Source organism: Pogona vitticeps, chromosome 2, assembly GCF_051106095.1.
Source record: "Pogona vitticeps strain Pit_001003342236 chromosome 2, PviZW2.1, whole genome shotgun sequence".
NCBI lineage: Eukaryota > Metazoa > Chordata > Lepidosauria > Squamata > Agamidae > Pogona > Pogona vitticeps.
In genome coordinates, this window is record NC_135784.1 from 162,260,019 (window position 1) to 162,314,898 (window position 54,880).

At 41.7% G+C, this 54,880-nt stretch overlaps 1 protein-coding gene across 12 annotated transcripts; it reads left to right on the top strand.

Moving 5' to 3' along the window:
- Window positions 1-21,358: 21,358 nt before the first annotated feature.
- TAC3 (tachykinin precursor 3) lies at window positions 21,359-48,161 on the top strand. 12 transcript variants are annotated; one of them, XM_078384595.1, is made up of 10 exons: window positions 21,360-21,880; window positions 22,196-22,280; window positions 26,610-26,678; window positions 29,865-29,922; window positions 31,427-31,591; window positions 38,693-38,804; window positions 40,038-40,067; window positions 42,164-42,217; window positions 43,868-43,942; window positions 47,753-48,161. In XM_078384595.1, exons 5-9 carry the CDS (start codon window positions 31,454-31,456, stop codon window positions 43,939-43,941), a joined length of 408 nt encoding a protein of 135 aa, XP_078240721.1. In that variant the 5' UTR covers window positions 21,360-21,880; window positions 22,196-22,280; window positions 26,610-26,678; window positions 29,865-29,922; window positions 31,427-31,453; the 3' UTR covers window position 43,942; window positions 47,753-48,161. The 12 variants fall into 12 exon arrangements, with proteins under 12 accessions (XP_078240725.1, XP_078240722.1, XP_078240723.1 ...); XM_078384599.1 differs by lacking the exon at window positions 26,610-26,678 and having other exon boundaries at window positions 21,359-21,880; window positions 38,696-38,804; XM_078384596.1 differs by lacking the exon at window positions 26,610-26,678 and having other exon boundaries at window positions 21,359-21,880; window positions 31,442-31,591.
- Window positions 48,162-54,880: the final 6,719 nt, after the last annotated feature.

A 54,880-nucleotide genomic window follows, 5' to 3' on the forward strand; every position in this document is an offset into this window, starting at 1 on the left:
CATGAACTTGTCTGCCCTGAACATGTGGAGCCACTCCTCCCCTGGCAGGAGGAAACAAGGGGAGCTCAGCACAGAATCAAAATGGCTACAGTGTGCAGTCAGGTATTTGTTTGTGTTTCTAGGTTCAGTTGTGCCAATCTGATAGTTATGGTTCTCTGGCAAGCCTTAGAGGGCTGCAATAAATGGGCAAAAATTTCTTTGGGCCAGTAACTTAACAATAGCATCAGTTAAATGATCCCTGTTTTCCCAAACTTATATTGCTGAAATAAAGGAAGACTGGGACAAAGAAAGACAATTTCACACAGATTTATAATCTAATAATAATCATAATAATCTTAGAACCACAGAGGTGAAAGGGACCCTATGGATCATCACATACAGCCCCTGTCAAGGAGACACAGAGAGCAACTGAACTCCCATCTCAACCACTGAGCTATCCAGCAGGCTTCGATAACACCACCTGCCTCATTCAGTGAATTTTGCAGGGTTTTTATGTGGAGTCATCCTCCACTAATAATCTTCCCTTGTTTTTCTACTGCTTTTTCCTTCTTCTTTGTTTCTTTCCTTAGCTCTGAAAAATCTGTGGAAGAAAAACCCCACAGAATAGCTGTAAGCAACTTCTAACTGCTGGTATGAGAAAAGCCTCATCTGAAAGAACCCCAGAAGTCAAATTTTGTGTGGAAAGAGTGCGATCTCAAACAGGCACTCCAAACCTGTAGTACTCCAGAGGGAATACATTGTACGGTAATGCAGAGAGTAAAAGATAAATGTTTATCTTTAATCACATGCTATACACCTGTGGAGAGTTTCCTGGACTTTGAGGTGGGGGGAAATTTGGGGCCAAATCCCCATCTACCCAATGTGATTCCCTGTGGAATTTCAGGTCACAAAATCTCTCTTTCAGTCTCTTCTCTTTCCTACAGACATCTCAATTTATACTTTAACACTGCATCATACTCAGAGGTTTTCTGTGTAATCTGTTCTAAGGTGGAAGGGATGTTCCACTAGGCAACCAGCACAGAAACGGCTCTTCTCCCTTTTAATAAAATAAGATAAAACGGCATCCTCTTTATTCCACCTGTCTTTGCTGATCTCTGAAGCATTTTTCTCAGTCAGAGCTGAAGTTCTCGTCTTCCTCACTCTCTATTACCACCAATCTCAATCCATTTTAAGCTTCTGCATTTACCACCTCATAGCGCAAAGCACTCCTCACTTCCCACGCATGCTGTCTCTTCCTCTCTATGACAAAAGAAAAAGACAATGGGAGGTCTTGTGATTCCAAAATTGTTGTCAAAGCTTGAGGGATTAGTAATCTACCTTCAGCAAAATTGGACGTCCAGGAAAGGAAGTGGCATCCTTAGATGCCTACTTGTGAATTGGATTGCCCTTATACTGTAGTTATACAGAGATACAAAATCAGAATTGTTTTGCAGCTTTCTACACAGTGCATGCTGGGTCCCCACAGCAGACACTGGATTTGATACAATTTGAAACATGATGATTCCAAGTCTTCCCTTATTTTTGTCTTCAGAATTTAAATGCTCTATCCGCTGGAGAGGAAGATTCCATCAACTGACGTAACTGTCACTTCTGTAAATAGCCGCCTCAAGTGTTTCGCAAACTGATGCCCTCTGGAAGTTTCCTACTATAATTACTCTGATTGTAGATCATGGAGAATACAAATTTGGGATTATGGAATTTGTAGCCTAGCATTTAGGATGGCACCAGATTAATCTACAGTTTTAATAACATCTCATTGTTCTGACTGATGTTTGGTAACCTGATGTGACAACCCTGTAAACTGGAGAGTGAGATGAAGAAATGCATAATAAGGAGTGGGGTGCCCAAGCTCTCCCACTGTCAGAAGTGGGAAGGGCAGTGCCACATCACATGGATACTACATATGAGCACATGTGAGGTAGTATGTCTCTGCCATTTGCCACCTGCCTTCTGTGGTGTTGCTCTCACTAAATATTGAAAGCACCTGAGTCTTCCTGCCTAGCCACAGAAGAAGGCTGTGGCACCGATAAAAATGAAGAGAAGCCTGCACCATCAGATAAAAGGGGGAGGAGAAGGAGAAGATGAAGCTAACAACAACAGTGGCAGCAACATGGTGGTGGCAGCACTTTCACGTATTGCCAGGAGAAGAGAAGAGAGGCTGCGTGGCCATCTGCCATCAGTCTCCTCTGGAGTCAGGCCCTACACAGAGCTCAATATTTCCTAATGGATTTTCTGGAGCCAGAGTTGATGGGCAATTCCCCTCAAAATCAACCTCCCGGTAGGCCTGGCACTCATGTTAAAGCCAACCCTCTGAATACATGTAGATATGAACAAAGTATAAGAGCAAGACAAGGAGAATAGCTTGAACATAATCTTCTCTTCCAAAACAAGGAGTATTTCTGGGGGAAGAAAACTTCCTAGAGTCCTACTAATCCAAGAAAATCATAATTTTCAGAAGAAATAAAATGACACAGGCTCCCAGTTGAATATGGGAAAACATTTTTTAAAAGCTTTATTTATTTTAATGACAAGCGGTGGTCCACAGGATAATTTATTTTATTAATTTATTGGACTCAGATTTCGTCATCTCTGCTCGTTGGCCACACTGGCTGGGGCTGGTGGCAGCCCACTAGCAGGGGTAGGCCCATGGGTTTCCCCAACCTGCTTTACATGACATACAGTTATATTCCAGGAAATACCACACTGGCAAAGGCATATTGTGCCTGCTCCCCCCCCCCGAGACAGGAGGGAATACATCTTTTGCATACATGTGATGGAGCAATGTGGAAATTATCCTCCCTTACTATTGCAGCCTATATATGGTGCAGAAAATGGCTGTGGGGGTGGGAGGGAGACTCTTTATTTCCCCAGAGCTAATGAGGCTTCTTCAGGGCTAGTGTTCATCTGTATGCCACCGAAAGCAGCAGCAGCAGTAAAGGGATGAGAACCATGTCACCATTAAATGTTTTCCACACTGCCACAGACTTAGCCTCATTGTGTAGCAGAGGGAGGGGGGAGATGGCAGGCAACACCAAAAAATGGCGGGGGATATTCAGAAACATTTCTGGAAAGCAGCCTCCTTTTCAAAAGGGAAGGGGAAAAGGGAGGATCACTATGAAATGTCCTCTCTAATGCACTGACCCTTACCCTCATGTGTACAGGGTGGGGTTGCACATGCTCCAGGAAGAGCACAAGAAGAAATTACAGACATTCTACAGTGTCTGTGCCTCATCTGGTTGCGGGGGTGGGTGGGTCGATGGTTATGTAAAGCTAGCAACATCACCCGTGCCCACTCCTCTTTGTCCAGCAACAAACCCTGCCCAGTGGATAGGGGCAGCCTAGGTAAGAAAGATCACTTCCCTCCTGGTCCTTATGTTTCAAAAAGATCTTGGTTGGCATAATCTGTACTGCATCCTGGGAGAAAGCCAGGTCATCAGCCTGGGTAGTGTTTGACTTAAACAGATTACTTAGGGTTGAGAGGGTGGTGTGGAAAAAAGAAGTAATGTAAGATTTCCAAATTAATGTCCTGGTCCTTTATAGTATCAAAAAGGGACACATATTCAATGGTGTAGTGGTAAATTGGGAAGTGCAGGTGCTCATTGCGATTGTCTCGGCAGCCAACCCATCCCCTAAGGAGAATCTAAACATGGAGACTCCTACTCTGTAAATGTAGTGGTTTCCAATCACCCACTCAAGACCAAACTGCCCTCAGATAATCTGCATTATGACAGGGATAGCTTGCAAAAAATATGTATTTCGTAGAAAAATCTGTTTGTTTCCCAGCTTCTGTGAGGATGGCAGCTGAATCCAGGGAAGCCGGACAGCTTCATAGTCCCTCCAACTCAGAACATTCCAAGGTTTCAACCCATGTTGGCCCTGGTTCCACTACACCACTGCATGCAGCCCTCCAGATATGGCTGGAGTACAATTCTCATTTTTGCTGGCTAAGCCTGACCCCTTAGGAGGCTTCTATAGTCTGCTCTCTTTAGAAGGTGGGAGGGTTAACCACACGGTGCGCCTAATATTTTAGGATGGGGTGATGACCATGACTTGGAAGGGCTTTTTACAACAGGTAAAAGTGTGGCCAGCAGGACAGGAAGAGGGTAATATAATGCCTGTCTTGCAGTCTGGAACAGAGCATGTTTCGTTCATCCACTTAAATAGGCAAGATATCACGTTAAAGTTGGCAAGCATTACTGTATAATAGCAACAACTGCACAGTGGCTGATGAGAAGGAAGCCACCGACCAGCTCCCGCTTGGGTTAAAGTCTGCACAGCTTGAGCACATTGCAGATGTCTGCTGTAGCCTTCAGAAAGCCATGGTCTGACTGTATTGTGCCTCTTTATTTGGAATGTGGGCATAATTAAAGGTGCATAGAAATTACTTAGAATGAAAGTAAAATTGGAGCAAGAATATGAAATGGCTGTACTAATGCAGAAGAAGCCATTTCCATAAGACAGACCCTTTCATGTAAATTATATCATTTAAGTTACTTTGCAATAGTTGTAAAGAAGGGAGGAAAAACACTCCAAGCAGTACTAAAAAGCATAATTTTACCACTTTCTGGAGGTATTTGAATTACTTGTCAACTTTACCCCTGCACCCTTAAATGGAAGTAAGCCCCCTGGCACTCAGATGGGCTCAAATCTGAATAGGTATGCACTGTATGACCCTGTTATGCATTCATAGTACATCTTTTTGAATCGGCTCCCTCCTGGAAAGGTGTGGCTAATGTCTGGTCACATAGTTTGCTGTGTGTGGCTTGCTTGACCTTTCTGATCCTTACTGCTTCAAGCAGCCTGAAGGACCTCCTGTGCTGCTACCTAGTCATTTTGTATAACCTCTTCCTTACCTCTGCATTTTTAATACATAAAACTCCCCAGAGATGTGTCCAATAAATCAAGACTATAAGATTAATACCTCTTTCTTTTAACTGTTGGATCAACAGTGACAGCACGATAACTGCTTTCTTTTTTTGCTTAGGGGCTGAGAAAAATAGAATTGCTTTCTCAGCCCACTTCCAAATGTGGGGTGGTTGGGCAGTGACTCTCTTGTGGATTCCGAGTTAGAGTCTAAGGATGAAAGTTACATTCTCAAGTCAAGAAGATGGCAGTGCTCAGGGGTCTTGCATGCACTGGAACTTCTTGAGGAGTGGAGCCATCCAGATGGATGGTGAGGGCGATTCCCTTCCCCTCTGTAATTTCTAGCTCAAAGATTCCCAACTCTTGCCCCCCCCCCATTTGCAATTGTACTATACATCCCAGAATGCCTGATCTTTCACCATGAGAGCTTCAGTGAGGCAACAACATTTGAGGGACCAAAGTTGGGAATCTCTATTCTAGAATAGTTACCCCTCCAATAATCCTCTGATATGGAGATGGCTGCTTTTAGGCATCAGAGGGTGAACAGAGAAATAAATCAGTGCTGTCCATTTCTACACACATACACACACACACACACACAGAGAGAGAGAGAGAGAGAGAGAGAGAGAGCTTTGTTGATAATAACAATATGCACAGAAGGTGGGGGGGAGAATTCAAGCACAGTATGTACAGTTACTTTTAATGAATCACAGTTACTATAAGCTGCCCTCCAAACTATTTAGTTACTGCTTATGTTTTAAATAATAATAGTTACTTTTTAAAACATAAGCAGTAACTAAATAGTTTGGAGGGCAGCTTATATTAACTGTGATTCATTAAAAGTAACTGTACATACTGTGCTTGAAGTAATGATTATAGTTACTCTTTAGGGATTTTTTTAAAACATCAGAATGTTTTAAGACGTTGGCCTGGGGGACAAACCACACTTAAATGGTAAAGTTACATCCCCCTATAAGGGTAAGAGTGTCTAAAAACCAATTACAGTAAACATGGTAAAAAAGGAGCAGCATTATTCCTCATTGAGTTATAATAACAATGTAACCTAGTTAAACGTTAATTGTTGTATTTTAAAAAGTATCATTCCAAGTAATTCATTATTTGGCCAGTGGCATAGTTTAGGAAAAGTAAATCCAAATTTTCACTCTTCCCCCCCTTTTAATTTTTTTTTAACCAAAGTAAAGAAAGCATGGGGATATCTGGATTTCCCTTTCAAATTTAGTTGCCCATTATAAAGAATGCTTCCAAGTATAAGCTTTTCTACACCAAAAGAAAAAATAGGAGGCTAAAGTAGTTAGAGTGGCCACTCCTGGCTTCTGACATGTTTAATGGGGTCTGTGAAGGATACAATGCAGGCCCAAGACATGTTGCTGCCTGAAGCAAAGGACAAGACCTTCCCATCATCTCTACTACTTCCATATACAGGAGCTGGGTGGGCTGGCATCTGAACTGTACTTTTTAACTCTGATGGCAAGACCATCCACTGTGAGGAGCCCCACGACAGCAAAACTTCGTTATCTAATATCTTGCTACCACTATGCATTCCAGTATCTGCCACCTGAGACAGCAGCCCCCCTCTGCCTAATGGCAGGGCCAGTCCTCCTTTGATACATGACCTTTCAAATTCTAGAACTTGAATAAGAACTACTGAATAGCTCAGTGGTTTAGGCATCTGGCTGCAGAGCCAGAGGCTGAAGGTTTAATTCCCCACTGTGTCTCCTTGACAGGAGATGGATTCAACGATTCACAGAGCCCCTTCCAGCTCTACAGTTCTAAGATTATTATAATATTCCCATTCATTGCATGCACAACTGCTTTTCTTACATTGGCAAGTGGGCTAGAGAACAGAGGCTGCCTCTGCTAAATCAGCAGAGTATTCTTTTCAGTTGAGCTCTGTGATGCAGTGGTTAAACTGCAGCACTGCAGTCAAACCTCTGCTCATGACCCGACTTCAGTCCCGATGGATTCAGACAGCAGGCTCAAGGTTGACTCTGCCTTCCATCCTTCTTAAGTTGGTAAAATGAGTACTGTATTCAGCTTGCTGGGCAGCAAAGTATTGTTTACATAACTGCGATGGATAATCAGGACAAAGTGTTTTGTAACCTGAGCAATGCTATAGAAGTAATTGATCATGATAATTACATTTGTAGTTTTTTTTAAAGGTTCCATAGATGTGTGTCTTTCTCCAATAGTCTGCAATCCTACATTGATTGACCAGGAAGTAAAACTCACTGAACACAGTAGCCAGAATTCTATTGCCTTCCACAGTTCTACAAGGAAAGGCGTCTCTCTCACAGCCCATCGGTTGTAAGCTTAATCTTCCTTGGATGGTGAGTGACCTCTTACATGACCAGTCTCACAAGCGGAAGCTGGAAGAACAAGGAAACTGCTTATGTGACTGTCTTATGTGCATGATTTTTCAGCAGTATAAAGAAAAAGCAAAGTGTGCTGCTTATATACTTCCCCCTAGTGCTTAAAGGTCTCTCTGGGCACTTTACAGTTAAATTATGCAGGCTACACATTGTACACACATCCCCAGCAAGCTGGGTCATCAATTTACCAACCGGGAAGAATGGAAGGCTGAGTCAACCTTAAGCTGGCTGTTTAAGCCGTGAATCGGACTCAGGTCATGAACAGAGTCTTCACTGCAGTACTGCAGTTTAACCACTGTGCCATGACCCTCATAGGAAACTGAAGTTGGAAGGGGCTTATAAGGCCATCAAGTCCAATCCCCTGCTCAATGCACGAATACAATGAAAGCATATCTCTCAGGTGATTATCTAAGTTTTTCTTGAATGCATCTAGTATTGGAGCACTCACCAACTCCCGAGGTAACTTGTTCCACTGTTGTACTGCTCTAACAGTTAGGAAGGTTTTCCTGACACTCAACCGAAATCTGGCTCATATAATATATGGTTAGTTATTTGTCATACTTGTATTTCATCCCTCTTAATAGACATAGAAGGCAATCAAACGAGGATATAACTCACTGTTTGGTTCACTTGTGGTGTGATTTGGTCCATCCTATTTTCCAGTGACCACATGTGTTTTAAGTGAGAGTGATCCATCCCACCTCTTAGGCAACCTTCCTGATTCTCTTCTGGCACAGTGCTAGGGCTGCCATTTCCTTGGTGTGATTGAGAGAACTATTGATCATCCTGTTCTGCAGTCTACGTGGGTTGGTTTATCAGCTCCCCAATTAGAACTGTGGGCAGTGTTTTCTGTGGCAGCAACTCTGCAATGTAAGCATGTGTGACATTAAAAGTGATGATGGAGAAATGCCTTCCTCTGTTTTTATCTTCTCTAACTTCTTTTAAAATGGATTTCCCTAACTGACACAGCGCAATTCTAATATATAGAAGGTTCACTTCAGTACTTGTATGGCATCTACTGCAGCACTGACAAGTGCGGGGTGGTGGTGGTTAAAAAAAAGACAGAGGGAGGGGGAAGTGGCCACAGCCTTCAAGCAGCAGGAGATGGGGAATAGGGCAAGGTAGGGGGCATCAGTAGTTGAACGGGGGAGAAATTGTAGTGCTCTAAAGTGCTGTTTGGACCCTTCTCACAGGAGAAGAATGGAAGGATCATTCAAGTGCGAGATAAAATAGCTAGCCCTGAAGATAAGAGCCTTTTAAGTGCAAACTGAATTGCTCCAACATTCCCCATCTACCTGTGCTCTTTACGTAATACACGTAGAGAGGGCTGTTATTTTTATTTTCACATCAACTACTTCTGTATGTTTGTTGCTTAACCTACAGGGAGCGACTTTCACAAACCCATCTGTTGAGCTTCATTCCTTTGTGGAGATTTGAATCCAGGTTTCTCCAAGTCCAAAGCCAATGCTTGAGGCCAGAGATGACCAACGCGCACTTGTCCACACACTGGATGTGAACCTGGAATCCTCCTTGTGCTTGTCCACTGCAACAAGCAGTGTCAGAAATTTCTGCGGGCACAGCTAGTGGAACCACTCAAAGCAGCCTTCTTCCCCCTTCTTCACAGAAATTCCAGAAATTCTGTCAGCTGACAGGACAGGAAATTAAACCAAGGCTGGAAAGGACTCCGGAGCAGAACTCATGTCATCCCTAATGAGGGGCAGTTTTGTTACTCTGCTCTGGATAATTATGCCTGCATAATTACATGTAATTTGAGATTGCCAGTGTTAAAAATGTTTTCCCATGTATATTGTAATTAACTCTTTAATTTTTTTTAAATGCAGAAATGGCTGAGAGAGTTATTTGAGTGGTGTACATTTGTCCTAAGGTCAACACAACATGGGCTCAGTTTGTATTCCAAATGTGGTAATAGCTGCCCTTTTCTTTTTTTTACCTCCTGTATAGTTTAAGCATTAATAAAGTTCCATCCTCTCTTGTTTTCTGCTGTTAGTCTCACCCATCATTCTCCTTCTCTTTTTCTTCTCTCTCTCTCTCTCTCTCTCTCTCTCTCTCTCTCTCTCTCTCTCTCTCTCTGTGTGTGTGTGTGTGTGTGTGTGTGTGTGTGTGTGTGTGAGAGAGAGAGAGAGAGAGAGAGAGAGAGAGAGAACACCCACAGACCTACTCCCTAGAAAGAGTGCTTGGATTATCTTTAGAACCAGAATGCCAGTCTATCTGCAGGAGAGCCCTTTCAACTCTGTTATAAGCAGCACATCAACGATTCCCACTGCAGTGGAATAAACAATTTCATCAAGGTCCATAATTCATAATTGTCTCATGCAGTGCAGTTTGCAGCTGGCTCCTCCTATTGGTACCAGTGAAGGGTATAATCTGCCAGCAAGTGGGAGCAATATTTTCCCAGTATCCTCATGAGGCAGATGGGACTGAAGATTTTGACTTCATTTTTACTAGGAATAATTACCACCTCCACATTTATTCTCTCAACACAATGTACAAAGAGTCCCATAGGGGTTACTTGCTTAATTCTGACAGGGCAATAATTATTCAAAAAAGCCTCCTCAGGTGTGTTTATACGCATACAGGTATTCCCAGTGGAATAATTATTATACCAACGTGGGAGAATCTATTGGTTTTCTTCAGTAGTGAAGAGGACTTAGGCCATTCGTCTGCCTTCCTTCAACAATCTAGAAAGACAGGCAGAAACATTCAAAACAGAACAGCAATCCTGCACTTTTCATGGCTTTGGGTATACAGGGGCACCGCTTGAACTACAACTCCCAGAATTCTTCATCCAGTACGGCCACCGTATATGTTCACAGTAACTTATTCCATGCAATGCAGCAAAGAATACATTGTATAAAACAGTTTTGTACGAAAATTAGTTATGTTATGAAACTACATAATTCAAGATGATGATAGACATTAGCATTATTTGTGATGATTTGGTATTACTCAAACTTGACATCATCTTATTGGAAAAAAGCAGCCATGACTTGGAATAACTCTTGATTAACTCTTGATTGATGGAAGAAGACAGTCCAAAACCAGGGCTACAGCTGAATATTCATACAGAAGACAAAAATCATAACTACAGAAGAACTACATCGCTGTAATGTGAACAATAAAGAAAATGTTAAAATATTATATACATCAATTAAAATATTTTAAAAAATGGAGACTGTAGTCAAGAAATCTGAAGAAGACTGAGATTTGGAGCAGCAATTATGAAGGAACAAGAGAAAATAGTCAGATGCAAAGATGTGTCACTAGAGACCAAGGCCAAGATCATCTGCACTACGATATTACCAGTTACTATGTGTGGATGTGAAAGCTGGACAGCAAAGAAAGCTAACAGAGAAAAAAATTAATTCAAAATATAATGCTGGGAAAGACCTGGGAAAGGAGGGAAGCAGCAGGAAAAGAGGAATACAAAATATGAAGTAGATTGAGTCACCCTCAAATTTGCAATAGCTGAGCAGGGCTGTATTTATTTATTTATTTATTTATTTATTTATTTATTTATTCATTCATTCATTCATTCATTCATTCATTCATTTATACCAGCCCATTAGTGTAGAGCACTATTCTGGGCAGTTTAACAGCAAACCAAAACATATATTTTATACACAAATCAACATTAAAAATTAAACAATAATAACATAAAACCAAATGGCAGCAGAAACTATTTCCCCACTAATAGCAGGACAGGAGGCAAACAGTTAAACAGGGTCAGTGTGAAAGCCCCCCCCCAAAAGCAGTGTTTTAAGTTGCCTCCTAAACATTAGCCATGTGTCACTCCTCTGGAAGCTGGTTCCATAAGGACTGTATTGGAAATCAGAATAAGACTAGGTGTCAGGATGTTGTTGTTGTTTAGTCGTTTAGTCATGTCTGACTCTTCGTGATCCCATGGACCAGAGCACGCCAGGCCCTCCTGTCTTCCACTGCCTCCCGGAGTTGTGTCAAATTCATGTTGGTTGCTTCGACAACACTGTCCAACCATCTCATCCTCTGTCGTCCCCTTCTCCTCTTGCCGTCACACTTTCCCAACATCAGGGTCTTTTCCAAGGAGTCCTCGCTTTTCATGAGATGGCCAAAGTATTGGAGCCTCAGCTTCAGGATCTGTCCTTCCAGTGAGCACTCAGGGTTGATTTCCTTTAGAAAAATATAAATAATCTTTATTCTTATTTGAAAATGTGCAATACCTTTTGGCAGACGGCCTTCTCCAGGAGCAAGGTTTTAGAACTGAAACTTCATTAGCTCATTTGGTCTGCACCAGCTCTGAATACTGCTAGGCCATTTATTTTAGATGCCACTGTGAGATGTTAAGTGATGGGATGTCTTTTTCTCTTCTGGTGCTCCTATGTTAAGTGGGTCTGAGTCATCCTGCCCAATTACCCTCATGAGATCAGGCTGTATCCAGCAGCAGTGGCAACAGTCAGCGCAGTACGGTCCTTGTGCCATGAACAATGAATGTCACATGTAGCCGCCATTGAACTGGCAAGAACAACACCCAAGACGGCTGTTTCCCTTGCAGGATGTTTTTCAGGGGAAGAGTCACTGCTGAGTTATTATGCCTTTGCAATTAGATGGGGGCAATGCTCTTATTAATTAGGCTTCCTCTTCCCAAGACTCGTTTAATTATCATCCCTGCCATCACAGATGCTCCCCTCTTCGGGCTCGGAGTGGGATTTGTTTGTGATTCACATTGTCCCCAGTTCTTGCGACATTGTGTTCAAGTGATCCTGTAGGCTGAAGTGCTTGTTGTAATAGAGACGATCACAGACTAATGAAGCAGGTGTGGAAAGACTGAAATGGTAAATGGAGGGAGAGACGGATGGATGCTAACATACCTGTCACATTTGACTACTTTAAATGCACAGCATCCAGCTGAGCTTCACTTTCTTTTTTTCCCCTTTTTTCTTTCTAGGTTATACAGGGCTTCAACAACTTGAATGCTGGGGTTATATTTTGAGATAATCCTTATTTGGGGCCAGGCTTCTTCTTGCAGGACTGTGAAAGGTACATAGGAATGTTTATACTCTTAAACCTCAGCACATTTCCTTCCTAAATTTATCCCCATGAGGCCTTTTAAAAAAACAGCCCAAAAGGAACAAAAGCCACTGGTGCAAACTGAATTTCCTTTTTTAGCTGCCCATTCCCTTGTATGTTTGCAAGGCAAACTTAAAGTGGAAATGGGCCAGGACACTGGGGGACGAAAGAAGCAGACCTCTATCCCCTGTGCACAGTGGTCCAGTCTCAACTCCCCCCCCCCAGTTACTAAGAAGTAAGAAAATAAAATGCTGTACACTAGAAACTACAGTACATTCAGTTATTATACCCTGATAAAGTAAAACCTGTGAATAACTGGGACCTTTAAAATCAACATTTGATTGATTTTAGTTAGACTAAGAATAGGATTTATCCCTGTTTATTTAATATAATAGGTAGTTTAACCACCACCCCCATCCCCTCTCTTTATGCCAGTTTTCCTGCATCTGTTCCATCACATTGTTCTCTATGGGAAGCAACTCAGACAGCTGGAGCTATTAACACAGTTATGGGAAATTTTAACATATTTAACCTAGTCCAGTCCAGTAGTTTAACCCAGAAGAAGTAGTAAACAGGAAGTTCAGATATGGTGGTGGCAGCAATGACTGTGGGATGAATCAACTGCTGGAAAGCTCAATGGTATAGGCATCTGGCCACAGAGCCAGAGGTTAGGAGTTCAATTCCCCACTTTGCCTCCTTGACAAGGGATGGAACTGCTGATCCATAGGGTACTTCTAGCTTTGCAGTTCTAAGATGAAGATGAAACCCCCCAATGCAACACAGCATCCTGTTGCTTGTGATTCATACACATGAAATAGGTACATTATATTGGGGAAACTGCAGTCTTCCATGCCTCAACACTGTGTATCAGTGGGAGCAGATATGAACTGTTGTTTTACTGTTTACTACTAATTTGAATGGAAAAGTTTTTCCTGGCTCTGTCAACGGGGCAGCCCCTTCTTCCTGTTTGTTATCAGGTTCCTTTGTAATTTGTCTCTTCTTCCACAACAATTGTTCAAGAAACAAGTATGGAGTTTCCATCCATGTTAGAAAGTCCATTTTGTCCCTCCCTCTCCCCCCCACTTGTACCTATAAATGATAACTATGAGTAAACTTTCATTCTCTTTTCCCAAGATATATCAAGACTGATAATTTTTTTTTTTACTAAAACTGGGCTAAATATTTCCCTTCTTTACCCTTCCTGACTTATGCTCTGCTAACAAAAGCATCTGTCCAGTCCTTCCTTTTAATTATATTACCAGAAAGACACCCTCTATGCAAGAGGCTCTTTCTTGGCTGGACACTGCCAAGGTACACATGTTCGTTATATCCTCTAAGTCTAAGGAGAATGCAACAAGATGTGATTCACATGAACATTCATCTACAGTGCCTTTTCTGTTAAGGCCAGCGCCGCTCACCCTCCCAACAGGCTACAGTCAAGGGAGATGAGGTGGGAAGAAGGGCCATTCTATTTTTAACTCTGTTTTCTGCTGTCAAGCTGAATCTGAATTACAACTACACTACTAGGGTTTTTAAGGTTTATGATAAATTTAAGGAATGGTTTTACCATCTGTCCTGGAAATTGCATGGTAAAGTAAGTGAGACTACGAGGGTTACATTGCTTTAAGCAAAACTAGTGAAAGATTCCTTCACAAGAAGAATCGTCTCAGGAAGGTTAATATCCCATGTGGAAATAAACAATAAGTCAATTTCCTGTTAAGATCGTAATGGCAATCTTGCAACTGGTGCGGCCCATTGTGTCAGTTGGCCACATAGTGCAACCAAACCCTGATTGTGTGCTTGATTGCAGAGCAAATGATGTGCCCAGTCGTACGATGGACAGACCACGAATAGTGAAAAAGGATTGTGTGGTTGCACTTATGCATGTGATAAAATCCACCAGAATCCTTGCCAGGATGTCTAGTTCAAGCAGAAATCTTTGCTCTATTCAGTTCTTGTGATTCAAAAACCCCAATGACTTTCAGTGCCTTGACCTTCCTTGCTAAAAAAGCAAGGAACTGGTTTTCAGTTCCTTGCTTTTTTAGTGTCTGCCTTTCAACCTGAATGTTCTTTTATTCACACCTTTAAGTGCTTCTGACACACAAGAGAGAGACAAGTGGTTCACTTTGTACCAGAATTAAGCCACCCCATTGCTGCGCTGTGGGCTAAACCACAGAAGCCTCTGTGCTGCAGGGTCAGAAGATCAGCAGTCGTAAGATCGAATCCACGCAACCGAGTGAGCTCCCATCGCTTTGTCCCAGCTCCTGCCAACCTAGCAGTTCAAAAGTATGTAAAAATGCAAGTAGATAAATAGGTACCATCTCGGTGGGAAGGTAAAATGGCACTCCCTCGTCACACTGGCCATGTTACAATGGAAACTATCTTCAGACAAGCGCTGGCTCTACGGTTTGAAAAACGGGATGAGCACTGCCCCCCAGAGTCGGACACGACTGGACTAAAAATGTCAAGGGGAACCTTTACCTTTTTATTGCTGATGAACAAGCAACAATCTTCCTAGGAAAATATGGCCATTCTGCATAACATTGCTGTTGCAGAATATTGTTCTCAATCTTTGACTGTCCCTATTAATGGTTTTATCAACTGGAGAGTTAAGGTAAGGATTTGAAAGGGGGAAATAGGAATCAATTGGCCCATACATTTTACAATTGTTTCTGTGAAATGGGAAAATTTTACAGCTAATTTCCTTCCTGTTGTTGTTGTTTAGTCGTTAAGTCATGTCTGACTCTTCGTGACCCCATGGACCAGAGCACGCCAGGCCCACCTGTCTTCCACTGCCTCCTGGAGCTGGGTCAGATTCATGTTGGTAGCTTCAATGACACTGTCCAACCATCTCATCCTCTGTCATCCCCTTCTCCTCTTTCCTTCACACTTTCCCAACATCAGGAGCTTTTCCAGGGAGTTTTCCCATGAGATGGCCAAAGTATTGGATCCTCAGCTTCAGGATCTGTCCTTCCAGTGAGCACTCAGGGTTGATTTCCTTCAGAAGGGATAGGTTTGTTCTCTTTGCAGTCCAGGGGACTCTCAAGAGTCTCCTCCAGCACCACAATTCAAAAGTATACATTCTTCGGCGGTCAGCCTTCTTTATGGTCCAGCTCTCACTTCCATATATCACTACTGGAAAAATCATAGCTTTGACTATGTGTACATTTGTCGGCAAGGTGATGTCTCTGCTTTTTAAGATGCTGTCTAGGTTTGTCATCGCTTTCCTCCCAAGAAGCAGGCGGCTTTTAATTTCGTGTCTGCTGTGATCATGGAGCCCACTATTGTGGGCAAGAATCCCGTAGAAGAAATGGAGTAGCCCTCATAGTCAACCAAAGAATGGTTGTACTGGGATACAATCTCAAAAATGATAGAATGATTTCAATATGAATCCAAGGCAGACCTTTCAACATCACAATAATCCAAGTTTATGCACCAACCACGGATGCTGAAGAGGCTGAAATTGAACAATTCTTTGAAGACGTACAACACCTTCTAGAACTGACACCAAAGAAAGATGTTCTTCTCATTATAGGGGACTGGAATGCTAAAGTAGGGAGTCAAGAGATAAAAGGAACAACAGGTAAGCTTGGCCTTGGAGTTCAAAACGAAGCAGGGCAACGGCTAATAGAGTTTTATGAAGAGAACAAGCTGGTCATCACACTCGTTTCCAACAACACGAGAGGCAACTCTACACATGGACGTCACCAGATGGGCAATACCGAAATCAGATTGATTATGTTCTCTGCAGCCAAAGATGGAGAAGCTCTACACAGTCAGCAAAAACAAGACCTGGAGCTGGTTGTGGCTCTGATCATCAGCTTCTTATAGCAAAATTCAAGCTTAAACTGAAGAAAGTAGGAAAAACCACTGGGCTAGTCAGGTATAATCTAAACCAAATCCCTTATGAATACAGAGTGGAAGTGAAGAACAGATTTAAGGAACTCGATTTGGTGGACAGAGTGCCTGAAGAACTATGGATGGAGACTCATAACTTTGTACAGGAGGCAGCAGCAAAAAACATCCCAAAGAAAAAGAAATGCAAGAAAACAAAGAAGAGAAGGGAAACAAAATGCAAGGGGGAGAGGGAAAGTTACAGAAAATTGAATGCAGACTTCCAAAGAATAGCAAGGAGAGAAAAGAGGGCCTTTTTAAATGAACTGTGCAAAGATATAGAGGAAAATAATAGAAAGGGAAAAATGAGAGATCTCTTCAACAAAATTGGAGATATTAAAGGAACATTTTGTGCAAAGATGGACATGGATTTCCTTCCTAGAGAACAGAAATTCTCTTTCCAAGGGAAGGAAGTTAGATGGCTAGATAGCTTGCTGAACTGGATATCTGGCTGCAGAGCCAAAGGTATTGAGCCATTGTGCATTGTAAAAGAAGATCTAGTCTCTGTAGTCTTGGCAAGTCAGAATTGACTTGATAGCACATTGTTAATCAATTAAAGAAGGAAATCACTACATTTCTTTCAAAGAGATTCTAGGGACTTCCAAAAGGGATCCTTCTTCATTATCTTAGTTGTATATGTTTCTTGCTCAAGATAAAATATATGACTTTTCCCTTCCTTCTCCCCATTTTATCCTAACAACAAGCCAGGTTGAGAATGACATGACCTTTCAGTTGCTTTGCCTGTAACTGCCTTGCCTTATTCACAATTTTACTGAGGGATGGCGGCGGTGCAGAAATTATGATTTTCAAATTGCACTACTCCCATGTTTTCCCACTGATTTCTTCTCTCTCTCTCTCTCTCTCTCTCCCCTCTCTTCCGCTCTCTTTTTTTAATCACAGAAAACTGTTAAGGAAGAAAAAGCCAGAATAGCCACATAATGTCGGTGATAATGCAAGGAGAAGTACTTCTGGAAGAAGCCTTGTACTATATTGTATCTTTATGAAGTCATGATTTTTTCCCCTAGTTTCTAAATGTATTCTTAAAGTACAGTAATTGATCACACTGTTGCTTCTGTGTTCCAGGAACTCCTCAATGAAATTGTCTGCCTGGATCCATTCCTTCTGAGATTCAGCACTCTCTGAGGACTGCTTAGTAACCTGCAAGGAATATAAGTTCAGGAAGCTGAAAATGAAATTATAGTCACTTTTCTAGACATCCTTACAGGTTTTGACATTATCAAATACCAAAGAGGCCGTGTCATCAGATATTGGCCGAGGATGGCACCCTTCCATTCTGATGGCTCCAGAGGGTAGTATTAGAAGCATCCCTTACCACTAGCTGCTTGGGAAAAGTCCTGTGGAAATCTATAGGGCCCCATCTTATCACATCTACATCTGTATAAGAGTGAATGAAGGGGGGGGGGAACCCTCTGACATTCCACAGAAGGAAACAGGTACTCATCACATATATGGAGCACTTCCGTTTTCACATTAGCACTCTGCTTCCCATTTACAGACTATAGCACCTCTTTGGCCATTTTATGTTTATTAACCTGTAAAACAGTCACATCTTACTTTGATATTTAAATGGAACTTTCTCCAGACTGCAGCTTGGATCATGAGTTTCTGGAACATGATGAGCTGGTTAACCTATAAACATTTTCTTCTTTCATTTTCAAATTATTTACTAACTTAGACTAGCCCCCCCCCCCGCCGTGTTTGGCTTGCTGCTGCAGGGGTAGGTTGGTTCACTCTTTTCCCCCCCAGTTATTACATACGTAACATAATTGCTGGAGCAAACTAAACCACCCCCAAAGTGGTCCTAACCACACCTTTCTAAGTCCCTGGCTGGTCTTTTTACTTTTTTCATGTTGGTAGGATAGTTCTGTTTTGGTCTGTTTCCAGCATGTGTTATCACTCAGAATAGACCAAAAGTGCGCCTTCTTCAGCTATCAAGTCTCCTTCTGATTGAAATTTCCGATATCCTGAAGTGGCTTAACAAGCAAGCCATTTCACGATATCAGCAAATAGAACATTTCTTCGGCTCCTCAGTGGAGGGATATGGGAAGTGAAATTTATTTTAAAACTCTGGTAGATTATTGCTGAGGTGCTGCATCAACCCCCCCCCCTTTTTTTAAAGAAAAATAATATTTTCTTTGATTTATCTGAAGGGCTGGTTTAGAAACTCCCCGCAGTCTAATCCGTGGAATTTCATTTGCCTTGCCCCTCTGCTGAGGAGCAGAGGAAGTGTTCACTTTGTTGCTATCCTGAAGTGGCTTGCTTATTAAGCCACTTCAGGAGATCACAAGGAGCTGGATTAATAGGGTTGTTGTACTCCAGTATGTAATTTGGCTGCAAGGAATGCACCAAATGGCATATTGCATCTCTGCCCAAACCCAAGCAACCCTACTTAGCCCATACCAGACCACTTCAAAAGAACCAGTATAGACTTTCTTACATATTTACATATTTTTTGCAGTACCACTCAGCAAAAGATTCTCTGAATGTTTCACAAACAAAAGTCACAGTTATGAAAGAAAAACAGAAAACATTTTAAATTTTTGAAAACCTCTTATGGATGTTTCATACAATATTTTATCTCAATGTGGAACTGTTGGCAGTTCTTATAGCTCAGACACATTCACCAGCATTACCAATGGTTGAACATTGGAATAAATCTCCTAACAGTGTAAGAGCAGTTGGAACCAATTTCCTAAAGCAGTGCTTTCCAGCCTTGGGACCCCAGATGTTTTGGGACTAAAACTCCAAGAAGCCACTAGCTGTGCTGGCCATGATTTCTGGGAATTGTAGTCCAAGAACATCTGGAGATCCAAGGTTGGGAACCACTGCCCTACATATGCACCTCTCTTTCTGTTTTGGCTCTATATTTCTTACACAGAGCACTTAGTTAAGTGGCCCACAAAATTCTTCAAACTCCATGCTCAGAGGAGGTCTATGATTAGAACTAAATAGGGGCAGTATTTTACCAGGAGCCACCCACCTCCCTGTAAAGGGCCTCTTCCAGGTAGATAGAAATAATTGTACTGTATGGGGTTGGTAAATGAAAGATTCATTAGAATGGATTTGACTGTTGATGGGCATGACAGACTTCTTTGTGTGTGAATGACATGTACATGACAGTAGAAATGTGAGTGGGTAGGTGTGAGAGATAAATTGGATGCATCTATGTTTATAACTGATACAGAGAGAAACGCTGATGGAAGAATATGCCTGGTGTGAGACTTATAAAATGTGGGTTCAGAGATCAACAGCGCACATGTCTGCCAAGGCCAAAATTACACATGCATTTTCAGACATCTAATTATCATTCAACCGTCTTCCTCTACATCTGCTTATGATATGTATTACCATCATTTAGAAGTTATGTTTTCCCATTTTTAAGAACTGTTTGAGACATTATGTATTCTGCCTTAAGGTTCAAGTTGTGGATTGATTTTGTAGGAAAAGTCTTCAACATCCAAATGATGTTCTCCTATACCTTATCTCATACTTTCCCCCAATTATGATTTTCCCCAAACCTTTTCATTTCAACAACCAGTTTTGTTGTTGTACTAAGAAGACTCCCTTAATTGTCCTGCCCAAAGGGTGGCCAATAGTGCATTCCTACTAGAATTGAACACAATCCCCTCACAATGTTGCAGATGACAATGTGACAGTTTGCTTCCTTAGTTTTTGTACTATCTCCCTGTAGCAGCAAAGTGGACTGGGAAATATGGTACAATGGACTGTAAATGTGGTGAAATGTAATGACATAACATTTTTGCAGAATAGGAGCATGGTGACTGTAATGACAAGTGAATTAGGTGATGAAGAGGCTTTCATGTTTTACTATTATTTGTCATCAGCACAGAAGATGGAGTTTAAAAAGCAGAGGCTAGTTACTTTTTTCTTTCTTTGAATTCACTCTGGCAGTTTAAATGGTAACACTTTTTTTTTTTTTGCAATGATGTTTACTTTTCTAACTAAAGGTATTATAGTAGTTGAGTTCCATCTGGCTAGAAATGGGAGGACTTTCCCAGTCCAAAATATGCAGCACTGAGTTGAATGGAATGTACCAGGTATCTGTACATAGGATTCGGCACTATACTATGCACTGCTTGTGTTCTTTGGTGTATAGCTGGGTGTACATATATCATGATTAACTGATACTATGTATGTGTAGTTGTAGAACGTATGTGTAAAACTGCACATGCTTCAAATGTAGATATTACTTTTGTTAGAGAATCAGTTATGGCCATAAAGAACTTTTTTCTTCTGAAGTGTGATGTGCATCTAGTGTACACATTGCACCACTACGCCCCCATCCTATCATTAGTGAAACGATTGTCCCAGGCAGCAGATGCTAAGGAGTGACATCCAGGTGCTTTAGAGAGAGCGCCGTGAGGCCTGCTCTGTGGTTCCCAACTTTAACTTCCCACCTTCCGATGAGGTGGAAGACATCCCATCATGTGTGTTGAAGAAAGACTCACCATGTGTGCTGAAGAAAGACTTCAGCCAGCTTTTGTACATGCAATGCGAGAGGGGAGTGTCTTTGTTTTTCACCCACGAGAAAATGGGCTTGGGCCACCTTTGGTATGATCATGGTGACAGTAAGTGTGTGAGGCGAAGGAGTAATTGTGCATGTATATTTCCCTTGTGTTGTGTTGGCTGGCTGTGGGGTTTGATTCCCACCTGGGACCAGGATTCTTATGAATAAAGCCAGACTGTGTGGCCTTGGGCAAGCTGCACAGTCCCACCCAGCCACCCCCCACGGTAAACCACTTCGGAGTACTCTCTACCTCAAAAACTCTGCAAAAGGTCCCTCTGAGTTGAAATGAACTTGACAGCACACCGTTATGATTTTTAGGATTTGCTGATACTGTATGATGGACCCCTAAAAAGGCAGGCAAGCGGCGTTGGAGGTCAAATCAAGTCTGAACTCCGGCTAGAAACGGAGTGACTAAACGAAGACTGCGCTCCTTTGGGCATAACACCAGCAGCCAAGACTCACTGGCAAAAGCAATAAACCTAGGAAAGGTGCAAGGCAGCAAGAAAAGAGGAAGACTTCGCGCCGAAAGAGCTTTTGCAAGCAGGATGGTAAATGACCGAGCCTTTTGGAGGGTCTTGATTCGCAACGTTGCCCTAACTCTGGAGGGCACTCGATAATGAGGGCTGGCATGTGCGTCTGTGTGCGTCCTTTAGGTGTGTGTTTGTGTGTGTATGTGTGGTTGCGTGTGGGGGGTGAACGTCCGTATGCGCGTCGAGGGCGAGAGGGAGAAAAGGGGGCGCCCTTCTAGTTCTCCTCCCCCCCCTCACCGCCTCCGTCGGCGCACTCCAATCCCCCGCAACCGGCGTCTTCTTAAACTGGCGGGAAGACGCAGCCAGGGACTCTTTCCTCTCACTTCGGGCGCGCTGGTTGCCCTTCAGGAGTTCGAGGTTGCCGCGCACCGAGGCTGGAGGAGGGAAAACGAGCGAGCCGGTCGTTCTGCCGGGACCCAGAAAGCGTCTCAGTCCGGGAGAGCGGGAGGGAGAGAGACTAGCCTCCGTCGGACATTGCCGCGCCCTTTCTCGGTCGAGGCAGCGCTTCCCGCCCGCGGGGGCGCCAGCCCGGGCTGTTGCGCCGGAGACCTAGCCCCGTCGGGCACCCAGCCCCGTGGACCCAGCCGCAGGTGGGTGATGCTTTCCGGGCCGCCGTTGCTTCCAGGATTCCCATTTGGGCTGGGGCAGGAAAGGGAGGTGTGGATAAGAGGGAAAAGGAGAAGAAATGGCCAGAGGAAAAAGTTCTGGAACTGGGCTGGAACTCTGAGAAAGGGGCAGTTTTGGAGGGGGGGGGGGAGAAAGGCTTCTAGCCTTCTCTCGCCTTCACTGTCGATGGTGGGGGTGATGCGTCGTCGTTATCACTATCCTCACCATAGCAGGACGACCCCTTTTCCTGAGTATAGTTGTCCCTTCTTCTCAGAAGGCTTTCTTTTTACACCTTACAGATAATAATAAAAAGTTCAACAGGCGAAGCTTGTCCATCACTGTTGTGAAGAAAGCGCTGGACTGAATTTCCACCTGCACTTGAAGGTGATGGGTCTGCCTTGGGAGAGAGAATGAGACAGGATGATTTTTAGGCGGTGGGGGTGGATAACAGTGTTTATGCAAAACTTTGGTCCTCCTGCCATGCCCCTTAATAAGCGTGTAATGTATTTGCATTTGTTTACTCCCTGTTCACTGCAAATGGTGTAGATTAGCTACTTCTCACAACTTTTTCATTGCCCTCATGGCTGGTGGTTAAAATCAGAAACAAATAATTAAAAATTGGGGGGCTGGGATGGAAGTGTGGATGCTACTGTGCATTAAGGACATAACCAGGATGTGTGGGGTGTGTGTGAGGGTAAATGCTAATTAGTTTTGGTAAGGGGCAGGTTGTGGCCTGGAGTTGAGGGTAGTGGCTCACTCCCAGATTTTGAGAGAAGTGCCCCCTCCAGTCAGCCAAGAGCCACCAGTGCCACAGAGTGACAATGTGTGGTGTGTATATTCTGAAGGGACTGAGACATGTGCAGTGTAGAGAGACACTTTTTGTACATTTGGGAAGTTGAAGGTCACAGTCTTCCAATATTCAAAGGGCTGTCAGTGCAGAGATTGAAACAGGCATGTTATTGTACATCTTCAGAGGGTAGAACTAGAACTAATATATAAAAAATGCAAGGAAATATAATTGCATTTAACTTCAGGAAAAAAAAACTTCTAAAGCGGTTGGTTACTTTTCCGTAGTAGAAGAGACTGCTTTCGGAGTTTTGTGGTTCTAAATTGCTGTAGGTGTTTAAGCAACCAGAGCAAGTATGGTGTGGATGGAGCGACAGACTGGAAGAACTGGGGAGCGTGTGTGTGTTCTGTGCTGTCAAGTCGGAAGCGACTTATAGTGAGACTCTTAATAGAGCTTTTAAGGCAAGTGAGATAGTTAAGCCATGGTTTTACTTGTTCCACTCCCCCAGTGAGTTTCCCTGGCTAAATGGGGAATCAAACCCTGTTCTCAACAGTCCTAGGCCGTCAGTCTAGCCATTACACCTCACTGGGAATGAAACTGGGGAAAACCTGACTTCAAATCCTTGTTCAGCCATGGAGACTCACAGGGGCAGTAGGGTAAGTGCCACTGGTAAAACCACTTCTTGAATATTTCATATACAGTACCTTGAAAACCCTATTTGGGCTGCTGTAAGTCAAAAGAGACTTGATGGCACAAAACGCACATTTCAGCAGTGGCTGAATGGTTATCTCTTAGGGATACTGTGGTTGTAAGATAGCTATAGTGAGCAGGATGCTGGAATAGAGGATCTCTAGGGTCCCTCCCAAGGACTCTTAAGATTGCTCCAAAACTAAATGTTTATGCTGTTGTTGTGGTCCAGCTTAAGCTTGGCTAGAAAGCTTCCTTCCTACTTTGTATAAGAGGGATATAGGATGCAATCAGGCAGGGAAATAACTTGCCTTTTGGACTGGAAATGGCGAGGTCTACTGTGACTGATTTCCCAACAATCACACCACATATTTAAATTATTTATATATCTCGCCTTTCTCCCCACAGGGGAGATTGCCAGCCAACTACACCATGCTCCAAGCCCAAGCTGTACCTTTTTGATTTAGCAGCAGAGTTACTCTTTTGAAGGTGTGTGTGGGGGGGGAGAGGTCAGGATGAAGTGATTCCTCCATGAACAGAAGGATCACTTTAAGGGAGATCACTCCCCGCAAAGCAACCCTTTTTGGTGCAACCAGACACAATCCTTTCTTATCATCTGGTCACACCCATAGTCAATCCGGACTGCAGGTCTGTGCTGAGTGCAGTTTTCTTTCTGGAGAAGTGACAAAAGTCATCTTGGAACAGAAAATAATGCTGAGCCTTTAAAGGAAAGAAACATAGGAATGTTAAAGGCATATAGTGACTTCATACACTAAGCAGGAGTGACTGCGTTGCTACTGAATATACACGCACACTTGACGTTTCAGGTGTGGATTTCAAACTGTGTGTGCTTAACTAAATATACTATAAGGTGGACACCAGAGATAAGTTAAAAACGAATAGCCCCTGTGCTAGAGCAAGTAGCTGGGTCAGGTGCTGAAGGCTCTGTCTGTTCCAGAGTTCACAGCTACAAATGGCACATTATAAAAGTTTTCATAGTAGCCCTAAGGTTTAGAATGAAAAGTAAAATTGGCCTGGTGTTCTTAGCAGTGGAACATCTGTTTTACAAACAAAAGTTTCCTGGTTCAGTCCCCAGTATCTCCACTTAAAGGCAAGAAAGAGTCTCTTGAAATGGTGGAAGGCCATTGCCAGTCTATACTGGGCTAGATGGACCAGTGATCTGATCCAGTGTAAATCCGTTGCTTCTATTCCTATGTATTTCATAGCTCTTTTGGCCTTGCTGACCTTAATTTTCTCATAAGCAGAAACCATTTTGTAGACAAAAGTGTTGATGTGTGTCCAGTACTATTCTGTATTTCTGTCATCATGTTCTGTGACAATGTAAATACAGTACTGTATTTAATCAATCTTGTTTGTTAAACGACTGGCTATATTTTAGATTACTAGTTCCTATTTTGGCAGAAAATACATACTGTACTGATTTGTTTGGCTGTTTTTGGTCAGTTTAGGACATTGAACTGGTAGTGGATCAAATGCCTTCTCCTGAACAGAGAAAAGCGTTGTCTGAAGTATCTTAATTAGTTATCTTTCTGCTGCTGAGTTTGAAACATGTCATCTGCTCTTTCAGGTAGAATGTCAGAGCAAATTCAAGTTTAAACCAGTGTTTGAATGACTCTGATCAGATCTGGGTAAATGTGAGAGTGGTGTGGATAAGTGTGTAGATGAGATCAGAAGTTATGAATTAGAAGAAACAACATATGGAAAGAAATGTGCTTATACAAAAAAAATATTATAGCAATGTATCTAATTGCTAAAACAAAACATAAATAGATACATTAAAAAGCAGCAGTGATATGTTTGTAGAAATCAGCATGTATTTTATTTATGTATTTATTTGTGGGAATGTGTTGATACCATGTACGGGTATGAACATGTATATTCAAATCCATGAGTTAAGACACATTATAAATGAACGTGCATGGGGCTTTTCTAGATTATATACAGTACAAGCACAAAAAGGCCATATAGGTATATCTGTGTTTATGTGGATGTGCATTTATACCCAGCATGGTAAGTGATGGATATGAACATTTCTCTGTGTAAATTTGAAATCATGTTGCTTTAATTGTGTCACGTAAGGCTGATGAAGTCATCAGCCACAGTGATCTTCCAGGATGTACAACCTCGCTTTGAAAGTCCAAGGATCTTGTGGGATTACTTTCACCATTGGGAAGCCATACAGGGCTGTGGGATAAGGAACGGAATATTGAATCCCCCCGCCAAAAAAATCCACCACATGTAGGACAGCAGCAATTTTCAGAAATTAAGGACTTTCCCCTGTGTAGTGACCTGCAGTGGCTTCTCTCCCAGACAAAAGAGATCGCACAGGAGCCTTGGGATATTCTGGTAGGCTGTGGAAGAGTTTGGAATTTTTTCTATTCCCCAAAAATTGCTGTGGCCGATGATATCATCAGCCTTAAGTGGTGTAAAATAAGGAAGTGCAATTTCAGCATTTATCTGTTGGGTCTATTGACTATTATGAGTTATATCAATCATGATTATCATTTATACATTGGGGTAACATGTAACTATGAAATATAGTTATCACTCCTTTAATATACTGTATATATTCTGGAGAATAAAAAATTAATGACAGGATTTTTCAACACATCATGCGTGTGGATATTTAAAAATGGGAAACACAGAAACATGACATCATAGTGACTGTCCTTTTTTATTTTGTTTCATGTCTATTACCTTTTATAAGGTAACACCAGAAAAGGGAAAGTTGTCAGGAAAGGTTAATAGTTTAGCTGACTATTAGTAAGCTCAAAAATCTAGTTTATTTAAGATTACATTGAAGAGAGTAAATTTTTAGGGTGATATTAAATTGCCATTTAAGTCTAAGTCAGAGTACTACAGCCTGAATAGAAAGAAGCAGAAAAATCCAAATGATCATAAAATCACAGAATAATAGAATTGGAAGGGGCCTCTAAGGCCATTAAGTCCAATTTATTTGATAAGATATGAAACAAAAAATTCACCTATGGCTTGAAGTCAGAATCTGACAAAAAAAAACCTGACAGGTGGATAGTAAAGGCTTCCTAATTCCTAAATGTCTGTCATTTCAGGAAGGCTAATAATAAAGCTGCTAATGAATACAAGTATACTGAATCAGTGAATTGTGGGCAATACAGTTGTTTCTTTTCATCAACAACTGTCAAAAATGTGAGTTCTTTATAGTAAGGTTTTCTTTTATTTCCTTTTTTTCCTGGAAGATATTTTGTGTGAAGCAACTGTAATCTGAAGGATATTCAGGCTGCAATCCTACAGCCACTTAACTAGGAGTAAGTTCCTTAAGATTTAATTATGAGTGAACATGTAAAGCATTTTGGAGAGCACTTATAGCAGAGCAAAAATTTTAAAAGCCTTCATTTCTACAACACTGAAAAAATGCAGTTTTGGGCTACAACAAGTACAGACTGTTCTGTCAGGATTCAGTCTGATTTGATATTTCTTGGATTGAAAAACATCTCTCTCTCTCTCCTATTCCCCCCCTTGTTCTGCTCTGCACAGATTCAGTAGCTGTTTCACACATTCCAGAACTGATTCATGGGACAGCATGATGAGTAGAATTCATCCTCAGAGCAGAAACTAATTTCGAGGGGAAAGTCTAAAGCAAATCTTTCTACCATAAAACTAGTGGTTTGGCACTTTAATGCTAATACTAAGTTCCAAAGTTTTATGACAAAAATGCAATGCAAGTCTAACGAGGATGTGACTGCACAGCAGGGAAAACCCGCTTTGATATAAAGTTTATCAAATCAGGTCCATGGTTAAAATCTCTGTAGCTTCTCCAGACAAAAACAAATAATTGTTGTGTTGCTTGAGTCAGCAGGAAACAAAAAAGATCAGTACATAACTGTGACAGTAGCAGCCATCAGATTAAATCTATATTTCCCTTGTGTTGTGTTGGCTTGCTGTGGAGTTTGATGAGAGTTTGATTCCCCACTGGGACAGGGATTCTTATGAATAAAGCCAGCTTTATTCTTATGAAGTTATTAATGCTTCAGTTAAAAATTGCAGCTTGCAGAGAAGTTTTCTTATCAGGCTGCAGTCTTGCTTGTTTCAGGAAGACATAGAAGGAATCTGTCAGACATCATAGGCAAGGTATGGTATGGATGCCACTGATCCTGGTCCTGTGACTTTCAGTCTCCTTTCCATAAAGGACAATGTCCAGATCAATGCTTTTATCAGTCATCCAGTGGGAATGGGAAGATGTGAGGAGATGGTGGATCTTTTTGTAAGGGACACATGTCTCAGACTTTAAACTTTAAAGCATGTTTGTGATTGGGTCCTTTTTCGGTGGGGGGCGGACCAAGGGATTCGGCGGGAATAATTGCAGGAGTCGATGTAACAGTCAAAAACGGGTTGGTTTTATTAGCTTTTTCGTCAAGTAACTCTGGACCAAACGGGTCCGGCAACTCTTCATTCGTCAACAAGTTATATTTCTTAGGTTTTACCCCAGGCATTACATCTTTGGTTCTCACTGTTTCTTCCCCCCAAAACGAGTGATTGCGTTCGGGCTCACGACCGACGCAGTCAGAACTGAGCAGGAAGTCCTGCAACAAGGATGGACCACTACAGATCCCTCCAGCCTGGGTAGGAAAGGGCTGGCTCCACCAAGGGTTTCTCTGTCCATCATTGGGCGAGAAGCCGAACCCACTCCCGACCTCCATCCCCTTGGGAACTCACAGGCTCCAGCTTTGCTTATCTCTTTCGGTAGAGGCAACAGGCCATCCTCCTTCATTAAATTCGGGAAATTCTTTACTAGTGTTGCAATTTTCTCCCTCTCTGCTCCTGTCTCTCTCGTTTGCGTACTCTTCTCTTCCTTTTCTCCTTCTGCCCCTCTCTCTCTCCTCTCCTCCTTTATAACCTCATCCCATCTCCAGTCTCCCGACTCCTCCCCCCAGTCTCTGGTCCTCTCCGCTAGGAACACCTCTATAGCTTTATTAGCGCCCCCTTCTTCATCGTCTAGTTTGATCAATTCGCCCACAGCGCATCCTTCACTTCCTTCTTCTTTAGATGTCTGTGAGGACGGCTCACTTTCCTTCCTTCGCTCACAATGTTTAACTAGTCCCAGATGTCCAGGGTGGTTGAATCAAAGTGAAGGCACGCCCCGTGAAGTGTCCCTTAAAAAACACACCAAAAACTGCATTTTTCACTAGTGGCTGCTTTTGTGCTGCATTCAGAGGCAGAGTGAATTGCAGAGCAGTTCCTGGCTGTGCCTTTAAAAGACACAGTGCTCTCTCTCTGTAGCTATTTCTTTTTTTGTATTTCTAAGACTTTAATTTGATGTACTAATTTCCCCCTTGCTGTGGTGAAGGACTTTTCTGATTGTCACCTGTCTAGGAAGACAATGAGCAAAGGGGAAAAAATATCAGCAGTGGATGCATGTGGGAGTCACACATTGCTCTCCTTGCTACAGTCCTGGTTGGTGTTGTTGCACATTGATCACCCATCAGAAGCATCTGCTCAACTAGGGATAGAGACATTCATTTCTCCAGCTAATGAGTCCCTAGTACCTACATTTGGGAGTTACTGCTGGTTTTGCAAGGCCCTTTATTTGAAGCGTTTAAAAAATGAATACAGGCAATTAAAAATTTCAGGAGAGAAAATCAGTTTCTACACCTGATGTTTCACATAAGGAACAGATAAACCTTCCAGTTGGTCTATTGAGAAATGCTCTGAATGACTTTGCCAGAAAACTCATCGTTCTTTTCCTGCCAGAGGCTGGATGTCATTATGGCTATGCCAACTCATAAGCCTGAGTAAGAGAACAACTTTAGCACTCCCTAAAATTTCCAAACCATCCAATAAAGGTTTTGTAAACTTTAGGCAGTGCTAAAGTTGTTCTCTTAATGAGGCATACGAGTTGGCATAGCCATAGTATATTTCTGCTGAAACAGTAGTGAAGGTTTCCAGGTACAGTATTTCCCTCCATTCAAAGTGGCAACATTGACCTGTAAACCCCCCAAACAGTCTGGGTCTTGAGTATCCTTGGGATCACTTCATCTCATTGCCTCCTCCATATGTCAACTGCTCTGTGGCTAGACAAGAGGAGGAAGAGATTCCCTTGCTCCAGTAATAGGAGTTCGTGGCATGCTAGCATGATGCTCGGGTATCACCAGGTATGCAGCATGGGAGGCAGCGATAGGAGCTTTTGAAAGATTGCCCCCTGGGCCTGGTGTTTCTGATTGGTGTATTACACAAAAGGGGCCTGAGTTATTTTTGCCTGCCCTATTCTGTTCCCCATGGAGCATGATGGGCAGATCAGGGGCAGTAACAAATTAAACCGGCCATTATTTGGAGGGCAGAGCAGGGAGAGGGGTGTCAGCGGTGATTCCCATATGACACTCTTGTGTGATTGGGCCCCTGGTTGGATACGTTAGTCATCAGATTCAGCGGCAGAGGCAGAGATGCCTTAAATCCTGGGACTTGTGCTCAAATGAATCTGAAATTTTTCTCCCCAGATTGGCCAGCTTGGGCAAGGTTGGTGACTTACAGCAGGACCCTTGGGTCACTGAACCAGTGAGTGTGAAATTTAAGATAAGAAAATTTTTACTATTCTTGTTCGTTTCCTGCCAGAGGCTGGATGCCATTATGCCATTCTGACCTTGGATGTGACAGCTCTAAGCAGAATGTGTAGCTTCCAGGTGCTATATCCAAAGTCGACATGGTTCCAGTCAGACAGTGAGGCTTCAGGTTTCTACATATGAGAAACAAGATAACTTTCCACAATCAGCAAGTTGGAGTGGAGGGAAATATTTGTAATGATGGCTTGGTTCACCTTCATTTATCTCCTTCTGTAATACCACCATGTTGAAAAAAAAGTAAAGACAATCTTATTTGCTTCCTCTTTGGAAATTTATATAGACATACTGTATCTGCAACTCCATGTCTTTTTTCTTTTTAAAAATCTCAATGTTCATACAAAACAACATTCTTTAAACCGCAAGATGTAGGAGCCAGCAGAGACTAATTGTTGTTTATTAGGAAGTCTGTGTGGATGCTGATGTTGGCATTGCCATCAAGGGTACAGCTGTCAGCATTTATTATTCAGTGCATAATCAGTGTCTAATTTACAGTATATCTTTCCAGAATTTCATACAGTGTTCTTTTGCCCTAAATTCTTCTGTAGATTCAGCTATAAAACAAACAATCAAACAAACAAAATGCCTGTCTTAGTTGCTCCATTTTGGACCTTAAAGGGTGTATGTTAACTCTTTCACCAATGCTATCTGCCATATTCTTTTGACCTAGTTTTCTACTGTCAGTCCCTCCAGTGTCCTCCATTGCCTAGTTATTTCTAAGCTTGTTGATGATGTTAATAAGATGATTCATTGTTTATGTAACAGTGTCCAGCCCGAGCATTGGTCCCACCTAAAGAAGACCTATGGAACCAATGGAACCTACGTAGGCATTGACATACCAAGTTCCAGTGATTTAAGGAATCTACTCTATTTAGACCTAACAACTTTATTTAGACCAAGCCATTGTTTCAGTAGCTTAACAAGCAGCGAGTCATAATGAAGGGAACCAGGAGTCTCACTGTGAGTGCCTGGTGCATATATGAAGACATGTACAACTGTATATATTGTTGTCCATGTTTGTTCCATAAGGGAGTTACAAGTGTTCCAGTGATGTACATGCAAGTAAACATGTTTGTCAAGTAAGCTATTGAGATGTTGTTTTTCTCAAGAGGACGCACTATCATCTTTGAAGTGCCAGCTCCTCCAGAAATTAATTGACCATTTTGTTAAGTTTTAGTTGTAGGAAAGCGCTGGGAGATGGACATTTGGTGTTCTCACAGATTACAAGTGTGAAAAAAGCAGTGTGCTAATTAAGGTTTCCAAATAAAGTGATTGCTATCCTAGTGCGTTAATTTTTCCAATGTGAGGGATATGTTGGTTCATCTGTGCTCCCTCTACACATACGTAGTAGTTTTCCTTTTCCAAACTGATTTTATTTTCCTCCCAATTTTTCTTTCTGAACCTTCCACCCTCCCATCGTTGAATTGCACCCACTTCTCAAGCCGTCCCTCCCTCAGGAAAAAAAGAAAATGAAGAGCCCTCTTGTGCTGATGGTGGTGCTGTCCTTACTCGTGGCCGAGCTGTGCCATGGCTACTGCGTTGCATCTCAGGAGCAACAGATGCCTAGCGGAATCCAAACAAAGGTGAGGACAAACCATGTTGGAGAGGTAGGTCTGAAGACTCCTGGGAACTCTTGAGATGTTGTACTCCGTAGGATTGTTATGGAGTAGTCCTGTGTGCCCTGGGGGGGGTGCTTTGTATTGCCTTCGTGATTGGCTAGAGCGAGGGAGAGCTTCATGTTGCAGCAGTGGACAGTTCCACCACCATTAGTCGTTCATGGTCAAGATGGTGAAGTAGATATCTTTTCCAGCCAACCCCTCCCATTCTGTCATTTCTTCCTTTGCACAAATTTTTATTTATCCTCTCTGCACACCAGATCTGTATCTTTTCCTTCTTTCTAGACACTCAGAGCAGGGTACTTAAGTAATGTATCAGAGGTACCTGAGGATGGAATTTTATAAACTCATTTTGAGGGGTTCATACATTTAAAACGGAAGTCCACAATACAACTTCAAAAACAGAACAATACAGATATTGCAATATAAAGCAACAGCCCACTTTTATTCCTAAAGCTATGTAATGGTAATGATGAGGAAATATCTTAATTTATCTTTTAAATGTAAAGAGGAGAGGTGGGTTTTCTAGGGGAGAAAAAAAACCAGAGAAAGAAAATGGCATCGTGTGGGTTCTGCAGCAGAAAACCTGAGCTGAATGAATCATCCATAATAAGCATAAGTGAAGGAGACATTCCTACATTGATTTTAAAAGACATGAAACTAAAAAGTGCATTTCCTCCATTATTCCTTGGTGCAAGGGGCATATCTCTTGGGCTTGCTGTGAGTGCTCCAAAGCATTTTGCTTAGTTAGATTTGCATATCAAACACCAAATTACTGGAAGATTTGGTTTGATGCAGCAGGAACTTTCTTCTAGCACGGTAAGAACTTCACAGTGTCTTCCTTGCCCATTTTCCTGTGAGCTACTGACTAATGAATAACAACAGAGTTGAAAAGAAGCTAGGGATGTGGCTATGTTCCCTGTTAAAAAGGTCAGCTTCAAAGACAGTGACTTTCTACAGGGCTATCCCTTCTATGTAGGAAAATATCATCATTTTGTTTATATTCCATCTGCAGAACTGAGAGTGGTTCGCAGCATGACTTAGAACAGGTGTATGTTAAAAGGCTGAAAGTATTTTTCCATGTATAAGATGACCCGATATATGAGACGACCCCCACTTTTCCAACCCCAAATAAGAAAATTGCTGCTTTCCCCCTCCACTTCCTAAGCCCCGTGAAAGCAGGATAAAAAGGCTGCGGAAGTGGAGAAGTAAAGCAGCGATGAAAGAGCTGCAGGATTGCAGCCCTATGATCCTGCAACCCTTTCATGGCTGCTTTCCCTGCCACTTCTTAAGCCCCAAGGGGGTTAGGAAGTGGCAGGGAAAGCAGCTATCAAAGGGCTGCAGGATCAAATGGCTGCGATCCTGCAGCACTTTGATCCCTTTCCCCCCTTCATTCGTTCGTTTAGTCGTGTCCGACTCTTTGTGACCCCATGGACCAGAGCATGCCAGGCCCTCCTATCTTCCACTGCCTCCTGGAGTTGTGTCAAATTCATGTTGGTTGCTTCGCAGACACTGTCCAGCCATCTCATCCTCGGTCGTCTCCTTCTCCTCTTGCCGTCGCACTTTCCTAACATCAAGGTTTCTTCCAAGGAGTCTTCTCTTCTCATGAGGTGGCCAAAGTACTGGAGCCTCAGTTTCAGGATCTGTCCTTCCAGTGAGCACTCAGGGTTGATTTCCTTTAGAATTGATAGGTTTCTTCTCCTTGCAGTCCAGGGGATTCTCAAGAGCCTCCTCCAGCACCACAATTCAAAGGCATCAATTCTTCGGCGGTCAGCTTTCTTTATGGTCCAGCTCTCACTTCCATACATCACAACAGGAAAAACCATAGCTTTGACTATTCGGACTTTCGTTGGCAAGGTGATGTCTTTGCTTTTTAAGACGCTGTCAAGATTTGTCATTGCTTTCCTCCCAAGAAGCAGGCGTCTTTTAATTTCGTGGCTGCTGTCTCCATCTGCAGTGATCATGGAGCCCAGGAAGATAAAATCTGACACTGCCTCCATATCTTCCCCTTCTGTTTCCCAGGAGGTGATGGGACCAGTGGCCATGATCTTAGTTTTTTTGATGTTGAGTTTCAGACCGTTTTTTGCACTCTCCTCTTTCACCCTCATTACAAGGTTCTTTAATTCCTCCTCACTTTCTGCCATCAGATTGGTATCATCTGCATATCGGAGGTTGTTGATATTTCTTCCGGCAATCTTAATTCCGGCTTGGGATTCCTCCAGTCCAGCCTTCCGCATGATGTATTCTGCATATAAGTTAAATAAGCAGGGAGACAATATATTTCCCCCCTTACATCCATGTATATTGGGACGTGGTGGCACTGTGGGCTAAACCACAGAAGCCTGTGCTGCAGGGTCAGAAGACCAAGCAGTTGTAAGATCGAATCCACGTGACGGAGTGAGCTCCTGTCGCTTGTCCCAGCTCCTGCCAACCTAGCGGTTCGAAAGCATGCAAATGCGAGTAGATTAATAGGGACCACCTCGGTGGGAAGGTAACGGCGTTCCGTGTCTAAGTCGCACTGGCCATGTGACCACGGAAGATTGTCTTCGGACAAAACGCTGGCTCTATGGCTTGGAAACGGGGATGAGCGCCGCCCCCTAGAGTCGAACACAACTGGACAAAAATTGTCAAGGGGAACCTTTACCTTACCTTACTTCCATGTGTAAGATGACCCTCAATTTTTAGTCTGAAGATTTTAGATAATAGTATTGTCTTATACACGGAAAATACGGTATTTACTTAAACTTGTTTTTTTTAAGGCAATAGATCAAAATTAAATGAGTTGCAATTAAAAAGAAATAGTGAATTAAAACAATTTAAGCACTGTATAAATTCACAAAGCAAGAAAAAGAAAACACACAACACCCGCTGTTAGAAAAACTCATCTTCAGTGGAGCAGGAACTGACACACACTCTACTCCCAAAGACCAGGTGCATAGTATCAAATTATTTTGGCAGCTGAGGAAAAAATTCTCACAATTGCCTTTTCTTCTTCATGGCATTGAGAATGCGATCATAAAAAAAAACAAGTGACTATTTGCTGTGCCAATTAGCTTCCCCAGTATGCCTCATGGCAAGGCTGGATGTCTACAATCTAGCTCTACCTACATAGCAGAATAAGATGGCTCTTGAGGTAATATAGTGACCTGTTTTACTTTATTGTGTAGAATGGGAGATAACCAGTTCCCAAATGCTCCCAGTGTAAGAACTTCTCAGCAGTGAATATAAATATAGCATGGAAACAAATGGACAGGGGTTAAATTCTAATCACTGGATCACCTCTTCGTCATGTCGTACTTTGTTTGGTTATATATATATCTAGTAGCAAAATTTTTATATGAGGAATGTTAAAACAGCACCTCTTCGTCGTTGTACTATTTATCTCTGCCACAACTGCTTTTGACTACCTTACTCCGCCACATGAACAGACTTGGCCATGAAGGGTTTATGGGATGCAGTGCTCATAACAGCATTGTAATGGTTTCTTGCCGGCTCAAAATTAACCAACGTTTCTGTTCTCCAAGCTTATGGAAGATGCTGTCCCTGTGCAGGTGGGTCTCTAATCTGATGTAAAAGGGACATCCTTTCATGGGTATGAAAAGGAAGTCCAAGAGAGATGAGCTAGCTTCCTCGCCCCCACCACCCCAATTTCTGTTGAAAAGAGCTTTAGTATGCGGTGCAAATTGCTTTTGTGGACAGGACTCAGCTGGAGCCTTAAGTGACTGATTTTGTCAAATCCCTTCTGAATTAGATGCTTTAAGGATGAAAAGCTCTTAAGAAATCCAATTCTACTCTATCTCAGTTATAGTAGGGAAGTAACAGTTTCTTCCTGTTACTTCCCTACAGTCCCACCCCTGTAAATCTTAAAATTACAGCAGTGTGAAGGCACTTACAAAGCAATTCCCCATCTTTCTTTCTTTCTTTCTTTCTTTCTTTCTTTCTTTCTTTCTTTCTTTCTTTCTTTCTTTCTTTCTTTCTTTCTTTCTTTCTTTCTTTCTTTCCTCTGCTGTGTACTTACCGACAGACATTCCTCACAAAAGAGGTGCAAAAGGGATAGATGAAAAATCAGAAGAGTGTTTTGTCCAGGGATGTCGGTGTAGTATGATGGTTTACTTAATTTGTTCCCAGAATTTGCTTCTCAAATAATTCAGATTTCCCCCCCTGTAATTTTAAGGAATAAGTCATAGTATGGCAGATGAGCAAATCAGATTTTGCAGGGAGATCAATGCAAAGTGTTACAGTTCTGCCTTGGGAACGCAGGTACCCTGATTAGTCCTACTCTAGTTTCAGAATCTGTATCTAACCAAGGTGGATTAAAATGAATTAGTTTTAAATAATAAAGAAATGGACTTTAAAATTTAAATTGAATTTTTTAAAATGTAAATCAAATTTATTTTAATGAAATGCTTTTGGAGGAAACACCTATCTAAAGATAGTTTTCTATTTCAGATACATCATAGTTTAAAGCTTATTCAGCATGTAATAGAACTTATTTATGTAGTTTACAAAAAATGTAAATATTGCATGAATACACAGCTGTGTATGCACTATTTACATTTTTGGTAAACGAATTCAATTAATTCAAATTATCCGAGCTGAGGTAGCATGCACTTTTTCACAGTAAAAACGGTATAAAATGAACAAAGTTAAGGAAAGGGGCTTAATCCCATTGTTGTTCTATGTACAAACAACTAACAATTTATTTATTTATTTATTTATTTATTTATTTATTTATTTATTTATTTATTTATTTATTTATTTATATCCCGCCTATCTGGTCTTACAACCACTCTACGGGGGTAGATGTTTAAGCAAATAGAAGAATATGTATGCTATATAATGTTATTCTTTAAGTTAAATAAAACAATTTCATTCTCCAAATATGAGTGATCAGCTTATTAAACTAAAATCTGTTCTGATATAGCTGTTTTACTAATCTGATCATTATTCTAAATATGAAATCTTCATCTGGTTGCAAATATTAAATATTATGACTACCAGCAAGAATAAGTCTTGACATTTAAGTCTTACTTTGATTTAAATAATGATTTAAATCTATTTGATTTAAATCAAATCCACTTTGTATCTAACCCTTCCTAAATGTTGCCAAGACTATAGGAGCTATAATGAGTTTGTTGCTGAAATTCTTAGTACACTAAGTGTTGTGTTCAGACACTCCATATTGTATACATGTTTTAAATATATACAATGATCACAGCTTTTAAAATAGAATTTAAAACTATATTAAAAGTAATTAAACATTTGTCAATATTAAAACCAAAATTAAAAACAATTTTAAAAACATATTCTAGATGTTTTGAAATGTCTAGAAATCTCTATATTTAATAAAAACAGCATTCCCGAGACAGCCACTTACTTTTACTGCTTAAAACTGAGTCTGAAAAGGAAAAGAAAAAGTTTCAATGATTTGGGGGAAAAGATTTGTATCTAAACATATACAGTGGTGCCTCGCTTAATGAGCGCCCCGTTTAACGACAAATCGGGATAGCGATTAGGTTTTTGCGATCGCAAAAGCGATCACATAACGATGTTTTGAATGGTAAAACATTGCTTTGTGATGATCGGTAAGCTGTTTCGCTTACCGATTTTCGCATAGCGATTTTTTCCCAACAGCTGATTGGCGGTTCCAAAATGGCCACCGGGGAAAAAATGGCCACCCACTCTTTTTTTGGGACGGATTCCTCGCTTACCGGACAGCGAAAATGGCTGCCATATGGAGGATTTTCGCTTAAAGGTAAGTTTCCCCCCATTGGAACGCATTGAAGGGGTTTAAATGCGTTTCAATGGGGTTTTTAAAATCGCATAGTGATGTTTTCAGTTAGCGGCGATTTTTGCCGCACCGATTAACATCGCTATGCGAGGCACCACTGTATATGTGACAACACTGAACACAAATGATGCATAAAAATAAAAGTAATGTAATAATAACAAAATAAGAAAACAAACATCGTAAGTATAAACTAATCTCCCATAGCAAAGCTCCCACAGGTGGTGATACTGAAATTTCCATGAAATTAGTCAAGGCATCTCTCATGTGGGGATGTGACAAATTAAAAGTGTGATAAATTGTATTGTATTTTGTATCTATATGATGCTAACATTTTAATGTTAACTGAGAGTTAACTGTTAACTGAGAGGCTCCACAGTAAGCAGTGCCCATTACATTCTGTGGGGTAAAAGTCATTATGCGTACTTTGGGTTAAAAGCCGTTATGTGAGGTATCAAGCTAGTCTTATACACCTAATACGGTATTTTTGACAGACTCTCAGATTTTTTTCACCTCCCCATATCTCACAGGAGGAGAACGTTCAGAGTAAATAGAGTGGCAGATGCAGAGGCATCCTCTGTGCTCTTGGTCTTTATCCTACCTCCCAGATCCAAGAGAGGCTTCAAAACAATGTCCATTGTTGTCCCTTTTTTGGGGGGGGGGGTGTAAACAGTGGAGTGGTGTTCTTGCTGTGCAAGGGTGAGGAGCCATTGTCCTTTCAGGACTTCTGGGGTTCAGCATTTCCAGGTAACCCCATCCAATATGGTCGATAGCAAGAAATTATGGAAAGATTATTCCAAACCATTGGGCGGTACCAACATTCATCATCCTGCATTCACTGTTTTCCCTGCTCATATTAGCATAAATGATATGGAATGAGAAAAATATAATATCCTACTGTATTTAGAGATGTTTAGCAGGGGTACTGTTCCCTCAAATGCCTTCAACTACATTTATATTCTTACAGAAATAATTTTCATTTTTGTGATAGGTGGGCAGTCTGGAGTTTAGCTTGATTGTGTTGGAAAACTATGTTCTGAATTGTGTTGGAAAGCTATATTCTAGCATTGGCACCTTCAACCAATCCGCCAGAATAACTCTGAAGGCTGTTATATGTACTGTAACTGCATTCAAAGGAAATATTTTAAAAAATATTTCCCTATTAGAACCGGACCTGCCTTTGTAAAAGCTTATGTAGATAGAAATGAGAATTCTTTCTTTGGGGAAGATTTAGCTGTTTTGCTTGCATTGTGCCGCAGTAGCTTTGGCTCTTTCGGATGCCAGATTGCCTCTTCTCTTTCCAGCAGAAGAGCTCAGATCTTTATAAACTGCCTCCATCATTGCTCCGCCGATTGTATGATGGCCAAGGAATTTCCTATGAGGCATTGCTCAGACTGTCGGGCAAAGAAGAAATTGGTATGTTTCCCCCCCACTGCAGCCCTAACCCTATAGCACTTTCACCATAGACAGAAAACTAAAATTGCCATACAAATAATTCAAGATATGTTTATTATGTGAATGTTTGTAATGGGATATTTTCTTGTGCCCCCTTCAAACACATGTCTTGACATTAATGGTTATAGTAGCAGTCAGCATTCTTGGAGAGGATGAGCTGAAGGCATATGGTAGAGTGGAAGAGGCTAAGGATTTCCTCTTCCTATATGGGTGAGCGGGCAATGTGCTATAGCACCAAAAACATTAGCTGAAAAATGCTGGACAAGCTACACATAATTGACATAAACCCAAGAGTTTAGGAAAGAAACACAGAAATCCTAAAATATTTATAACTATAGCAATAACATATGAGTAATCCCAAGTAGAAATAATAAACAATGTATGGGTGAACTTTGGATAAAATAACACTATCACACTGTTTCTTATTTCTGTGTGATTACTCATATGTCAATGGTGTATTTATTAAAATTTTAGGAATTATATACTTCTTTCTCTGGCTCTTGGGTTTATGTCTGCTGCGTTTTGGAGTCAGGAGTATTTCCTTATTTCTTTTGAAGCTACACATAGAATAGAAAGGAGGGGAATGGAATGAGTTTACTTTTTTATACATTTTGACATGGGAGAACTTCCAGAATGAGTTTAGAATGTGACTGCAGATGCATCTCCTGTTTTTTGGTGGTATGATAAACTCTCAAAGTGGGTAAGATTTGAATAAAGACCCATACAAGATAGAGGAGCAAATAATACAGGATGAAGATTGGAGGCGGATGGAACATGGAATTGGGGAGCATTCTTGAGAGAGGCTGTGGAAGAGAGAGAATGAGCTAATAGGGAAATGGCTCAGAAAACGAGGTCAACTGAGCCAGTGGGCCAGGAAGAAAAAAAAATGTGTACATGATGTCAGTGATTCTGTTCCTATTAAATATGGTGAGGAAAAACCTTAAGGGAGAGTACTTGGGGTGAAAAAACAAGTTTTGTCCATGCCTACCAGTGACATGTGATCTCTCCCAAAGGTGTTCATGGAAACATTGCAGCCCTTCAGCAAAACCCAAACCAAAGCCCATTGCACATCCCCAGAAAATCATCCTGATCAGTACTCCATGCTGTAGCCCCCCTGCTAAGTAACCGTGACTTTGACCTGGGTGTGATGATGGGTTTCTGCCATGTGTTTTAATGGCCTTCTTTCTTTTTCAGATCCCCAGGCCCTTGCCCCTTCCCAGAAACGTAAGTCAACTTATTATTTCTCTCTTTGAAATGTCTCTCTGTCGTGCACTTTGCTCCTGCTGCAAAGATTGCTCCCAAAGATGGCTAAAAGCAGCCTTGCCGTTAGAAGAAGGAATGAAGTGAAAAGGTGGGGGCTTGTTTAAAATGGATTAGTAAGTTTCTAGGGGGAGCGGTGTCTGAACTGGAAAGAGTTACACTTTTAAATTATGCTTTTTAAACTTGCTTTTTCTTTTCTTTTTTTTTTAAGCTAAAGTTTTATTCTATGCCTTAATCTCCAGCCACCTATGTCTTTCCCTCTTGAGGTTCTTTGTTCCATCTTTTCTCCCTGTTGTTGTTGTTTAGCTGTTTAGTCCTGCCTGACTCTTCGTGACCCCATGGACCAGAGCATGCCAGGCCCTCCTGTCTTCCACTTGTCCCTATAGCATTGGTTATTTGCACATTTGACTGGTGCAGGCCAGTACTTTCAGTGAAGCTCGGATTCCCAGAGGTGCTGTGGGAAAGAGTGATGGAAGCAGCTGTTAAAATGACAGGGACAAGAAGAGGAGATGTGTGGCAGGTGAAGCTGAGGACAGCATGCAAGGGATGGCCTCGTGGAGAAAGAAGAAAGAGCAGTTTCCTACTCTTTATATAAAAGTACTCTCTGAGTAGGGCAGGGGTTGGAACACTTTGGTCATAAGTCCAAATGGTCTGGAGGGCTTCCGTATTCCCTACCCCTGCCTTATCCTGACAGTACCTTATGTCAAGAGTAGAAAACTCACAGAAGCCTCGGAAAAAAATCTCCTCATGGTAAAGGATTATGTGAGTCAAAGTCCAGAACATCAGGAGAGTCAACAATTACGCACACCAGGCAGAAAAGGAACAATTCAGATGATTTAGATTACAGTTTTATGCACTTACTGTCCCCAATTAAATGGTTTTGATTGCATCTCCATACAAGCTCTACTCAAGTTGTAGCATATCCACTTAACCTAATAGGTATGCTTCAAATGTCCCAAAGTACAGTGGCCCTCTGGATTTTTTCCCCCAATTGCAGACTCCTGCCATCTTGTGACCACTGGCCATCATGAGACAGTTCGATGGAATCTGAGACTCCGAGGATATTGGGAGGGTCATAGGTTCCTCACCACTGCCCCAAGAGTTATAAAATGTGATGCTATTTCATTATGAAGCTTAAAACTTCTTTCGTTTTCTTACTTTATTAATATCAAAAGCCTGCCAAAGTTGTTGTAGGTAAATGCTTTGCCACCTGTCGTATAAATATTAGGCAGCCCTACATACGGCATTTTCTTAAATGCTCATATAGATCCAGTTTGGGGTTAGGCCCGTTCAAGTCCTGCACAGTCTGCTCATAGAGAGAGGTACCCCCCTGGAAAAGGGTAAGAGGTTATGTATTACCGTAATTTAGTTAAAAATAGGTTTGGAGTTCCCAACAGCATTCACATATTATACATTCAGCTTGATATTTGTGGTAGACTTCCCCACTACCCATGCTTTAAACTACGAGTTGGCAATATGAAGCCTGCAGGCCACATGTGCCCCCATTGGCCCAGATGCAGCTCTCTAGTTGCCCCACCCCGAAAAGAACAGATTGGGTTGAAGAACAGATTGTTGCACCCCCAGGTAATATAAAAGCAATTTTGTCTCTACATACTTCCAATTAAAAAAAATGTAAAAAATATTTTTGCCACTTAAGGGTCCCAGAGGACTTTTGCAGGGAAGAAACCCCATTTTAAAAAAATCAGGATGGGATGCGGATTGAGGGAGCACATGCAGGCATCCAGGGATGGGTATATGTGGCCCCCAGACGTCTGAAGATGGTCTACCCCTCTCTTAAGATGTTTCAGAAATGTGTGTAACTGCTACATCACCGGTTCTCCATCTTTATTCCTTCAGTTGTTTTAGACTTCAGCTCCCAGAATCCCTGACCATTAACCATTTTGGCTGAGGACTTCGTGCAGATGAAGTTAAAAACATGGGGGGGGGGCAAAGTTGGAAATCCACTTTACTACATAGATTTAGGAGCCATTCTTTAAAATGCAGTTGTTGTTTCTTTTTTCACATTTTCATCCGGAGATTCTCCCTTTGTGCCTTTGTAGGAGACATGCATGACTTCTTTGTTGGACTCATGGGGAAAAGAACCACAGAGTCTGGTAAGTAGGCAGGTGAGGTGTTGGGTTTGTGTAAGACAAGAGAGACTTTCTTACCTGCCTCTCTTATCTTTTGAGAGAGTTGTAAGAATTAATCTAACTCAGATATCCCACTCTAGGTAGGGTTTTCTGTATATTAAAATTATGTATAGGCACTGAATGGTGCAAAACACAACTTGAAGAGCTTCCTGAGAATCTTGACTATCATTCAAAAATAAAACAAAACATGTTTCTGGTCCTTATGGTTGTCAAGGTCTATGTGATTGGGCAGTTCAGAACACGGGAGAGAGGGGATGTGGCTGAGCAGTTTTCATTGTCAATTATATGGACTTCCATAGGGGCAGAATAGAGTATGCCCCAGAACAAAACAGACCTCTGCAAAGAAAGAAAAATGCATAATTTGCATAATTTATGAAGGCTGTAGCAGCCAGCTTTTTTATAACATCTGGATCTTGTGGTGCAGATTTTGTTTTTTCATATATTTTTTTAAAAAAGGAAGAGCCTGTACAATCCTGTTCTTCTATGTGAGACCCCGAGAAGTGACTAAGCAATTTACTGGTAGGCAAGGTGGTTGAAGGCCATTATTCAAGGCATAAAACTGGTACTGAGCTCTGAAAATATAACGGCATGAACTTAATCTGATAAACTCTCAAATGTTGGTGTATCATAATACAATCACAGTCAAATACCACCCGTAACTGATTAATCTGTCTTATAAATATTGTTTCAAAGGTGTCTAAGGTACTGACTTAAAGGTACCTATTACGTCTCTTGCCCTAATTTTAGCTGTTTTTATTGGTTTTTTTATGTCAGCCTGACTATTTTATCTTGCCATGATCTTTGATTGGTGCAATAAACATTATACTTATACTCAAGGCATAATTTTTGCTGACTTGATTGCCAGGATGCATGAAAGTCACAGGAGCACAGCCAGAGAAATATAGCACTCAAGAACACCTGGGCCAAGGGTTAGAGAGCAGGTCGGAGAAGCACTCAGGGGTTGAACATCACTATGTTTCCTGTACTCTCAAGACTGGAGTTGTCATTATTACCACATGGAAGCAATTGCCAATCTTTGTTCCATCCCCATGACAAATGAAAAGGCAGCAAAAGAGTCTGCCATAAGTACTTCTTCCCTCACCAGCTTTCATATTTGCTTTTCTCTGGGCTGAAAATACTCATTCCTTCAGTTTTCCTCACAGGGCTCTTCACCTCATCACTCAGTGGGCAATCACAGAGCTGATGGCCCTCAAATAGTGTCTTTGGAATCTCTGGTTTCCTTCCTACAAGGAAAATCCATGAAGCCTATACTTGAGAGGTGGGCAGAGGTCACGCATGTTAGAGCTCATTGGTTGGGAATTTACTTAGCAGCAGGGAGCCTCTGAGTAACTGCTGCTGGGTTAACAGTCACAGAACAGGGCTATTGTCTTTAAGCCCCAGAAGCATCTGACCAGCCACTGAGGTAATTAGGACAGTGGACATGAGAGGCCTGTGGCCTGATGATCCACTGTGGCTCTTCTAAGTGCAGTGGTCTGAGAGGAATTGTAACATGACCTTTTAAAATGGAGATGTTCTTGATGTATATTATAATGTTGTTAGGAGAAGAACTAATGTCTATGCTAGATGCCAACTGTCTCTGTATTCTCATTTTAGAGAATCCCATAGAAGACAACAAGGGAACACTCACTGCGTTTGGCGACCTAAAGTTCCCACCAAATGCAGAATAAGGTAAGCAAGGCAGGATCAAAATATCACCAATGTAAAGGTTCCATAAACAGAGGTATATGCAGATGTTCATGCTTTTTTTCCCCTTGGTGATTACGCTGAGAGAGGCAGATTTGCACCTTAGTCATAGGAGCACAGCGTCCTGTTTGAGAAGAAAATGGCCACACTGATCCACATGTTTTTTCTCAGGAAGCCCTGCTTCCCAGGGAACAGCAACAGAGATCCCAAATGAGCAGTCATAAGCAGGCAGACCCTGATCTATTTGCCTGCTTTTAGCCAACGTTAGGCAGGAATTCTCCAGTTATTTTGAAATGGGAAATTCTGTTTGTCTCTTCCTTAGCTGATGTGCGTCTCATGTCCTCGAAGCTTTAATGGGTATCCATTGAAGTACACCAAAACACAGTTTCTCCATGTCCCCAGCATTCAGGAAATGATCTTTTTAAGCTCTTGAAGGAAACATCGGTTGGTTGTCATTCTGTCTATTAGTGATGTTGAGGGGTGAGTGACAATCCTTAAGTCATAACATCATCAACGTGGAGAGGGGGGATTTGCTGCTTGGGTAACAGCCTATCCTCCATACTACTTTACCCAGGCTTCATGCTCTGGAGAGGACACTTCTTGATACAGAGCATGTTACCATAGTCTCTCGAGACTGAAGGATGCCTATGATTATGAACATCATCCACACAAAAGAGAAGTGCATTCGTTGATCAGGAGTAATCCTGAGATCTGTAGAAACACATACACAGTTTTTCAACAAAGGAAAAAAGAGGCTAGCAACTCTCTGAATACCAAAAATAGGGCAAAACAGATGGTGCCGGCATCCAGAACAAGGGAAGAAGAGAGGGACCAAAGACCAGGAAGGGCCTTTCCTGAGCACCCAGGATTCCCCTGCAACATTGTTCCAGGACCTACTCATTCTGAGCTATTAACCAGCAATCTGTCTAGCAAAGAAACCACACAGCTGTGGCTAGCAGTCCGAATGCACCTTTTCCATGGAGCAGGGATGGGCAGATGCAAACCTTATTTTTTTAAAAAGATGTTTCATGTTGCTAGTGAGAAGCATTTTAAAGCACAAGGCAAAAAAGTACATAATAGGGCCAAAAGCCATGTTATTTCATGCACAAGGTGGAATTGACCAAGGAGGGCACTAGAAGGGCTTTTACATCTTGCTAACTTGGTTAACAAAAGTGGAGGCAAAGGAAGAGAAGAGAAAATCGCGTATTGCCAAGTGGTTTAAAACTACCGATCTACACCCATTAGGCCTGAGCACTGAACATCAAGCAACTTTCCCTACTCTCTGAAAAAGTAGTGATTAGCTAGATAGTACTAATTAGCTAGATAAAAGCTGAAAGTACACTGTCCACTATTCAAACTGAATCGAATCCACAGCAGCTCCTGTCAGCCCACGGCAAGCCAGACAGCCATTCAAAAGGGCATCCAATCCAGTCCCTTTCCACTCCGGAATATTTAGTTTGACACTGCTGTTTGGGCAGTATAGGTCTGCCCCTTTGTTTCCCACCAGTTCTCTGTCCTCCCCTTCCCCACGCACCCCATTTGATGCCACCACCTTGCTCCTCCGTTGACTACTGTCACATCTTTGATTCCTTCCCCCCCCCCCTTTGTGCCTCCTTTTGCACATGTGGGTGTGTAGTTGTTTTTTTTAAATCTGTATTTAAAATTGCTTATCTGACAATGTGTGGCCACAGAAGACAGTGGTTGTCTCGTCCAGGAGTTGTGGCATGCTGTGGCCTCCTGAAGGTTTGGTGGATCTCCTGGAGATGACAGAGGCATGGGAAGAGGGAGAGATAATAATGAAGTGGAATCAATAACTTTCCTAAGCAATCCATCCTTTGTGCAATGTGTCTCTTGTGTGTAACTGCATGGGTTTCTGCTGGGGTTGCAAAGGGGAGGCTGCCCCTCATCCTAAAAGCATTAATTTATTTTAATGTACACAGGCAGGTAGACAAGCTTGGGGGCAAAGGGAAGCAACTGAACATCTGCAAAGGGCATAAACACCTTTATAATTTGAATTCATTAATTAAAAAAAGAACTACATTAAGTGGAAGACGATATTTCAAAGCTAAAAAAAATTAAAAGGAGGAAAGGGAAGGGCACTATGTTCCTCTCAAGTGACATTGTGCCCCTGACACGCCCACAGCAACAGTGTGCACATCCACCCACAGTGTGGCATCTCCCACTATGTGTATCAATATTCCAGATTAAAGCAAAGAAAAAACATACTGCCATTTGAGAGGTGTATTACTCGTGGGGTCAGGGGCTGTTTGCAGCTAACCTGCAGCAACTACACTTTCCCTACTGTACTGCAGTAGTGTAGCTTCAGCCTGGGTGATACAGAGTGTGCTGTAGTGGATAGAGTGATGGACTAGGAATCGGGAGAACAGGATTCAAATCCTCACGGCTACAGAAGCTCACTATTTATATGTCATTGCAGTTGCTGTTCACTCAAAAACATTGGACTAGCTCAGCGATTTTTTGTGTTTTTAAACTCTGCTTGCAGAACTCAAGAGCTGGTCCCTATCCCAGCCTATATTACAAACTGCTTTTAAAATGCTGTCCAGTTTCAAAAATAGTTGCCATAGTGGGTAGGGAAGGCAGCTGTTAAAGCATAAACATGTAGAGCTCTCTTGATCTCATGGCTTCCTGTAGCTTGAGCCCATTATTACATGTCCTGTGCTCTGGGCTGACCGAGAACAGATTCTGCCCTTCTTCTGTATGACTACCCTTTAAATATTTGAAAACTATCACATATCCCCTCAGTTTTCTGAATATCAGGAAAAACTTCGTAACTATTAGAGCAGTATGACAATGGAACCAATTACTTTGGGAGGTGGTGAGTGGTCCAACACTGGAGGCATTCAAGAGAAAATTGGAAAACCATTTGTCAGATCTGCTTTGATTTGGATTTTTGCACTAAGCGGTGTTCAACTCAATCGCCTTATAGTCCCCTTTCAAGTCAATTATTCTGTGACTATAATGTGAGAAGTGCTGTGGGATTGGGACTGTCTGATCTGTATTATTTTCTACTGACAATCAATTCAAGTCAGTGCGAATAAGCCCAGAGTTGTCTCCGCCATCTATATTTTCACCCTCTGCCACTGGGGCTGCTATGTTATTTAAAATCAAATACATTTGCATCAGTTCAGATGGCGTGATCATTTGAGCCAATGCAGTGGGCAACCAGCAGCTGGCTCTCCCAGCTTCCTAGCTTAAGGTGGGGAGAGAGGAAACAAAGAAGGTGTCAATGGGGTGTCAGTTCCCCTCAACTTGTGGAGGTGTTAGTTCGCCTCAACTGAGCACTCCTTTGTCTCTAAATGATTTTTTTAAAGGAATGGTGACAGTCCTGGTTCGTTAGGACAGCTAGAAAACAAAGAGGAGGAAAGCAAGTGATGAGGAGATTGGCAGAGGGGAGGAAACTGGCAGCCAGCACTTGTTTGCAGCTTGTTCAGTTAGCTCTGCAATAGCTGTGCCGTCTGCTAATATGAATGGCTGAAGTAGAACCACCTTAACAAGGTGCTAAAAGATGCAGGTTGGAAATTTGCTCTGCTCTTTCTGCTGACTCCTGCATGATTCACAAATGCGAATTCACTCAGGAAACCCAGCTTCCCAGGTGCAAATTCATAGTGGATCACTTTGCATTTCTCTTCTTGTGTCATCTCATCCTAAGAAGATGCTTGGATTCCAGCCTATGTCACCTTTCTTCCCAATGGCACTGGATTTCAGGACGGATGTCTTATTCCAAATAGCAGCCTTGATTTAACTGCATTTTTCATTTCTTCTTCTTTTGCAAAGGTATCATGCAAGAGTGAGGATGAGTACCATTTCTGCAGGACCTCAAGAAACTGACACAAAGCTGATTCCATCCACCAAAGCCCAGCGCACTTGTCAACAAGACCCTTTCGCAGTACCATGGAAACCTCGTCTTGTCCTTTTCCTCCTGGTGCCGTCCTCTTTTCTTTGATTCTTTCCTATATCCCAGACTGTTCCACACTGTAACTCTCTAGTGGTCACTGTTTGTAAATCTTGAGAAGTATCCCTCTCCCATCATCATGCTTTGACCTTCTGTATACATTTTAACAGATTTTGAAAATATCTTTACCATGCTGCCAGTAAAATCATCCTTGCTGCCCAGCCTTTTGTGACACAGATTAAGAACACCTCAAAATCTTCTATAATAACAGGGTTTTTACTTATGACCTGCCACTGTGCGTCTCTTGTTCTTTCTTTGTTATTTCATGCCATTCTGGAGGGGATTCTGTTTTAACAAGCTGAAGAAACCAACACATGTTAAAAGCAGAATAACCTATGCTGGCACACAATACAATTGCCAAATCTCCCCAAATCTATGCAAAGCTAGGTATTGATCACTAGTGAGACATATGACATTCTGGTGTAAAGGTCCCAAGTATCCAGTTTTAAAGGATTTCAGACATAAAGGCTAAGGAAAACCTTTTCCTTACGAATAGGAAGGCTGCTCCATTCACAGAAGACAAGGGATGAAATCCTGTTACTTAGCACAGTAAATCATTCTAGAGTAGGCCCATTGAATCAAAGGGGATTTATTGCATCAACTCCTCTGTACTATTGATTCAAATCGGCCTACTGTAATTGCAACTTGGATTTTGATCAAATAAGGAAATAGATCACAATCTGGACCACTTCTGGAATGGTCTGGTGTGACCTATTACCTGGCAGTCATGTGGCAAACACCATACAGGGAAATATGCTCCAGTTCTTTTTGGTCCAGGTGTAAGACTTCTACAGTTGGCTTCTGTGAAAGTTACAAGCTCTGCTACTTGCAGATGCCTGGTTCTAAGATAGTTACACCCTCTCTTCTTCCTCCAAACCTATTCCACTGGCCCTTGTGTTACTGTCAAGTGTGGCTCTAGGGTGCCTTCCTAGCTTTCTGGACCAGAAAACCCATAAGTTGTAGTCAGTAAAGCCAAACTGATAGGGAACTACAAAGCCAGAACAATTACGTATCTAAATGTGGATACTAGCAGCGAAGACTTCCTGATACAAAAGTATTACCGGAAAGAAAAGACACCTCTTTCAGTTTCTCAGATTCTTGAACTTCCATCACTTTCTACCCCTCTAGTTAAATATACAAGAATAGCATTAGCTGCATTTCTGATTGCATGAATGCTGGAAATACTAGCACCGTACCTAGTGCAAGAGACAGGGTGCACCCATTTTTTGAGTTGACCTAGTGAGTTCACAAAATTTATTCAGACTTTTCTGAAAGAGGGATTGTGTCACCTTGTGCTTTTCCTCCCAACCAGGAAGAAATTACAGTCCTCAGCACAAGTTAGCAGAGAGCGTACCAGGTGAATGGGGAAAGACAATTGGTTTTGTGTTGCCTGAGGTGAAACGTGGTACTTCAGGCTGATACAACATTTTGCAGCCTCCATCTTGAACTAACAGTTTAACCTGGGTCCTGACACAGCAACCTCTGGTTAGGATGGTTTCCCACCTTTTCTGTTTCTTCTCCTGCCACCCCAGGGTTGGCAATGCACAGCCTGAAGAAAGATCCAGTTGGAGTTGAAAGCTTGCCTGATTTTAATATTTCAGTGCTTAACAAAAGTACATCAGTCCTTGATTGTAGTCTTTGTACAGTTGTGGGTTTTAGTTGTGAATGTAGCATAAAAGATATTTAGCTCTGTGTATGGGCACAGTACGCTTATTGTGCAGACAGCTTGTGACTGCTGGTGTACTGATTCGTCAATAGCTAGAGAAATATTGTACTATTGTGCTCAAGTGCAATTTTTCTTAATTCTATTCCAAAGCTGTACATTAGCATTTTATACTGCTTCTAGGGTGAAATCCTATTGCAGCCCAATCCAAATTAAGACTTGCTATGTTTTTAGATCTCTTGTGAGATCTTTAGTTTTTAGACCAAGCCGTGGAAGCTGCTCCTTCCAGATGTCGCTAAACTAGTATCATCCTTTACTTTGGCCATTCTGGTTGCAGCTGATGGGAGCTGGGGGCCAATGTCTTTATAAATCTGCCAATGCTTCTGACAGCTAGAAGTTCAGAACACAAATGCTTTGATATATAAAACTAAGCATCTACAGTATATGGTCTAGCTTGTTTCCATTACTGTCCAGAGAAATGTCTGTCATAGGAACAGCGTGCTACTGACCAGTGTTAGGCAGCCACATGGAGTCAATTCTCAACCACCCTAGCTATACAGTTTCCTTTTTTCATAGTTCATATAGCAAATGGCCCTGGCTGTTGAGCCATTGCATAGAAGGGCCCATAACAAGTCACAGAGCTTCTTGTACTTTTCATTGATAAGGCAGGAAGCTCAGGATAGGATCTCACATGGTGGGTAATGAGGAGCTCTGTCTGCCCAAAACTATAAAGAGATACTCCCATTCAAAGTTGGAACATATGGACTCTTCCCAACATATTGGACTCTTCCCAACTCCTGTCGACCATGGTGATGGGACAGTGTTTGGGAGTTCTAGTGCAAAAGATAGCTTTTCTGAGTGCTGTACTGAGTAGGTATTACAGTGGGGTCTTGACTTGAGAACTTAATCCGTATTGGAAGGCGGTTCTCAAGTCAAAAAGTTCTCAGGTCAAATCTGCATTTCCCATAGGAATGCATTGAAAACCATTTGCTCCGTATCTGCTCTTTTCCGTCCATAGAAACTAATTGGAAGCTGCTATTCTGCCTTCGACCACTAGAGGGGGATATCTTATTTCTTTTTTTCTTAGGTCAAGAAAGGTTCAGGGAAGGCAGGGAAAATACAGTCCAGGCAGTACAGTACCAGGCAGTCTGAAGACTGTCTCCCAATCCACTCTCTAAACGCTGGGAGGAGTGAGGAAGCAGACAGGCACCCTTTTCACTGGCCAACAGTTAACTGAAAGTTCACATTTTGCACTTTCCCTGCCTCTCACGTGGGTTTTTTTCAGTTCTTAACTCAAATCTAAGTATGTAAGTCAAGTCAATATTTTCCTATGAGAGTGGTTCTTAAGTCAAAATGTTCTTAACTCAAGCCGTTCTTAAGTCAAGACCCCACTGTAGTCTGATTTCATATGGGAACTTCCTGTGTTTGTATGATAACACATAAGACTGAAAATGACCTATGTTGACTATGATGTGCAAAACAGATCCATTTCTGCCTCCAGTCCCTAGCTCTGTAACATCTATGCACTTATCCATGTGTTAACACAATTAGCAAAGTCTGCACATGCTTAATAGTTCATTTATTATTTTGCTGTGTTTACTGTGATTAATTCTGCCTTCATTCACTATTTTATTTTGCTTGCATTTATTTTATGTCAGGTAATCCAATCAAGTATAATTTGACGCATAAGTATTTAATTACTGCTCTCTCTTTAATGCCCCTCAATATATCTCAGTAATCAGCTGTTTCTTATTTCATTTGTTTCAGCTGTAGAAAAACATTAGGTTTCTGAATGAATCTTCGGCTTCATTATTTCTATGTTAATAATCTCAGAACTGCAGACAAGTATCCATGTTAGTCTTTTGGAACCAAAGAATCTTGCAGCACTTTCTAAACATTGATAAATTCATTATGGGCTCAGATTTTATGCAGGTACCTTTGTGAGCCCTTTGGGTATCACAAGGCTCTGACTTAATTATGTAGATCATAGCCCCTTGTTTGTTCGTCAGCATGAAATGCATATAAGAGAAGAAAAACAAAAACATCCTCATGGAGAAGGATGTAAAACTCATTTGAACACTGAGGTAAACTTGTCTTAAATACTAAGTTCCAGTTTGGGAACTGATACTGTAAAATTCTTCCCTAATCATAATTTCCTTTGCAATTAAACATTTTTTTAAAAAATCCCTCCCAAAACACACACATAGGTATTAAGCCATCTTTGAAAGGGGCAACTTCCCAGTGATCCACTATCTATATAGCTTTATCCAACACTGAGTTCCTTTTCAAATAAAAAGGAGGGAGAAGAAAAAGTGAATCAACGTGCAAATTGTGGTTACCTCCAAGAAGGCTGTTCTTAGCATCCGTGGCTCTTTCCAATAGTCTGATGCCTTTGGCCTCCTCCTCTCTTTTTAATTTCCCAGTTACTGATGTACTCATATCCATGTACGAGATAGAAAGTAAATCACGCAGAATGAAACAAACAAAAAAGGACCCAGGAGGATATAATTGATCAGTTACCCACACTCGTATACAATCTATAGCGCCTAAAGGACTTAATAGAAAGCCAAGTGGTTTCTTGGAAGGTGGATATAGCACTGGAACCTAAGTGGGACTCCCTGGACAGTACATTCCAAAATTTTGGCAGGATTACTGAAACGGCCATGCTAGATGGGGAGAGTCATTATCCTGATTTCATGTAATGGAGCCACATGGGCCAGAACCTCACCTGTTGAATGGAAGAGATGAGCGCTATGTACAACTGGATGTAGTTCTTGAGGAAACCTAAACCCAAGCTCTTGAGAACATTAAAGGCTGGATCTGGCTCTCTGGATTAAGCTGGATACGAACAGGGAACCAGGGTGCATATCACATAATTTCTAGACTGTTCCAGGCTGTAATCTGGAAATAGCATTTTACATTAGGTGAAATATCAAAATGAACACTTCACAGAGCAGTTCCACATAGAGCTCTTTACAGTACTCCAAGTCCAATTTCCTTTGCATTAAACATTTTTAAACAATCCCTATATATTTAAGGCACAACCCTTTTTAAGTGTTCTGAGGACACACACTTACTGTGTGTCTTGGAAAGAGGTCCCCTCCCCCCGGCTAGAATCCTGTTCATTCGATCAGCACATGCACCAGTCCATTGTGCAACTGAATCAATATTTTCTCAACTTGCACAAGATATCCAGTACTTCCTTGCACCATTTGTTAACTCCAATCTTTCTATTAGAATGATCTCTCCTCACACAAGCAAGCTGAAGATGTTGTGGAATGGTGTGAGGGGAACATCACATTCTGCCCACAGAGCAACAGGATTTGGGCTTAGACCATAACTTAGACCACAACAGGTTAAGTGTCCTGCCACATAGCATGCTCAGCTCCCTAGAAGATGCTGTCTGGAGGAGGCAATGACAAAAAAAGTAACTGTCCTATTGTGCCTTCAAGGAGTTGTTGTAATCCAAGACAACATGGATGAAAATGTGCCCCCCCCCGCCTTTCTCTAAAGTTTCCATTCACGTGAAACTGATCAGCTTTTATACTGGACCTGAAATGAAACTGGCAACAAAAGCAACACCAGATGGTGGCTTTGATATAATCACAAGAACAAATGATAAAGTAACTATAAGCTTCACAGAAAAGCCTGCATATTTACTGGATCAAATTTTTCTTGTCTTTTGTCCCTATGAAACTTTATTCCTCATGGAAATTTCAGTATTGTTTATAGATACAAAAGCTGTTTTGAAAAAATAAATCTAGTGTAGCTTAGCAGCACGGGCAATTTAACATTTGAAATTGCCATCTGAGGTCTCTATTCGAAAAGGTACATTACATTTTTAAATCCAAGAGACCCTTAGGAGTGAAAAAATTCTATGTGGAATTTATTCAAAACTTTGCAAGAGAAAGAACCTTGACAAGCTCCCGCATTCCTGTCAAAATAGGAAGATGAGAGGTTGGCAGAATGAAGTGGGACAGCCATCTTGCGAATATTGTATGATGCAGCCGGTTGACAACCAGGACAGAATTAAGTAGTAGGTGATGTCTGTTACAAAATAAGGACCAGCCAAGCAGAGAGCCCTTCTGCACTATAATTATACAAATTCATTTGGATAGGTAGTACTTAATCATGCCATCTCAAAGATTTGTCACTGGGATTGCGGAGAGCTTTATATAATTATTGGGAACAAGCACTTTTATCATGCTCTCTAAAGTGAGGATTTTTAGTATTCTTCACTGTCCATATTTTGGGCACTGGGCTTATCCTACAAGTGGAGGCACCGGTCATCATACGACATAATTATTATGCTTTCTGAATATGAGTAATGGGAAACATGATTTTTCCACACCCAACTGTGTATGACTATTAATCCATGGCAGCAAAACTATGGCTACTTTAAGATGGAACGCTTCCCACTGACCTCAGTGGGACTTACTTCAAAGTAGATCAGGACTAGATTGGCAGCTGGTATTGTTCAGTGAGTTGGAGCATGGGACTTGGAATCCCTGATGAGGGGCCAGCTGAGATCATCCAGAGCATATGTGGCTGAAAGGGGTAAGTTTCCTGCCACGTTTCCTGTCAAAATTACGGGTATTTGGGGAGGGGAAGTTCCCTCCTCCTGTGAACAGTTTAACAACCCTTCACTAGCAGTTAATTTCCAAAATATATTTAAAATAACTACGTACTCTGCCTTTCAAAATGAATATTTTCTCTACCACATATCTATGTTTTGAACTAATACATCCCTTAATTTTAATGACATAAGGAATTGTTCTTTACAAAGGTAAATGAGCAACTTTGCTTCCTAAGGCATCATTGAGGATGCTCAGCCCACCTTTATGTGGGAAGTACACCAAAACGTCACTACTTGTAGATGCCATTAAGCTTTCTTGAAACCAAGAAATGAGTTTGTTAAGGGAGGCTGGGGAAGCTACTTGGGCAGGTGGGTGAATGAGCCAGTGTCAGTGGCAGAAGTTTCATCCCAGCTCTTGAAGATTACTCAAATGTCCATATTTTCCAAGCAATAGATACTTAGAGAATGGTTGCTTATTGAAAATAGCTATGACAATTATTTCATGTTTAGATGAGAAGTGGTTCCATGGCTTGACGTCTGTTTGTGAATGGTAGTGAACAGAAGAGGGTATCCCTCAAACCATCTTGATAGCTGACATTGGATTCCTCAGAGAGAGGGGGGTGCTGAAGGAGCAAATTTCTATATTGTAGGTTGGATCAGGATGCACACATACAAACAAGAGAAAGCCAGCATAATATTCAGTCTTGTTTG

Bases quoted from the DNA above. Each gene is read 5' to 3' on its own strand.
- TAC3 (XM_078384596.1), top strand. From the start codon at position 31,454: ATGAAGAGCCCTCTTGTGCTGATGGTGGTGCTGTCCTTACTCGTGGCC. The intron at 38,805-40,037 runs GTATGTTTCCCC...TTTCTTTTTCAG, and splicing joins GTCGGGCAAAGAAGAAATTG to ATCCCCAGGCCCTTGCCCCT. The intron at 42,218-43,867 runs GTAAGTAGGCAG...TTCTCATTTTAG, and splicing joins GAAAAGAACCACAGAGTCTG to AGAATCCCATAGAAGACAAC.